Below are 72,089 nucleotides of genomic sequence, written 5' to 3' on the forward strand. Positions count from 1 at the left end.
ATTGTATCCTCAATCTATTTCTACTACCTATCCTGTTGCTGGCAAAGATGATTCACCGAATCCACAATCTGAGCATAGGACTGTGTACCCTCTGCCATGGTAAACTGACAATCTGATACAAATTGTAATGAGCCCCCTTGTGTTGTGACTATTTTGAGGTGGTCAACCTCCAAGAACCAAGAATTAGAGAGAGAAAGTAGAGAGAATCAAGAAGAGAGAGAGAGAGTTGGAGGGAAATGAACAATCAATCTAGAGTTGATATGATGAGTTGGGCTCAATTTTGAAGTTATTATTGGCCACTAAAGTTACTAAGCGTCTTAGCCCATTAAATGGGCCTAGTTTATATGCGTAAACATTTAGGCTACGTTTGGGTAGTGAGAATACTTGAGAAGTGTTGAGAATGTTTGTGAATAGTTATGACTAGAGATTGGAGTGAGTTTGTGGGTCCCATTGAGAATATTTTGAGTTGTTTGGATGTGTGAAGTATGTTGAGTTGTTGACTTTTGGATAGGTAGTTGAAAAATGTGTGGATCCCATAAATATTATAGTGATTTTATTTTATTTTTATATATAATCATGATAAATATTATAATGATTTTATTTTTAATTTATATATAATAGTGATAATATTATAATGATTTTATTTTTATATATATAATAGTGATAAATATTATAGTAATGTTATTTTTTATTTATATATTATAGTGATTTTATTTTTTCTTTATATGTAATAGTGATTTTATTTTTTATTTATATATAATAGTGATAAATATTATAGTAATTTTATTTTTATTTATATATAATAGTGATAATATTATAGAATGTTTGTGAATAGTTATGAGTAGAGATTGAAGTGGGCTTGTGGGTCCCATTGAGAGTATTTTAAGTTGTTTGGCATGTGGAGTATTTCCAATAGTACAAAAATACTTAAAAAGTGCTAAGGTATGTTTGCTACCTAAACGTAGCCTTAGACTCGTATTTTAAGCCCATGTTTGTCTTCTCTATCTCCGCTAGGATTTCTACAGTATATATTTATATATATATATAGATCTATTTTTTTTACGGTGATTGTATTCGCTAGTCCTCCGCCCTTTCTAAAGCGCGTTCAGCCGATTTCTTGTTTCGAAATAATTCGGCCTTCAATCGATTTCGTAGACTCAAACATTGAAACCTTGTGTGTTTATTTTCTCTTCCACCAGCCCTTCATGTCGATCACTGCACAAGAACTACATCACAAGAAAACGAAGAGCCTCACCGCCTTAGAACTCCCAACATTAGTTTCAAATCAGCTCCACCACGCACTGCCCACGTTTAAAGCCAACTCTCCTTCGTCCAAGGTCTCCATCACATGAAACAACCTAAGACCACCACAAAACACCCCTGTTTGGTACACCAAAAACCCAACAAAATTCAAACTCATGATATGGTGTTGGGTTTAAAATATCTGTAAGTGTACAAAATTGTAACAATTTTGAAGTGTTTTAAAGAAAACGGATGTCAAACCCAAAGGGAATAATTATGCTATTGAGTACTGAAATTTATTAAATTAATTACTATTTGGAAAACTAAAATTTGAAGAATATATTATCTAAATTAAACCGAAGAAAATTGAATTAAAATTAAGATTTTAAAGATAATAAGAATAGATCTAGAGCGTTTGATTTCACCTAGCAAATTTCACACAATTTATTCTTCCTTGTTATAGAATCCTAATTATCCTAAGTTGATGATAAAAATCCCTTAACTATTCAAAATTTTCTCTCGAACAATACCGAAAATATCTTAAACTAATAACTCAATATCTCTATGTGAATTTAACTAATTGGAGACTCATTAAGTTTGGATTTTTTTTTTTAAATCACACAAATCGCGGTAATGTATCTCTACTTTCACTCAACTAATGATGTTTAATCCTAGAGTTCTAATCATAAATCATCTCTCGGTCTCATTACAATTCAATAGATCGAACAATAATTATCTAGAAAATTCCTAGCATTAAAAATAAGGAAAAAACACTCAATCATGGAAAATATTGAAAATAAAATAACTTTGAATATAAATTGTGTGTTCAATGCTAGACTACATCAAAACTCTAGAAAATAAAATTAGTTCATAATGAAATTGAAAAGAAAAGCAATAAAACTAGTATTTTTTGTTGGAGTTGGTTGATGAAACGTGTGGTTCTCGCCTTTGCCCTTCAGATTCGTTTCCTTGAAAAGAACTTAAATGATAAACTCTGGACTATTAAAATCTAAAACTCAAACTCAAAATCTCCTTCCTATTCATCCCATTAGTCGGGATTAAATAGATGTCAAAACTTCAAATGCGGAAACAAAATAAATGCAATTACAATTTAGCCTAAAGATCTGGAAAATAGTTTCTAAAGATAAATGTTAACATAAAAGAAATTATTCAAAGAATAACGGAATTATCTAAAATGGACAATTCAGTAATAAGCGGCTTGATTTACGGAGTTCGGGAGAATTTGGTAGTCAGCAGATTGATTGCGGAACTCGAAAGGGTCCCACCAGGTAGATGCCATGTGCGCTGAATATACTGGTCTCCTCACCTACAGTGAGGACAGACTCCCGATCGGGATGATAGAATCCTCTCGCCAACCTACCGAGCTGTAAAGCTACTCGCCTCGCCTTTACTAGTTGTTACCTACGATGTCGTTTAGCTTGGTTGCTTAAGTTGGTCGTTTAGACTGGTCGCCCAATCTAGTCACCCGGAGCCTTGCACCAAGTCTTCTCGCCCAGAAGGTAAAATATCTCGCTTCTCGCCTAACTCTTGTCACCAATTATGATCGCGAATTCTGATCATGCCTTCTAATCGCGAGTTCTGGTCACGAGTCTCCTAGCCTAAATCTCCTCGGCTCTCTTCAGACTTTCGCTGTCTCTCATCGGTCTGGATTCATAGTATCTTCTTTTGTACCAAAATGCTCTCATTTCACACTAAATTTTCACATTCCTTCAAATTCAAAAAAATAAAGTAAATATATATAGAAATAAAATAAAATCAATAGAATTGAAGAAAAACTGTCATTTTTCATAAATAAAAAAGTAATAAAAATCACACTTATCATACGGCATTAGGTGCATCTCAAAACGGCATATAAAGTGTAACAACCCGATCCTAAAATTAGGCTATAAAATAAGTTTATATTTTTTCATATAATTATAAACATTCTATTATTATTATAATTTTATCAGATTTTATATTATTACTACAATGTTAATTTTAATATCATGTTGTGGTTATAATTACTATTGATAATTTTATTCGTTATTAGGACGATTATACTTTAACTTCAACGTTCTCCCCCCACTCCATGTTCTCCCTCTCCTCTCGACGTTACTCATTTTCGTAACCAACGAATTCAAACTAGTACTTTTCTTTAGACTCTTCATCTCCTTCAGAAATCATCCCAAAGGCTGCAGCAAGTTATCGTTATCCTCACAACAAGAACTCCTCGGCATCACAAGGTTGTACACTGTGAAAACCAATTAATAACAGGGAATCCAGCACAACCAAGACCCCTTATACCTCTACAAACCATCATAAACAAATCAAAGCACAACCTTATGAACAGTCCCCAAATCACACATACATTCAAACCATTTTGGCATCGTAGGCCAGTAGCCACATTCCCATGGCAGATCCCAGCTCCTCTCTTGTGGTCACGGCAACACACTCATGTGCGTCATCGTGTAATGCTCTACCACTGTCAATCCAGAGCAAGTCGATGTTTACCAACCACCGTTGCCACCCACGTGAGCCACCATGGCACATCCTGTTCTTCCTAGTGAAAAATATAGCATCTCCATACCAGGAAAAGATGCAACAGACACCACACCGTGAGACCCCAAAACCAAGAACAACCAGATGGTGCCGCCATCTCCTCTGTAGGCCTCTCCATCCCTACCTGCACGTGGTACATCGGAACTTGCTCAAACCGAGAGGCTTAAACAACATCGTAGACCACCAAAGGATGTTAGAGTTCTCGGGTTGCCACAAAAATCACCAGTCGTTACCAAACATCAACCCCACAACAGTTTAGCCACCTAGATCCACCGTGCAAGGCATCCCTCTCTTTTTGACAAGCCCAAGCCAATCTCTCCTTCGCTTTATCTTCTCTATTTCTCTCTCCCTCTAACTGCACTGGAATCATCTTTTATGCTAGCAGCTTCGCCACCATGCACAGAAGTTACCATCGTTGACCTCTGTTCGGCCACCCACGTTGTCCCATCTTTCTTCCACAATGCTCTCTGTCTCCTTAGGTAAGCTCTGCCACAAATCCTAAGTGGAAGTCTGTCGCTTGCAAAGTTACGGATGCTTTAAGGTTTTCAGATTTTCACAAAAATGCCTACAATTACATATTATTACAAAAAAAAAATCCCTTTAATCCATTTATATGTAGCAACTTACATAAAGCATATTGAAGACCTTCTTAAAATACTTTTACATTCCTGCCCTTGGTATGTAAGCATGGCAGAATGCCTTTTTTTTGAACTAGTGTGTTTACGATGGGATGATGACTCTTTTATTGGGTTTGAATTAATTATGACGTAGTTTATTTTGTTTAGCCAAAAAATCCTATTTTAAAAAAATCTTATTTTTCGTTATAAAAAATAATTAAGGAATTTAAACTATATTAGTTATTATTAACTTTGCAATTTAATTTCAGTAGTAAATGGTATGTGTTTAATCTTTTATTTTAAACACTTAAATTTATTGTTTGAAATGAATCTTTAATGTCATTATTATAGATTTGGATATATTTGTGCTATTAAAGTTTTAAATTTAAATAAAGAATTATGCTAAGAATATTTAAATAATATTAGTATTTATTAGATTTCTTGTAAAAATTTAATAATTATGTTAATTATAGGAAAGAATAGCTATTTTAAGAATTGAAGTTTTCACAACTTATTTTATTAGAATTTAAAATAGCCCAAGTATTCTACTAAATTATAATATGTTAGTAGTATTTAAATAATTTAAAATATTAGGATTCATTGATTACGGTGTTAAACAGAATATTTATTTGCCTATTTTCTATGTTATGAATTTAATTAAGTAGGATATTAGGACATGCTATTCCTAGATAGATTTAATGACATTTAATACAATGTATAGGTGACGGAGCTACGAAGTTGGACTGTTCATCCGAGCCGAATTTTTGCCCGGACCGGTCCGGAACCTGGAAAACTGGATTCCAGTTCCCAGTTCCAGCCCGTTATAACCCTGCTTGCAAAACCTGTGTACATTCGATCTGGGTACCGCGTTTTAAACCCGAAACCCGGAACTTGGGTTTTTTTTTTTTTTTAAAAAAAAAAAAGAAGAAGCAAAACCTGTTTCAACCCGAAAGCTTGAATCTGGGTTTTAAAAATCTCGGATTCATCTGGGTTCCAGCCCGAGTCTGACCTGGGTTTCGGTCTGGGTTTACCTAGGTTCCCAGCCAGAACCTGGATGAACAGTCCTAATACGAAGTGAGATTCTGGGAGTAGTAATGCGAGGTAAGCAATTTGATCACTAATTAGGATCATCATATGTTAGTTTAGATAAATTATTATTAAAGCCAATTCTTGAAAGCCTTTTTTACGTACCATGTATGTCATGATTATGCAAACATGTCATTTAGCATAGCATACGATCATGTCAATCTGCATCATATTCAAATTAAGAAATTAAATTATGTGAATATTATGTCATACAACACACGTCACATAAGACACGTAAGATATCTTAAGTTCAAATGTAAGATAAGATCATATCAGTTTAATCAGTTGGTCATTCATATGCATGGTACCAATGCAGTTCAGCCACGAACTCAAGTATGGTCCACCATAATATGTCAGAATACTATTAACGGCTCCCCTTGTGGCCGCGGAACGTGGGACCTGTGCACAACCTCGCACATAGAGTTAAGTGTGTTGGCCAGTCAAATTAGTCAGTTAAATCAAATCATTCAGTTAATTCAGATAAATCAGTCATGCATAGCATCAGTGTTAGCATGAACAATCATGAATTTAAGTTCTTAGCATGAAATGTTTTATAAAAAATCCTATATTTTTTATGTTACGTTGTGATAGATTTCTTGTTGAGTCTTTGACTCATTTTAGTTTATTTCATATTTATAACCACCCAGGTGAGGATGATAAACACAAGCAGGCAGGCCAGGATTAGAATGAGCAGTTGATTTAATTTCATATTTCCTAGAATAAAATTTATTCTTATGACAAAAATTTTATTCAGTTCATTCATTTTTTGGAAGACATTTTATGAGATAAATCTTTTTATAAAATAAATACTAATTTCATGTTACTAAATATGAGATCTCTTGCCACATTAAATTTTGAAAATTTTGTGACACTTCTAGCCTACGGGAAGGGGTGTTACAAAAAGTGCTGACCACCATAGTAGAGCCATGAACCACCCTTAGCAAGCAAGGCATGCCGCATCAGCCACAAACATGAAACCCGAATCTAATTTTAGCAAGCCCATGTCGCACTCCCTCTCTCCCGTCGTAAATTGCCATCAAAACCATAGCACCCCAATCCATGCACTACCATTTCCCTCTAAACCCCATGCATGGCAATAAGGCCTAAGGACCTCCACCACCTTCTGTTGCCACATCGACGTCCAGCAGAGAACCATCACTGCATTCAAGGGAAGTCTACGAGTGTGACAACCAAGACTTTCTATGCTTTTTGTGTAATGTTTTTTAAACAACTGCCCATGAGAGTTTATGTTTTCATAGAAAATTAGGGTTTGAAGCCCAATGGAACTAGGGCTCACGCCCAACTCAAGATCTTGCATGCCACTTGTCATCCAATAGAGCTTATGTTTAGGACTTGATAAATCTAGATGGAAATGAGGGAAAAGAGGTGAGAAGGATCTAGGGTATGGCCTTACACGCATACCATAGAAGATCAACTATTCTTCTTACCATATTTCACACATGCATGGAGGATTACTTGTAGGAAGAAGCTTTGTGACACTTGTCACTATGAGAGAGAGTTTCTAGAAGGAGAATGATTAGATTATGGAAAAGTGGAGCCTAGGGAAGGCCAAGAGGCCTTGCACGGCAACCATGGAGAAGGAAGGTTTGCTTTTTTTTGCCATGTGTCATCCATGGAAAAATGTGGTGAAAGAAGATCTTCTTTGAGAAAAAAGGAGATTTTCGGTAGCCCATGCACACACACACATACTCCTCACATGCCACTTGGCACACATGTAAGAGATTGAGGAAGATTTGAGCTTAATAAAAGATCTTTTAGCCATAAGGTCCATTGAACCAAGATATGAAATGAAGGGGCAAAAGAGGAAAGAGGCTTCAGTTTTGAGGAAGGAGGCACCACTTGTCCAAAAGGTCCTATTGTATTTCCAACACAATCAAATGATGAGCTAGAGGAAGAGGCCTTAGGGCGACACGCCACTTGGCATCCATGCAAGGAACATTGGCTTGTGTAGGAAGTTTTTGTGTCTATAAAAAGGAGAGGAGCCAGAAACCCTAGGACTTTTAGTCATTTTGTGAATTACTCTTAAAGTATTCGGCCATCACTTTCTCTCTAACTTTCTATCATTTGCTTGCCATCCAAACACTATCCACAATATTTTCTTCTCATCCAAACATAATTTGGAGGATAAGCAAAGTAAGAAGATACTTATAAGGGAATCATAGAATGTATGAAGCCAACATCACTCTTCCAACACACACATACGCACGGTTTCAAGGAAATGAAGTTTCAGTTTTTAGTGAGTTCATCTACAACTAATGCTCATACACACACATTTGAGCTAGAAGGAGTTAGCTCTTGTTTTGAAAGGTTTTTCAATATGAACCTATGTTTTTATGCACATGGTTAGATTAGGATTTTCTTCAAGGAAGATCGATGCAACAAGCATGCTATTTTTTAGGATAAAGGCCATGACACTAGTGTTTCTATGAGCTAGGGTTTTGATGTAGATAAGTTTCGGACTCAAGGGAGGAAGGTCTGAATGTTTGGAGTCCTTTCTTGGAAAAACATGTCAAGGGCAAACCACTTAATCACATGGGTTTTCTTGAATGATGAACCCAATGAGTGTTAAATGTATTTTCAGCTTGCTTGCTATATATTATGTATTTTTGTAAGTACACTTCTAACTTATACTTGGATATTTTATGTATATGTCATGTGAACTTGGTTGCATAGTTTTATGCAATTGTTTATGATATTAATGTTTCCTCCATGTGATATAATCTCTTTATAGCATGATTATCTAATGTATGAATAGAATGACCTTCGGAATGTATTCATGTTATGAAAATGGAATAAGAAACCATGTTAGGGTTCGGATTGCACAATGTTTGTTTTCTATATGATTGTTTGTTGTTGCCCGAATCTTGTATGGGACTAAGTTTAAAAAATGTTGTCTATGATTACTAGATTGTTTTAGCCACCCATGAGTATTCATTGTCAAATTTTTGTTTAACACATAAAAAGATTCTCAGTTCATGAAAAAGTTGATTGGAATGCATGTTGTCAACTTAAAGGTTACAGTTATTAATATGGATGAGGTATGATCAAGTGGTGTTTTAAGTTTCATCAGCTAAGAATGATTCTTGGATGTGCTAGGGTTTGTATGTTTCGGCCATTACGTGGAAAGTATTGAATATTTATTTTTTTATTGATGTTCAATGCCTTAGACTTTTTATTAAAGAACATGTTCGCATGTTCTAGTATTTTCAAGTTGTAATGTGAAATGTATTGGAATTGCATGTTTGAATGTTATATGATCATGATGAAGCATTCGGCATTTGCATGTGTCTCATGAAAGTTCTAGGTTTCATTGTCATGTCACATGCATTGGGATTGTGAAAATCGTTTGAAAGAAAAAGAGTCTTTTAAAGTTTTTATCACGACCCTAAAGGCTAGGATAGGGGAATGTCATAATGGAACTCCTCTTTCCTCTCGGGATTGTTTAAAATAGAGCGATCACCCTTGGGTTGGCGAAGTACTGTTGATGGATCTAAATCCTAAAAGAAAAGGATACTGAAGCAGGATCGCAACTAAAGCTAGTAGGTGCCCTACAGTGAAGGCGAAATGCAAGCTGCTATAATATGAAAGTTATAAGTAAGACTTATTCACCTTGGTCAAAGTGACTAATGGTTGATGCGGTAACTAACGGGGAACAAACAGTGCATAGAGGAGCTGTAAGGTATCCAATTATATGTTAAAATTAAGAAAGGCCTTGAGCTCAAAGCTATGTTATATGAATAAGTATGAAATGAAGAAATAATGTTTTATGAATGAAAATGTTATGAAAGTTATGTTTTACACGATGTCTTTTTTGAAAGGTTAAATGCATAAGTAAAGTCTCATGTCCATGCATTCTTTGTTAAGTTTGCTTTCATATGTTCACAATATATGTTACATGTTATTTGTTTTCTTACTGAGATTTCTTGAAATCTCACTGTTGTATTTTCCACTATCATTCCCCTACTCGGAATGGTAGAAGTTGTGACATGTATGCAAGACCCTTGATATGGACGAGATCTATGAGATAATTGAGGATGAGTTCACAGTGGAGGATCGTCATCAATCCACCCTATAATTGCTTAAGGTTTTGGCTCAATGACTCAAAAAGATTTTGGCAAATCTCAATGAGTCCAATGTTGGAGTTTCATATTTGGATCCTCAAAGGATGTTAAGATTTAAGCACGATATGAATTTTGTGTCAAGATATTTGGAGCAAGCCAAGAACTTCGCAGTAGAAGCCAAGGAAGTTTCCACGGAGTTGGGATTCCATATAGACCCCCGAATGTCTAGGGGAGTGTTCTTAAGTTTGCTTGAGGATGGGACCTTGGTTCTAACTCATTCCACTTTTGGGAAATGACCCTCTTTTGATGATTGGATGTTTTGGTCTTGTGTTTTGGGAGTTCTTTTAAAAACTCTCAACTACTTTTGATGACTCTTATGGTACATGAATTATTGGGATTTTATGTTCTTTGGTATCATGACTATTGTTCCACTATCTAACTTAACTTGACTTTCTGTTGCGATATATTGCATACTGCTAGTTATCATTAGGTGCATTACATTTTATGTGTCATGTACAAGGGGTATGGAACCTTGTGATGCATATCGCGGCGCTTCAGTATTCCGTCAAATCCCAAGCGGGGGCTAGGGGCACCACAACAAGATCACAGTTCAGCTAACTTAGATCGGTTGCACTTAAATTTCCTCGTAGTCTCTCAACAGCTTTTGTCGTCGTCAATAACACCCGACCTCCCAAACCCACTATCACATGTCCTCTGCTACACCACGCTACAAAATCCTCGGTGGCCTTCACTGTAAGCCAACTCCACAAAAGACCCAAACTGATGGTATCGAGCCCACTCATGAAGGGAGCCAACCACAAAAGTCGGTTCCATGCACGGCCAACTTCCTCCATGGATGGCCCAAGTTTCACCCAACATGTTGTTGCCGCCATTGGACTTAAGTCCATCTCATTTCGCCATCGTCAAACTCTGGCCACACCACCATGAATATAGGCTAGCCACCAGCTCCATCCTCCTCTCTCGGCGTCTCACCATTCTTCTTCTCAAAGTTTGTTGCTGTGACGCCCCCAAATTCCACTTGGGATCGGACGGACATTTGAAGCGTCGAGACATGCAACACAAGGTTACCTGCCCCCGTTCATGACATATAAGATGCAATATTCCTAACATGCATCTAGCATTATGCAATATTCGCAGCGGATAATTTTTTTTTTTCTTCAGCAATACTATGCACCAAACTGAAATATCCCAAATACTTAAAACATTCTTCATACATAATGACATACTCAAAAACTGATATCACAACACTAGTCCGAAAAGGTTGTGATCAAAAGAGTGATGGAGATTGAACTCCACAAATACAAGTAGTAATCTGAGGTAACTACTGTACGAACACCTACATCGCATCGTCGCTTAGGTGACCGTTTCCAGTTGGTCGATTCCCGATTCTCCTTCAGATCCTGTAAAAGATCTACCATTCGGGGGAATGGTAGTTGGGACTACCACAGTGAGATTTGATTACAAATCTCAGCAAGTTAACAGGAAACTTCCACACAGGTTAATGATGCATGCATGGCAGTAAAAGCATGAATGCATAATCAAATCATAAGTAATCATAGCATAACTTGACATACAACATAACATAACTGGCATAACTTAAACTGAAATTGAAGCTTAGCATGAACGTGACTTGAAACATAACATGAATGTGAGCTTGGAACATAACATGGACTTGAAACATAGCATGAACGTGAACATGCATAATTTGAACTTGAACTTGAGCATGACATAACATAAATGTGAACTTGGAACATAACGTAAACGTGAACATAACATAACATGAACTTGGAACATAACGTAAACGTGAACATAACATAACATAAACTTGAAACATATTCTTGTCTCATGGGATTACCATGATTGCGTGAACATAAACTTGAACGTAACATAACGTGAAACATGACTTGAACTTGGAATCTTATTCAATAGTCTTAATCATTAACATGACCATATGGGTGCTACACAGGTCCCCTTGAGCCGTGTGTCCCTGCCGATTACCGCATCACATCACAGGTTTCTATACCAGCTGTGAGTGCGTTAATACGTACTCCACAGTTGTTGTGGCCCCACGTATTCTACGTGTCACAATTGCTGTGTCTCACGTAGTGTATGCTCCACAGTTGTTGTGGCCCCATACTTCATGCTCCACAGTTGTTGTGGCCCCATGACTTATCTGTTTGTGCCACACTTGCTGTGGACACACATAACATAATGTGTGGCACCATCGGCGTTAGTGCCTGGCGCGCTCCGGTGACCAGCTAATTAGGCCCCATTCGCAACCTGTTGACTGTACTTCGTCAACCCAGGGAATTTCACACCTATTTAGACACTCCAGCGTGAACAAAGGAGTTCCACTAGGATATTACCCCATCCTAGCGCTTAGGGTCGTGATTGACATGAATGACTTAACTGGCAGACATGACATTTCGTAACGTGACGTAACATGAACGTGACATAAAAGACAGAAATCTTGACGTAACATAACGTGACATGAACGTAGGACGACAGACATGACATACTTCGAGACATAAATGTAACAGAGAACATTTCATAACATGTCATACATGTAACATGCAACATTTCGTAACATGGCATACCATATAACAGACAACATTTCTTAACGTGGCGTAACATGTGACAATGAATATTACATGACAAGAAATACATGTAACAGATGGCATACTTAACTTAACATGACATACTTGCAATGTATAGCATGTATAGCAATACGTGACAGAATATCTTGTGTAACAGATGAATAATTCATGACAGAATAAATTCTGTGTAACAGATAAATATGTAATGACTTGGCATGGCACATATGATAACATGCATACATACAATTTAGTTCCCTTACTTATCACACATACACATTAAATTGATAGTAAGTTAAAAGCTAACTTACCTCGATCTTCGCGCTTCGAGGCAAAACTCAAGTGCGATCACGGGAAACTGAAAGTAGTGATTTCTAAAAATTAGAACTTAATCACTGACAATTAGGAATATGGAAAAATATCAACTTAGAGTAAAATTACCATTTTACCCTCTACATGTGGGAAAATGACCATTTTACCCCTAACATAAGGATTTTGCATCCTAACTCCATAAATCACCAAAATTTACATACCTTATGTAAATTTTGTCCTAAGCTCAAAAATCAATTCAGAAAAATTTAAAACTAAACACAATCATCAAAACTCTATATGGCCGAAGCTTACAAGGCTATTTCCTTTGCTTTTTGTTGTAATTCTTTCAAATCTCAAAACTCATGATTAAACCAAAATTTTTCTTCTACCACACTCATAACATATTCTTAAGAACAATCATGTTTTGAATCATGAACAAAAGTCATCAAAATCACTAAAACCATACTTGAAACTTTTTGGTTTCTCTTCAAAGTTCAAAACAGAATTTTGTTTCTAACTTGTTTTGATCAACCTCTTGATCCATGACTTATAAAGAAGTGATCTTCAAACCAAAACATCACATGGTTCAAAAAGGTGTCCTAAAACAGATCCAAGCTTCAAACTCAAGATCACATGGGTAAACATCAACCAAAACATAAATTTAGCCAAGAACATCATCACTTTGGCCTAACCGAATATCTCCTTGCATAAAATTTCATATGTTCGAAACTAACTTCAAATATCTTCAAAATAACATTCTAACATGTATATAAGATGCTTAGGATCTTCCAATAAAAATATCAAAGCCATTGGAATAAGATTAAACCATAAAAGATTTAAACTTTCTCAAAACAGAAACTGTTTTTCCTCTTCCAGTTTCTAAGTTTCTAGACCTAAGAAAATATTTCACCAAAACTTTTAATCATGCGACAAATCCTCAACCAATAATCATATACACATGTTAACAGTACTCCATAAAAATTTCGGACCAAGATCTATTCATTAGCTTGGTCAAAAACTCCAAAATATAACACACTCTCCAGTTTATCGCCCAGAATGACCTTTCCGGGGTCTAAACAACTTTTGACCAATCAAATGATCTCCAAATGGAACGAATAAGTTATCCACGTAAACTAGACTCCAAAAGAAAGAAATTTTATGAAGGAATATTGGCGAGAAAACACTTACAAAATCTTCGAAATAGGCGTTCAAAAGAGGTATGAAAAACTGTCCGAGAGTGTCTTTTGTGTTCTATGAAGGAAAAGTGTAAAGGAGAGCTGCTTTTCGTGGGAAGTGGACTGAAGAGCTTCTTACACAAGCTATGTAAAGTGATAGGACTGAATGAATGGTTGAGTGTTGGCCTTTTCTTCTCATAAAAATCAGACCAAGATCTTTTCTCAAGGTGGAGTGTGAGAGTGAAAGAGTGAGGTGGCCCTTTTGCTTTGTCTTTCTAGAACCTTCTAGGACCTTCTTGTACAGATCTGGCCAGCCAAGTGGGGGTACAAAACTTAGCCATGAAGCAATCCTATGGTGACCAAATTCGTGGGCCTTAAAGGGCCTAAACCGAATGGGCCTAAAATTTGGGGTTTAAAGAGGGTTTGGGTTGCTATCAAGCCCAAATCCAATATCACTTGGTCCAATCAATTTTTCAAGGTTAACAAGGTTGGATAATGATGTTCTAACACAAATTTGAAGGATTAATAGCATGTGGAAGTGATTTAATCAAGTGATTAAACACAATACTAGAAATCGGATTAGAAAGGGTTTAGAGGCCAACTTTAGGGTTTTGGGGAAACCGTTTAGGGTTTCGATTTCAACAAAGCTTTTGGGCTTTCAATTGGATTCCCACCATTTAGGGTTTCACTAGGATTGAAAACCTCTTTGGTCTGACACAATTTGGTTGAGCAGATGAAACAAGGTTTTGCTTAAGTGGCATAATCTCACACCTTGATTCCTTCAAATCCAACAAACATCCCTCATGGTGCCAAGTGTCTAATATTATTCACTAAGTGTGGCTAAGATCTTGCCAAGTGTCCAAATAAAACTTCTCTAATCCAATTTGGACATTCCACACTGTGATTTCGAAACACTGCAATTGGTGCGCTTATCGAGGTTACTATTCACTTCGAAAAAGTGAATCATAAACTTAGTACTAAAAATTCCTAAATATTCATATTAACCTTTAGTGAAAATCTTTTACCGAAATTTAACCTCGAAGTGCCCCTAAAAATAATTTCACAATTTCCAACAGACGTTTCGTCCGGAATTATGAAAATAGGATATTGTGCCATAAAATCCTAAATAATCCACTGAGTGTAATGGCGTAGACCATAATGCATTCTGACACTTCTAACCACCTCAAATAAATAAAACTCATATTTCTAGCAGCATAGTGAGTGATAACACTGACTATGTTGTCAGACTAAAACCTATGCAATAGGTCGATTCGTAAAAACTTATGGGATTTTCACGAGATTCCTAAAGTCAATAGAAATTCCGCCAATGAATTTCTAGCGGGCTGTTACAGTTGCCGTCGTTGATCTCCATCCTACCACCCACGTTGTCCCTTCTTTCTTCCATGGTGTCCTCTATCTCCTTGTGTAAGTCTCTGCCACCCAAATCTCTCATCTCTCGTGTGTCTTACTCTAAAAGTTAAAAATTAGTTTTTGTACATCAATAGCCCTAATGTAAGTGTAAGTTTAATTACATTTCGGCCTTTACTATGGAAGCTATGGCATAGTGTTATTTGACTAGTATTTTCGTGGGCTTGGTTTTAAATTGGTTTTGTGTTTTAAATAGGGGTGTGCTTGGTCTTTAATTGAAGTTGTGTTTTGAGTTGGGCTTATGTCAAGTGAATATTAAGTTAGATATGTACTTTACCTTGAGCTTGATTATATTGTTTTCATAAAAACCCATTATATTGTCTTACATGGGTTGATTTTTGTAACAGTTCACCTAAAAAGCCCCTTAGGACTTGGCCTTAGCACCCATGATTCTAGCCAGTATAAGATTGTGATTTTTGAAGAAATGAAATCTTTGGAGTTTGAGTTGGCAAATGAGCTTATATTATCAATTTAGTTAGTATTTTTAGAAGATTTTAGTGCTTTATTAATTTTGAAGATAAGAAGCCAAGAGCCCATAAAAGAATAACAGATGGCATATTTGAGGGTTGCCACATTAATGGATTAAGTAATTTGGGTTAAATATTTGATGAAATTGGAAAAGACCCAAAGAGTGGTTTACTAAGGGCCCAAGATTTTTGGGTATAAAGGCTAAGGATAGATGCAAAGACCTTAGGCCTAACATGGGAGAAGTAAGACTTTATGCGCTACATGATGGATATAAGACTTTAGGGTCCTAATTCACTAAGAATGAGATGGACTAAGAATAGGTACCATAAGCCCTAGACTTATAAGAATATAGACATTTCTTGAAGAACCTTAGAAATTTGGCCCCTTCTGTGATGGGTATAAAGTCATTGGGCCTAACATAGTGAGAGTGAATACCTTCGCCCAACCTTAGAAAGATTTGTCATTTGGACCCAAACATCGTAGGCCTTTGAGGCCTTAGGTGAGCCTTCAAATCTAGACATAAGGTTCATTCAATAACCCACAACCAAGCCCACATCCAAGTCTTACACAAATGGCCCAACAAGCCCAACCCACAAAAGCCTTGTCTTTCATTTTTAACCTCATAATAGAAGTTCACATACACCATACTATTCCTTCCCTCAAGCCCAAGAAGTGCCACATGTCCCTTAGGGTCCCACTTGATCATAATTAAGCTTCTAAGTTGAGTTAAGGGCATTAATCAACTTACACATGATTAGTGACCTCTAAACCATGTTTTAAACTTAGTTTTTCTTCAAATTATTTCCCACATTTTTTTATCTGAAATTTATTAATTTTATTATTGATTTGAATTATTCTTAGACTAATTTAGAAGTTTAATTTTGACTCAACACATGTCAATAGAAGCAAAGTCATGCCAATGCCCAAATCACAACCTATCGGCACCTAGGTGTTTTTCTCTTTTGATTCTTTTGGTTTCATTTTCTACACCAATACAGCCCCTGCACCTATAGACACACTCTTACACCTGACCATGAAGAAATCATGAAAATATAGGGCGCTATTCAGCTGACCAAGCATGACACAAAGCTGAAAACTTCACTCATCACTCAACCTCCCACCTCCACCAATCCAAAGCCTCATCCTCATCCAAGGCCAACATCTCCCTCCCCTCTTGAAGCCTATAAATACCTTCCTCACTTTCTCATTTCTCCACACCTCTCTCCCAAGCCTTCCCTTGAGTCTTGAGAGCATTTCTCCCCCTTAGTGAGCAATAGAGTGAAACCAAGTGAAGTTTTTGAGAGTTCTCGAGTGATCTTGAGTGAAGTTGGTTTGGGAGCTTTAAGGGCCATGATTTCTGTAAGTAATTTTGCCCTATCTTTTGTTAAGTGTTAGAATGAGCTGTTAGGATTTAATTTATGGCATGAGAATGAGGTTTTGATTGATTTTTAATTAAGATTTAGCATGTTAATGTCATACCTAGTCAAATTTGATGTTTTGATGAAATAAATTACTTTGGTTCAAATTTTTAGCCATGGCAAGAGTTGATATGAATTTATATGATTCACTAATGTCTTTGAATGAATTTATAAGGTTTAGTTTTGAGGTTGGAAGCATGCCATAATAGACTTTATTTCTATCTTGTGTTGATCATCTAGCATGGATTCGTTTTGATTAGTTTGTGCTTAACTTATGGAAGTTTTGATAATTTTACCTAAGCTTGAAAAATGTGCATTTAGAAAAGTTTTGTGATTGAGATAAGAATGAAAATGCATGATTTAACTAAGTTTTGAAACATCTTTGGGTAAGGAAAGCTATAAACATCATGCATATGCTTAATGGATGGTTTAGTAAGAATTAAGGTCTTGAAGCTATGTTTAAGTGTTGGGATGAACTTATATGACTTGTGGCCTAAGTTTTAATTATCTATAAGGCTGTACTTACTATTGGCACTTGATGAGTTTGAGTACACATGCATCCATAAAGGTTGAATAGTTGAAATCACATCTAGGCCTTAGTGAAATGCATGCCATGGGTTGAGTGTGATTAGTGTAGTTTCATTTTGATTCTTGAAATTTTAAGGTCATACATGGATGTAGAACATAGAAAATATTTGGTTTGTGAAGTTTGCTAAATTTTGGGGCTCAATTGTGAATAGTGAAATTTTGCCAAGTATAGAGGCAGTTTTGGAAATACCAGTTCTTGAATCCTTTTGATTATGAACATCTTCCTTACTTATGCAATTCCTTACTTAGAACAACTCTTATTACAGCCGCACCAACTTTTTAAGCATCTAAAAAGTTTGTAAGTTAACTTCTAACTTACTCTTAGATAATTTATTTATGATTCTTGTATAAGGGTCACATTCATTTTATAAATGTCATTTTGATACATTGTTTGATTACTTGTTTACATGACATGTGAAATTTTTACCATTTTTAGCATATTGCATGTAAATGTCATTTTCACAAGAAAGATTGCAACATATGCATATGTCATGAAATACATTTTTAAGCATAGCATGAAAATGAATTTTGCCATGACCCCTAAAACTAGGATGGAGAATTATCCTAGTAAGGGCTGGTTTGGGGGGTGGGATGAGACACAAAATTCTCATCTCATCTCATCATTACACATTTTTCAAATCCTCATACAAACTATAATAAACAATTCAACTTTTTCAAATTCCAATTCAACTTTTTCAAATTCCAATTCAACTTTTTCAAATCCCAATACAATAATAATACTAAAACATAATATTTTAAATACTAAAACAAAACACAAAATTCTCATCTCACCCCCCAAACCTGCCCGTGTCCAATCTGGAGCAAGTAAAAATAGAGTGGTAACCCCTGGGTTGATAAAGAACCGTCAATGAGCTTTGAATGGATTCTTTTTAAAGAATGTCGGAGCAAAGTCGTATATGGCACCTAATGCTGGTGTGTGCATAAGTTATTATGAAATGTTATGATGATGAAATGTCATGATACCAATGCATTGAGAAAGATGTATGCATACAAAGACATAGTGTCAACATGAGTTATACTGTAGTCACCAGAAGTGCTTATGGTGCATATGGGGAACCATGTTGCTACCATACGTTATGATAATGATGTTCAGGATAAGAAAATATGTTATGCCATCGAAGTGATGAAGTATGAAATGTTCTCTTTCAAAATGTCATATTTTTTAAAAGGATGAAGTTAAAAGTGTTTTCTAAAAGAAAATGTGCATCAAAGGTTTTCTGAAAAATAGTGAGGAACTTGGATGGGAGACAAATATTGATTTTCTGTATAGCATACATCTCATGTTTATCATTTATCATGCATATCTTATCTTTGTCCAAATTGGTCATTTAACTTTTCTTGTAGACCCACTATCATTTCCCCCAAAATAAAAGAAGTTGTGTCAGGACTAGTAGAGGCCGAACAAGTTGGACCGCTGGATACAGATGGTTAAAGAGGAGTCAGACCTTGAGCAAAGACTAGATATGATTTTGATGCTCATAAGCATTGACTCTTTATACTTCAGGGCATATGAAATGGTTGATCTAACCATGGAACTTGGATTAAGTATTTTGTATTAAGGAAATGCTATCCCCTTAAGTTCAAATTATGGTTATTAATATTATTGGGATGTTTAGTTTATTCTGATATAAATTTTTATAAGTCACCCTATTTTCTGCTGCAATTATTGCATACTGCTAGTTACATATTAGGATGTATTGTATATTAACTGTCATGAACGAGGTATGTAACATTGTGTTGCATGTCTCGACGCTTCAACTCTCTGTTACATCCCAAGCGGGAGTTTGGGGGGCATCACAATTTTAATTAAATAAATATGGTTGTCCAAAACTTAGTTTTACCAAAAATAATTAAGAGGTTTATAAATTGTTATTAGTATTAAATTATTATTAGATTATAGTAGTAGTTTAACTAGGATTTTGAATTTTAAATATTATCAAGTTCAATTTTTATTGTGGCAAATTTAATAAAATTATTACATTATAGTAATAACTAGAAAATAAAGAAATATGTTAAGAATATTTAAATTATATTCGTATTTATTGGATTTCTTGTAAAATTAAATAATTATGTTAATTATAAGAAAGTAAACATATTTTAAGAATTGAAGTTTTCATGACTTATTTTCAAAGAATTGAATATAGCGCAAGTATTCTACTAAATTATAATTTGAAAGTAAAAATATATTATTAGTATTTTAAATAATTTAAGATATCATCCTTCATTGATTTTCATATTAAACAGGATATTTAATTGATTATTTTCCACAGTATAAATTTAATTAAGTGGGATGTTAGGACACGTTTTCGAGACAAATTTAGTGAGATTTAACTCTTCGTATAAGTGATGAACTATTAAGTGAGATTCAAGAAGCAGAACAGGGTGGCAAGTAATGACCACAAATTAGGATCATCATAGTTCAGTTTATATAAATTATTATTAGAGTCAGTTCTTTGACAGTCATTTTTTATGTGTCACTCATGTCATATGCAAGTATGTCACCCATCACAACACACGATTATGTCATTCAGCATCATGTTCAAATTTAGAAATTTACAATTATTTATATCAATATGTATATCATGCATCTTACGTCGGATAAGACACAAATTATTTTAAGTTCAAATGCAAGATAAGATAAGATCAGTTAATCAGTAAATAAGAAAATCATTCATTTGCATGGTACCAATGCAGCTTTAGGGTAGGCATGCAAGCCACGGACTCAAACGTGATCCATCATAGTACACTAGAGTATCACACAGTCGGCTTCCTTTGCTACAGTAGAGGAAGTTAGTGCATAACCTTGCATATAGGGTTAAGTGTGTTAGCCAGCTAGAAAAGTCAGATCAATCAAATAAATCAGATAAGTCAATTAATTCAAATAAATCAAGACACGTCATGCATAGCATAAGCATCAGTATGATTAGTCATGATTTTAAGCTCTCAGCATGAAAATTCTTATGAAAAACCTTACGTTTATTATGTTTACATTGTAATGGGTTTCTTACTGAGTCTTCGTTTTAGTTTTCTTTCATTTTTTAACCATCCAAGTGAAGTTGATGATCAGTACGAGTAGGGCAAGCTTAGATGGAACAGACCATGAACTTAGTGACTTTATTGTCTAGCTGTTTTTTCCATTCCAGTTGGTTTGGGATTATGATTATATTTGCTGTAAGATGTGGTTTATTTTATCAACTCTTTTATGTGATAAACAATGTTTATTTAATTAGGAAGGGGGTATTACAACCGTATTTACAATATGATAAGGGAGATCGTAACACCTTCACTTTATTTTCTATGTATTGCACCCATTAGCATTAGGTGCTACTTTGCTCTGGAATCCTCTAAAAAAAAATCCGTTGATTGTACTTCGTCAACCTAGGGGTTATCACTCCAATTTAAGCACTCCAGAGTGGTTAGAGGAATTCCACTAGGATATTCCTCATCCTAGCATTTGGGGTCGTGATAAGAACTGTTTTTCTTTTAATGCACAACCCGAAACGCATGTGACATGTACTTGGGACAAAATCATTCTTTTTCCTTTAATGCACAATCCGAAAACATGTCACACAGGACCATGTAACTTTTATGCAACAATGTCATGTACTTATGCTATATTCCTCACGTGTATAGTTTGAAAAAATTAGAGCATAACAAAATATATACTTGCGTACAACATATGAAAGTCAAACCGAGCATACACAATTTCTCAAAATTCCAAACATGTCATTTGAACCAACAATTATATCAAGTAACATTTGAGGATAGCATGAACATATAATATATGAATAATAGCATGCAACAAGTAGCAATTCCATAATCCAATTTGAGCAACCCAAATGTAAAGTTTACACGTACATAAATATATTATCCAAGAGTAAGTTAAAGGCTAACTTACAAGCTTTCCCTTACTTACAAAGAGTATAATCTCTATAGGCTGAAATAAAAGCGTATTAACTTTAGAGACATCCTCAATTGAGACACAAACTTCAAAGCTCTAAAATTATAAATCTAGCAAGAGTTTCACTTTAACTCCTTGACTCTAAAAGATTGAACATTTAGTTCTAAACCTTCAACATTGCAATCTGACCCCAAGTTTCTTCAAGCTTAACAAACTTTGTGTAGTCTTCATCCTAGATCCGTTTCCAACCTCAAAATATGTTTCCTAAAAAATCATACCACAAAAGATACCTCATTAGAAGAAACCTTTGATCTTAATCATTCACAACATGCGCTTGGCTTAATGTCACACTTGAAATCATCTTCACCAAAATGAAGTGCTTGATTTAACACTAGAACAGAACTCCAAATGTATGTTCATCCTATCGATTCACGCAACTTATGACCAAATCTAAGAGAAACACCATTCAACACACATTGGTCGCCAAACCACAAAAATAGGAACTTGATCTAAGGTACCTTGCTTCCTTTGTACATTTGGTTCTTAGGACATTAAAGTGTCAAATTTTTTTCTAAACATACTCATGATCAAGACCACTTCCTAGGATATCAAGTCCACATAATCTAAAATACCTTTAGAGAGAAAACCTGAGACATGCATTTTGATACTTTTGAATATATGAAATTTCTACACCATGCTTTCCTCATAGATCTGAACCAAGAAAATCGTTTCCAAGCCTAATTTGAGCCCTTAAGCATTACATTATCCATAAAAATCCAATCTTTAGGAGATCAACCTCAAATCAACAATATTCAAACCCCATGACATGCATTGACTCTAGATGGCATTATAAACCCCCATACCTTAAATCTCACACAAAAACCTTTGATCCAAACAACGTTCCCATTTCTAAGGCTACCCAAAGATCTGAGTACACCATTAAAGTCATAAAAATCCATTTTTTTTTATCAAGCTTAGGCTCAAGCTAACATCACTAGACATATTGCTCCCAACCAAAAACTAAAGCCATCATAAACACCACAAATTGACTTCCCTCTTCTAGAAAATGCTTCCATTAGACCACTAACACAACTCTCCAACATTTAGTACAAGAAATAGGGAGAGAAAGATTACTCACCAAGTCAAAAATATTGAAAATGAGGCTCGATTTGCATTGTTCTAACCAATAGCTCTTGCTTTTCACCATTGTTGCATGATATGCTATTGATTTGAAAGTGGTGCAGCTGAAGCTTTGTGTGTGTGCATGAATAGAGAGGAAAAGAAGAGAAGAGTGAGTGATTTCTTGTAAACCCTTAAATCAGAAGATAAGGGGGTGTTTTTATACTAAAACTAGCCCAAACTCTCTTTTTTCTTGTTACAACTTTATTACCAAGTGGATGGCCCTGGATTTTAGCTATTGCATGGTGGACAAGTGGCGCATGGTAAGTCTCTAACTATTGCATGTTGGACATGTGGCTTTTAGCTGATGCATGTTGGGGAAGTGGCGCCTAGCTGATGCATGTTGGGCAAGTGGTGCCTAGCTGATGCATGTTGGACAAGCAGTGCCTTGCTACTGTATGTGGGACAATTGGTGCATGGCTAATGCATGTTGGACAAGTGGCACCTTGCTACTACATGTGGAACAAGTCACGCATGGCTGATGCATGTTGGACATGTGGCGCCTCCATTAATGACTCTTCATAAATGCTCCACCAACCACCACTGCTTTAAATGCTTGAGTGCTATTGGGTGATGGTGGGTGGCACACTAAGTTAGGAAATAGGGTACAAAATATTAAAAATGTTCTTGGAAAGAATCCTCTTGCCAGGCGACGAGGGTACTTGAAAATTTGAAATCCTCTTCATCTCTATCATAATTGCTTTACTAGGAAACCTAAGAACACTTTGCATGTGTGCCATGTGTCCATTTGTTGCTAGGGATAGGGATTTTTGGAATCCCCTTTGCCCTATTTTTCGAAACCCTCTTTTGTCTCTTGCTTTTCTCTTCAAATTCTGAAACCCTAGTGGCTTGCATGAATGCCATGTGGCATGTGCCTTTTGTATGTCCAAAAACTCCCATGATTGCATCTTCTAGAAAGATGAACGCCCCATGCATGCTTGCCAAGTGTGATGGCCGAATGCCTCTCCCTTGCTCTTAATCATCTCCTCTATTGAAAACTTAAAAAGGCTTTGTTGCATGAAGGACATCTGGCGTTGATCAATGTTATTTTTATGTGATTTTTATTACTATTTTATTTATGAAAAATGTCATTTTTTCTTCAAAACTATTGATTTTATTTTATTTCTATATATTTTTCTTTATTTTCTTAAATTTGAAGGAATGAGAAGATTTAGTGCGAAATGAGAGCATTTTGGTAAAAAAGAAGAGATTACGAATCCAGACCGATGAGAGGCAACAATATCTGAAGAGAACCGAGGAGATTTAGGCAAAGAAATGTGCGACCAAAATTGGCGATAAGAGTTAGGTACTAAGCGAGATATTTTACCTTCTAGGCGAGAAGACTTGGCGCAAGGCTCCAGGCGACTAGTCTAAACGACCAACCTAAACAAAAGCGTGGGCGACAACTAGCAAAGGCAAGCAGCCTTGCTGCTCGGTAAGTTGGCGAGAGGGTTCTATCATCCCGATCGGGAGTCTTCCCTCTCGGTTGGTGAGAGGGTCCTATCATCCCGATTAGGAGTCTTTCCTCTTGGAAGGTGAAGAGACTAGTTAAACTCATCACACATGGCATATACTCGGTGGGATCCTTCCGAGTTCCGTAATCAATCAAACCGCATACCACTAAATCCTCTCGAACTTTGTAAATCAAGCCGCATATCACTGAATCTTCCATTTTAGATAATTCCGTTATTCTCAGGATAATTGCTTTTATGTTAACTTTTATTTTTAGAAACTATTTTCTGGATCTTTAGGCTAGATTATAGCTGCATTTATCTTGTTTTCGAATTTAGATTTCGATATCCATTTAATCTTGTCTTGTTGGATGAATAGGGAGTTTTGAGATTTTTAGAGACTCTAAGTTTTAGATTTCAATAAACCAGAGTTTATCATTTTTAGAGAGTCTGAGTTTTAGATATATTCTTATTATCTTTAAAATCTTAATTTTGATACTATTTTCTTCAGTTTAATTTAGATAAACAATTCTTTAAATTTTAGTTTTCCAAATAGTAATTAATTTAGTAAATTTCAATACTCAATAGTATAATTATTTCCTACGAGTTCGATATCTTTTTTCTTAAAAATATTTTACTACTTGTTACGATTCTGTGGCAGATATATTTTTATGCAAACAAATTTTTGACATCATTGCCAAGGATTAGTTATTAATTACTAATATTAATACTAGCTTGATTTTTATTACTTTGGATTTTCTTTTAGATATAAATTTAATTTTAGGTTAAATTAAAAAAAATTATTTGGTTTAAATTAGATCCCAGTTTGGTTTTTTTGTTTTCAGGAATCAGAAGTGCATGTGCCGATCTAAATCATTAGAGCATTCACTTTCTGATCCCGAGATTGAAATAGCCTTATATCGGATCAATAAAGAGAAAAAGAAAGAGGTCGCCGCCTCCAAAGTTAATATGGCCAACCAGAAGCACAATGTGTTAAGAGACTATGTGATGCCCTGTGTCCATGGGGTGACATCTAGTATAACGCGACCAATTATACAAGCCAATAACTTCGAGATCAAACCAGCCATCATTCAAATGATTTGACAAACCATCCAATTTGGGGGGCTATCACAAGAGGATCCTAATGTCCATATTACAAATTTCCTAAAAATTTGTGATACTTTTAAACACAGCAGAGTGATAGATGATGCAATTCGATTGAGACTTTTTCCTTTTTCACTTAGGGAAAAAGCAAAAGTTTGGTTGAACTCTTTGCCGCCTGGCATCATCACCACTTGGGAGCAGTTGGCACAAACATTCTTAGCAAAATATTTCCCTTCGGCCAAGACAGCGAAATTAAGGAATGATATCACTACCTTCACCCAATTTGAGGGTGAATCATTATATGAGGCATGGGAGAGATACAAGGATGTATTGCACAAGTATCCATATCATGACCTCCCAGCTTGGCTTCAAGTACATATATTTTACAATGGTTTGGGACCCAAAAATCGATCTATGGTTGATGCAGCCACAGGAGGAGCATTAATGAGTAAGACCCCTGAAGCCACATATAAACTTCTGGAAGAGTTGGCGTCTAACAACTATCAGTGGGCCGCAGAGAGAGCAATGCTAAAGAAGTTGGCTAGCATCATTAAGCTTGACTCTATGTCTGCAATTATGGCTCAGTTGGCAAATCTATCCAAACAACTAGGTAAAATGAACGTTAATATTATTCAAACTAATGTTGTTTGTGATCATTGCACAGGAAATCATTTAAGTGTAGATTGTCATGTGGGGAATCATTTTGCACAACCGAGTTATGAATAAGCTCATTACGTGTCCAATTTTCAACGTCAAAATAATCCTTATTCAAAATACGTTTAATTATAGATGGAGAAATCATCCTAACTTTTCATTGAGCAATAACCAAGTGCCGGTTGACCCCCTCAACAGTTTCCACAGCAAGAGAAGAAGCTGATACTTGAAGATATGCTTATGCAATGCATGCAAAAGAATGATATGGCGATACAAAACAACTCAGCTTCAATCCACAATCTTGAGGCTCAAATCGGTCAACTCTCAAACATGCTTACCGAGAGGATAGCAGGGACTTTACCAAGCAACACTATGACCAATCCGAAGGAACATGTCAAAGCCATAACATTGAGAAATGGGCGGACATATGACCAAACAGTAAATACCGAGTAAGATGCAAAAGCTGCCAAAAATAAGGAGTCCGAGAATAAGGAAACCGAGTACGTGGTGAAAGAAGCATAGCGAGATGCGACCGACCAGCAAGCTGAGAAGACTAAAGAGAATGAAGGGTTGCAAAACCCAAGAAATCCAGTAAGTTTCATTCTGAAACTTATTCTCGTTCAATTTATGATCCACCAATTTCTTTTCTGCAAAGATTAAGAAAAAATAAGATTGATAATCAATTCTCTAAATTTTTGAGTATATTTAAGCAACTGCATATTAATATTCTTCTCATTGAATCTTTAGAGCAAATACCTAAATATGCAAAAAAAATTAAGGATATATTATCAAACAAGCGGAAGTTTGATGAGCATGAGATTGTAATGCTGACCGAGGAGGGCAGTGTAATTTTACAAAAGAAACTATCGCCTAAGTTGAAAGATCCGGAGAGTTTCACAATCCCTTGCACTATAGGAAATTCATATTTTGATAAAGTTTTATGAGACTTAGTGGCAAGTATTAATCTAATACCTCTCTCAGTTTTTAGGAAACTAGATCTTAGATGAGCAAAGCCGACCACCATCTCTCTACAGTTGGCAGACAGATCTATTAAATATCCAAGAGGACTCCTTGTGGACGTACTAGGAAATGGGGTGGTCAAGATAGACATGAAAAATAGATGGCAGAATTTAGAGCTGTGTTAAGCGAGTGTGAGTTAAGAGACCTGGGGTATGTTGGTATACCATATACTTGGAGTAATAGAATAGAGGGATCCTCTTCCATTAGTGAGAGGTTAGACAGATTTTTGGCCAACGCTTAGTGGTATAATCAGTTTCCTTTGGCTACTGTCACCCAGGGTAGTGTGGCATATTCTGATCATATCCCTTTGTGGGTAGATACTGCTGAAGCTTGAGAAGGGTGGAAGGGAGGTAAGCCTTTTAGGTTTGAAGCTATGTGGGTGGGGCAGGAAGGGTGCAAACGTATTATTGAAGAAACTTGGGGGGGGGGGGTCTAGTGGGAGTAACATGCGAGATGTTATGAGAATGATTTTGGGCTGTGGAATGCAACTGGCTAGTTGGAACAAGCAGACTTTTGGAAATTTCAAAACCAACCTCAATGCAGCAAGGAGGAGACTTCCATTGCTACAGGAAAAATATCCTACCTATTCTGATATGAGTGCTAATATACAGGCAAGGGAAAAGGTTCAGAAATAGCTAGGAAGAGAAGAACTAATGTGGAACCAAAGATCAAAGGCTTTGTGGATGCAGGCAGTGGATCAGAATTCAAAACATCTTCATACAAAGGCATCACATAGAAGGAAAAAGAATCATGTAAATGAGCTACAAGATGATTATGGAAATTGGAAAGAAGTGGAGCAACTTGATAATTTGATTGTAGGGTATTTGCAGTAGTTGTTTTCAGCTTCAAATCAAAGAGTATGGTGCCCCTAGCGGGCTTGGGATTTGACAGAATACTGAAGTGCCGGGATAAGCAACACAAGGTTTCATACCTCTCGTACATGACAGATAAGATGTAATGCACCTAATGATAACTAGTAGTATGCAATATAATGCAGCGGAAAGTCAACTTAAGTCAAATAATGGAACAATAGTTATGGTACCGAAGATCATAAAATTCCAATAATTCATATACCATAATAGTCATCAAAAGTAGTTAAGAGTTTCCAAAAGAACTCCCAAAACACGAGACAAAAACATCCAATCATCAAAAGAGGGTCATTTCCCAAAAGTTGTCCCCTTACATAAGTCTTTATCCTGAGTGAGAATCGAGTTTTACTCGCTTCTCTAAAGCCCGGTCCCTGTCCCGATTGTGGCTTATTTTAAACTTCTCAATGTCCTGAAGTATTTCAGTGATTGCTCAATCAATTGACTCAAGATGGTCCAAAATAGAAGGCACAGTCGAACCTAAGACCGTTTTAGGCACGATCCTCTCTAGAAGAGGTGTCATCCTCTTGCACTTCTTCATTAGTGCCCTCTTGGATTCCTGTCATGACTTCTATCATTCCGAATAGGAGAATGATAGTGGAAAATACAACAGTGAAATTTCGAGAAATCTCAGTAAGTAAACAAATAATATGTAACAGATATTGTGAGAGTATGAAACCAAACTTAACAATGAATGCATGGACATGAAACTTTACTCATGCATATAACCTTTCAAAAAAGACATCGTGTAAAACATAACTTTCATAACCTTTTTATTCATAAAACATTATTTATTCTTTTCATACTTATTGATATAAAATAACTTTGAGCTCAAGGCCTTTCTTAATTTTAACATATAATTGGATACCTTACTACTCCTCTATGCACTGTTTGTTTTCCGTTAGTTACCGCATCAACCATTAGCCACTTTGACCAAGGTGAATAAGTCTTACTTATAACTTTCATATTACAGCAGCTTGCATTTTGCCTTCACTGTAGGGCACCTACTAGCTTTAGTTGCGATCTCGCTTCAGTATCCTTTTCTTTTAGGAGCTATTCGAGATTCGTTAACAGTATTTCGTTGACCTAGGAATTATCCCTCCATTTTAAACACCTTTGAGATGACAGAAAAATTCCACTAGGACATTCCCCCGTCCTAGCCTTTAAGGTCGTCATAAAAATTTTAAAAGACTCTTTTTCTTTCAAAATATTTTCACAATCTCAATGCATGTGACATGACAATGAAACTTATAACTTTCATGAGACACATGCAAATGCTGAATGCTTCATCATGATCATATAACATTCAAACATGCAATTCCAATACATTTCGTGTTAGGGCTTCAAAATATTAGAACATGTGAACATGTTCTTTTATAAAAATTCTAAAGCATTGAATATCAATCAAGAAACAAGCATTCAATACTTTCCATGTAATGGCCGAAACATACAAACCCTAGCACATCCAAGAATCATTTTTTGCTCTTGAAACTTAAAACACCAATTGATCATACCTCATCCATACTAATAACCATGACCTTCAAGTTGATAGCATGCATTCCAATCAACTTTTTCATGAACTGAGAATCTTCTAATGTGTTAAACAAAGCTTTAACAATGAATACTCATGGGTGGCCGAAACAATCTAGTGATCATAGACAACATTTTCTTGAATTTAGTCCCATACAAGATTCGTTAATAAACAAATTCATATACAAAACAAACATTGTGCAATCTGAACCCTAATATGGTTTCTTATTCCATTTTCAGAACATAAATACATTCAAAAGGCCATTCTATTCATACATTAGATAATCAAGCTATAAAGAGATTATATCACATGGAAGAAACATTAATATCATAAACAATTGTATAAAACTATGCAACCAACAAGTTCACATGACATATACACAAAATATCCAAGTATAAATTCTAAGTGTACTTAAATCCGTAATATATAGCAAGCAAGCTGAAAATACATATAATACTCGTTAGGTTCATCATTTAAGAAAACCCTAACCCATGTGATTAAGTGTTGTGCTCTTGACATTTTTTTCCAAGAAAGGACTCCAAACATTTGGACCTCCCTCCCTAGAGTCCAAAACTTGTCTACATCAAAACTCTAGCTCATAGAAACACTATAGTCGTGGCCTTTATCCTAAAAAATACCATACTTGTTGCATCTATCTTTCTTGAAGAAAAACTCTAATCTAACCATGTGCATAAAAACATAGGTTCATGTGGAAAAACCTTTCAAAACATGAGCGAACTCGTTCCACCTCAAATGTGTGTGTGTGTGTGAGCATGAGTTCTAGATGAACTCACTAAAAACCGAAACTTCTAGTTGAAAGTATCTTCTTACTTTGCTTATCCTCCAAATGATGTTTGGATGAGAAGAAAATATTGTGGAGAGTGTTTGGATGGTGAGAAAATGATAGAAAGTTGAAGAGAAGGTGATGGCCGTATACTTCAAGAGCAATTCACAAAGTGACTAAAAGTTCTAGGGTTTTCAGTTGCTCTCATATTTAGACACAAAACTTCCTACACAAGCCAATGTTCCTTGCATGGATGCCAAGTGGCATGCCACCCTAAGGCCTCTTCTTCTAGCTCATCATTTGATTGTGTTGGAAACACAATAGCACCTTTTGGACAAGTGGCGCCTCCTTCCTCAAAACTGAAGCCTCTTTCCTCTTTTGCCCCTTCATTTCATGTCTTCGTTCAATGACCTCGTGGCTAAAAGGTCTTTTATCAAACTCAAACCTTCCTAAATCTCTTAGATGCATGTATGTGTGCCAAGTGGCATGTGAGGTGTGTGTGTGTGTGTGTGTGTGTGCATGGGCTGCTGAAAACTCTCTTTTTCTCAAAGAAGATCTTCTTTCACCACACTTTTCGACAAGCATATGATTGGTCCAAAATTGCACAAACTCCCTCGCCCTAGCCGTCCATCTCAAAGTGTCTTACACAAGATTCTTCTAAAAATCCTCCTAGGCGTGCAACCTCCTCTTCCCAAACTTTATTTTTCCCCTTCCCAAGACAAAGCTTTTCACCTACCTTTTTGCATGTATGACACATGACAAAAAGCAAACCTTCATTCTCCATGGTTGTCGTGCAAGGCCTCTTGGCCTTCCCTAGGCTCCATTTTTTCATAATCTAATCATTCTCCTTCTAGAACCTCTCTCCCATAGTGACAAATGTCATAATGCTTCTTCCTACAAATAATCCTCCATGCATGCGTGACACATGGCAAGATGAATAGTTGATCTCCTATGGTAGGCGTGTAAGGCCAAACCCTAGATCCTTCTCACCTCTCTTCCCTTATTTCCATCTAGATTCATCAAGTCCTAAACATAAGCTCTATTGGATGATAACTAGTATGCAAGATCTTGAGTTAGGCGTGAGCCCTAGTTCCATTGGGCTTCAAACCCTAATTGCCTGTGAAGGTCGAAAGTCTCATAGGATGTGTTTAAAAAAAATATTTACACAAAAAGCCTAGAAAGTCTTGGTCGTCACAAAGAGGTTGCATGGATTTAGTTACAAATATTGGTAGCAAGGTTACTAAGCAGATGAATAAAGAGTTTTCTGGAAGATACAAAGAAGAGGAGGTGGCTCAAGCTTTGAAGCAGATGCATCCAACAAAAGCACATGTCTCCTATTTTCTTTCAAAAATACTGGCATATCATTGGTAAATCTGTCACTGTTGTCTTACATGCCCTTAATTTTAGAGATTTGCCAAATGATCTCAATCACACATTCATCACTTTGATTCCTAAGAGAATTTCAGCCTTGAAAGTGGCAGATTTTCGACCCATAAGTTTGTTTAATGTCACTTACAAGCTTATTACAAAAGTATTGGCTTATATTCTCAAACAAGTGTTGCCTAGTATCATTTCTGCATCACAAGCTGCTTTTGTGCCGGGTAGACTTATCACAGATAATGTCCTTGTGGCTTATGAACTTATACATATTTTAAGACAAAAAATGAAAAGGAAAAAAGGTTGTATGTCCCTTAAACTAGACATGAGTAAAGCATACGAAAGGGTAGAATGCGACTTCTTGGAGCAGATCATGGCCAAGTTAGGTTTTGAGACCAAGTGGATTCATATGATTATGAAATGTGTGTCCTCAATTTTCTTTTATGTTCTGATCAATGGAGTTCCAAAAGGACCAATTACTCCAAGTAAGGGACTGAGACAAAGGGATCCAATATCCCCTTATCTTTTTCTACCTTGCATTGAGGATTTAATCCATCTACTTAGAGAAGTTGTTGATAAGCTTTTTGTGCCTGGTAATCAAATTTACAGAGGTGCTCTTAGATTAAATCATTTGTTGTTTGCTGATGACATTCTCATTTTCTGTAGAGTAGATATCAATACTAATAAGTCTATTCAAGATTTGTTGAAGAAGTATGAGTTGGCATCTGAATAGATTATTAATATGGATAAAACCTTTATGGTGTTTAGCAGAAATGTGAGTAATACTATCAAAGAGGATATAAGGATGTAGTGGAGGGGGGAAGGTAGTAATGTTCAACAGTATGAAAAGTATTTGGGACTACCTCCTATGGTGGGAAGAAGAAAAACAAATGCATTTTCTAGGATCAATCATAGAGTATGGCAGAAATTACAATATTGGAAAAAAAATCAACTGTCTCAAGGAGGAAAAGAAGTCTTGCTTAAAGCAATTGCATTATCCATTCTAACGTATGCCATGAGCTATTTTAAGCTACCTGGTTGCTTGTGTAAGGAGTTGGAGAGTATGATAGCTCAATTTTGGTGGGGTAAAAAAGAAAATGATAAAAAAAAAAATCCACTTGGTTAGTTGGAAGAAAATGTGTAATTCAAAGTTTAGATGAGGGTTAGGCTTTAAAGACTTGAAGCTGCTCAATTTGGTTCTTTTAGCAAAACAAGGGTGCAGGATCTTACAAGAGAAACATACATTGCTTCACAAAGTTTTTAAAACTAAATATTTCCCAAAAGCATTTTTTTTTTTTTATTCAAAGTTGGGCTATAACCTTTCTTATGCTTGGAGAGGAATATGGGAAGCCAAGTCTTTTCTTTTCAGGGGTTGCCAGTGGCTTGTGGGCGATGGAAAATTGATAAAAGTGTGGACAAATCCCTCCCTTGGTCACAAAATATTGCGAGCTGAACTGAATGCAGTGGACGAAGGGAGAGGAATGACAGTTGATTCACTCATTGCTATTGATACTTGATGGTGGAATGTTCAAAACAGTTATGGCTCTCTTCAATCCAATTGTAGCTACTGACATCCTTAAGATTATTATCTGTCCAAAAGGCAATGAGGATAAATGGATCTGGAGTCATGAGAGAAATGGGTGTTTCAGTGTTAACAGTGCATACAGATTCGTTAAAAGTATCAGTGAGGAATCTGTTGGTGAAAGCGCTATAGGTAATAAAAAAACTCTTTGGGAAAAACATTATGAAAGTTGAAGATCCCTCAGAAGATAAAGATTTTTACTTGGAGGGCATGTAAAAACTGTTTACCAACTTATAGTAACCTAAGACAGAAACATGTTGAGATTGACACAATGTGTTACTTCTGCAAAAGTGAAGAGAATGATCTATCACATGCTCTTGTCTACTGTCTTGAATTAACAAAGGTCTGAAAAAATTATTTGCCTTTGTTGTTTGAGAGTGCAGAACCTCAGAGTTTTTTAGAGTTAGTGTTGTTGCTGAAAGAGAAGGGAACTATGGATGATTTTCAAACTTTTTTCTTAATTGCATGGGGATTATAGTTTAGGAGAAATAAGAGGATTCATGAGAATATTTCTTTTGCAACTAAATAAGTGATTGCTCATGCATTACCCTTGCAGAAATTCCACAACGAGCTGGTGTAGTCTTCAAGTTCAAATCCAAAGACTGTATAGCTGGAAACCTCCTCCTACTGATTTTCTCGAGGTTAATGTTGATGGAGTTTTGTTATTTAGCCAACCTAAAGTTGAAGTGGGAGTTAGAATCATGTATCAATAATATTATTTTTTTATCTTTATTTATTAATAAGACTGGATACATAATCACTTATTCAGTATTATAAATAGAATTTCTGCTTTTTTTTTTTTTTTTAAATTGTTTATGGCCAGACATACATGTCAAATGTCAAGAATGGTTTCCAGAAAGTCCTTGGGAAACAGTAGCGTGCTTCGTAAGTCCAATTCAACCAGATCGAATGGCATCGGCAATCCCTCAACCACTATGGCCACTGTTTCGCCAGCACAGATCAAGTAGTAGATTCCTCATCTCCCGAAATCCTCCACAAAAATGCACGGCGAAGAAGAAGAGCGACAATGTTTCTAGTTGTCTTCCTAGACTCCCCGATCTCCGTCTTCGTCACTATAATACTTCTCATCTTCCTCTTTCGCTTTGCCCTTGTCTTCGTCTTCCTCGTCCTCCTCTTCATTTTCTGCTCCAACCTCGTTCACCTCCTTTTCGTCATTCTCTGCCCCTCATGAACACTTATCAGGCTGCAGCTCAGGACTCCACCACCCAGCCCTCAACCAAAACGGTACATACTCATCTCGCTCTACATTTAACTTTCGTTGGTAATAATATGTTATAGTGGTCTCTCTAAGATTCTCAATCATATGGGTGTAATGGGTGGCTGTGAGGTACCCTAATTTATGATAATTGGCTGTCCCTCTAGCTTTACAATCATATTTTGAGTAATGGGGCTCTCGATTCATTCGGTAATTCATGATTATGAGATTCTTTCTGGACTCTTCTAGGTTTTCCAGTTCGTAAGAACTGGGTAATGGGTCACCGTGAAATATGAATTAACTAATAATTGGTTCTAATTAGCTGTTCTAATTAGCTGTTTCGCTGGGTTTTTCCACGATTCATGTGCAATTGGTCACTCTAAACTCGTTAATAGTAGTTTTTTATTTGGCGTTGCATAGCTCTTTAGTCTTATGGAAATGGTGGGTTGCTCTGTATTAAATTGATACTTAGTGACAATGGGTTTTGATTCAGTCATGTTTTTGAGTAGTGGTTCTTATAGAAACACTCATTTCTACCTTAAAAGGCCTAATAAGAGGAGTGGGATAACCAGGATGACTTTGTTCTTAAGTCATGTGGGACTTCTCAATACGCTTCCTCACATGTGGGGCGGTATTTCCGGTACCATCATCATGGATAGATCACATGAGCTCATCATTATTCATAGATTGACCTACTCTGATACCATATAGAAATACTCATTTCTCCTCATAAAAGGTCTAATAAGAGGAGTGGGATAACTCCTTATAAAGCCCAGGATGAGTTTGTTCCTAAATCATGTGGAACTTCTCAATAGTTGTCTCTTGATTTGTCACTGCCTGGTTATAATTTGTAACTGCCCAACTAAAGTTTTAACGAATTTTGTGTTTTGAAGTACAGGTGAGGGTGGCGATAAGGGGAAGAGTGCAGGGGGTGTTCTACAGGAAATGGACGGTGGATAATGCTAACCAATTGGGGCTTAAAGGTTGGGTGCGAAACAAGAGGGATGGCTCTGTGGAAGCTCTGTTCTCTGGGAGCCATGATGCTGTGCAGGAGATGGAGCAAAGGTGTCGTCGGGGTCCAGCAGATGCACTGGTTACTGGCCTTGAGGTTTTTCCTTGCAGTGAAGATCCCGGCTCTGGATTTGAGCTCAAGCCAACAGTGTGATCAAGCTATGTAAAAGCATTTCCCCCAAGTTGCTAAGCTAGGATGTATAGCATAGTATTTTCTATATTCGAAAATATGCCTCAAGACTCTATTTAACCAACATATATGAAGTCAGTATTGTTGAATGTTAGGCATCTGTATATTATAGAGTGATGATAGGCATCTGTTCAATTAAAGGCTTTCGTGGTCATTTAGGTTAATGACGATTGTAATTTGTGATAGCCGCCGAATAAGCACCAGGCAAACCAAATTCAGAGGTTGGTTAGTGTGATACATGTAGCAGCCATGTCAATTGTTACTCTTTTCTTGTAAATTTATGGTACCCACTAGCATTCATCTTTTATTATGCCATCTGATTGTACCAATCAAAATAAAATTGTCATCTGATTGTGGATTTGGTGTCCCTTCAATCGTCTTTGGTAGATGAGTATTTTGTTTAAATTGGAAATTGCTTCTACATGACTATTGCCCCTTGCAATTCATCATTCATATAAATTATATTTGGTTGAGTAGTTGCTTTGCTATCGAGGAAGCGGATGTTGATAGATATTACAGAATACTTCATCACAAAACTTCTTTTCTTACCTCATATGCATGGAAAAGCATCTGTTTGGCAAAGGGTTGTATATGGAGCGTAGGCAATGGTGAAAGTAATAAAATCTGGCAGGATAACTGGCTGCCCTCTTTACACAATAGAAGGGTCATATCCCCATGCAAAATACTGGAGCCAAATGCTCTATGGTCAATGAACTAATTGGGATGGAAACATATAAATGGAAATGATTATTATAAATATCTTCTTCCCTTTTGAAGCAGAACTTATTTTAAAGATTCCTCTGAGCCCTCCCCCCGAGCAGCGTAGACCAATTAGCATGCGGAGGAAACAGGAAGGATGAGTTAATAAATAGTAGTGAGATGAGATAGGAATTTTGTGAATAGTAGTAAGATAGTTTATGAATAGTAGTGAAATAGTTTAAGTTGGATATTTTTTTAGATTTTGGGAAATGAGAGAGAAAACGTTGAATAAAAAATAATATAAAGTTAAAATATTGTTAGAATATAATTTTTTAATATTATTTTTGTTTAGAGATTTGAAAAAATTGATTTTTTTTTTATGTTTTGTTTGAAAGTTTAGGAGAGTTGTAATGATTAATTTAAAAATTTTGTATTTAAATTATGTTTAGGAAGGAAATGAGATGAGATTGTTTTGGAATGAGATTATTTCCAAACAAGCCATTAAGGAAGCAAGAAGACAGCTGAAAGTTCTAACGGGTGAAAACCCAGAATTTTGGATACAACTTTGGTACTGGAATATGACAAAGAATGTCAAGTACTTTGCATGGAAGGTCTGTTCTGAAACTCTGCCAAGTAAACACAATCTGTTTAAGAGAGGCATCCTCTCCGTTTCCAAGAACCCATATCATTGTTTCCACTTCTGCAGTTCCTGATAACGATAATGGTGATTATGATCAACTGAAAGCTAGCCAAGAAAGGCAACTCTGTATAGCTTCATCGAATTGATAATAACAGTGAAAAGATTTGAGTTATGATATTTTATGGGTTTTGGAAAAAGAAAGAGAAAAAGTTAAATTAAAATATTATAAAATTAAAATATTGTTAGAATATAATTTTTTAATATTATTTTTGTTTTTATATTTAATAATATTAAATTATTTTTTAGATTTTATTTGAAAATTTGAGAAAGTTGTAATGATTCAAAAGTGTTTGTGTTTGAATAATATTTGGGAAAAAAATGAGATGAGATGAGATGAGATAGTTTGTAAATAGTAGTAAGATGATTTGTGAATATTAGTAAAATGTTTTAAATTAAGTATTTATTGGGCTTTGGAAAAACAGAAAAAAAAAATTGAATAAAAAATATTATAAAGTTCAAATGTTATTTTTATTTTTAGGATTTGAAAAAGATGAATTATCTTTTTATTTTTTGTTTAAAATTTTGGAAAAATTTTAATGATTAGTTTGAAAAAATTGTAATAATTAGTTTGAAAGAGTTTGTATTTTAATGATATTTGGAAAGAAAATGAGATAAAATGAGTAATGATAGGATGGGATGAGATATGTTTACAAACATCCTTAAGTGTTAGAACTGAATCTTCAGTTAGGGAGCCCTCCCGCGCACAAAATAAGAAAGTAATGTATATAAATACAATATTAAAGCTTTAGTGATATATAGGTTTCGGAATTTTGGGAACTTGTTTGTAACGCCCCGTTCCTGGAGATCCAGAGAGTTAACTCCTATTTGTAACGCCCCGTTCTCGGAGGTCCGGAGAGTTAACTCTTAATACCTCAAATCAACTTAAATAGTACAACTATAAAATCCGAAAAATCCAATAAAATATTAATCAATTTAATCAATCCAAATATCTAAGTTCCTCCATGGGGACAATAAAGAAAATCTCAATAACATAAATTAAAAACTCTCTAAAACTCAAAATTATTCTTAACTCATCAAATCAAAATATCCGAAACATAAATTCAGTTTACTAACTACGACTCTCAAATAAGCACTTGTACCATCGGGCACTTATTCCACTCTGATCATTACACCTGCTAAAACTTTCTACTCTTGTTCTCCAGTTGAACCATCAAAAATATCTGAAAAATATAAGGAGATAAGGGGTGAGTTATCAACAACTCAGTAAGCAGAGGACATATACTAGTGTGTAAACATGAGCATTTACAGAGTTCAGAATGCAGAACAAAAATATTTTCTTTTAGAATGCATAATCAGAATAATGTTTTCAAAATGCAGCGTCTGAACATATTATCAAAAATATCAGAGCGAAAGTTCGAAAACATTCATAATCAAAATCCATTTGGCATAGCAGAAACTGAAACATCACATCTTATCTTATCATATCAGAACAATTACCATGTTTAACCTCCGTGGTAGGGTTGTGCAAACCCCGGTAGCTAACCGAGCAGAAATAGAATGTGAATCTTCCCCTTATTCATTCTCGGAGCCCCGAGTGTGCACATAGGAAAGACCACGCAGAAAACCACTTTGTTTCCAAAGTGGGTGCACCAGAAACAGAAAAGTTGGTACCAACACTAACAGAGGCCACAGTTTTACACCCGTGGTGAGCTTAGAACGGAACAAAAACAGAATGTTATGCCAGAGGTTTTCAGAAATCACATCAGATCATATCAGAGTACAGAAAATTTTCAGAACAGAACAAAATCATTACACAACATAATTTATGCACAAAATTTCATATTCGCTCTCTTTTTTCAAAGTTCAGAAACAGAATGTCAAAAATAATCTCATGTCTACACCAGTCATGACAGAAAATAATTTCTTCTTAAACAGAATCTCATGAGTAATGCAGAACAAATAACTGAGGCAGTTCAAGTTTCTTTTCAACATCAAATATGTATATTTTTCAAAAATAACCTCAACTCATTTTATTTTAAATGCAAAGTCTAGCATAGGAACCCCGCTTACCTGAACTTCTTAGCTTTTACGGAATTCCTCAAAAACGTCGAACAATAATTAATCGTCACCTATAAAATAATCACGTAATTCTCATAAATTTCCAATCAACCACTGATTTCGATATTTAATCCTAAACTTCTAAAATAACCTATTTAATTCCTCAAAACCTAAAATTCTCATAATGCCCTCATTTTCCAAAAACCATCAATATCCATTTAAACGAATTCGTACCAAATAAGAATTTAATCAAGAAGTATTAAAATAAAAATAAAACTCAATAAAAATTAATATTCAAAATATTTAAAATACCAGCAACATTTTATAAATAAAAAGAATACATTGGTTACAAAAATTTCCATAAAATAAGTCATGAAAAACTCTTCTCTTAAGAAAAATGGTTTACTTCCTTTAATTAAAAATATTATTAAAATACAAATATAATATTTATTGAAACTTAAAACAAAACTCATTCAAACATAAATCCCAAAAATAAAACTTCTCACCCGAAAATTTTAGGTTAAACCTACCTTCCATATATATATATATATATATATATATATATATATATATATATTAGGTCAAAGCTAGTAAGTTCCCAACCTAGGTTAAAACTTTCCATATATAATCTATATATAAAGTAGGTACAAATAACTTATAAGCAGAAACCAAACAAAGAAAATACACGGTATTAACACATGCGGCGCCAGGAAGTTACCCAAGGGAAACCGAGGCACACGTCGAGGGTGAGGTGCAACGGGGTTGGCTGGAGGGACTGCGGTGGTGCGGCTGAAGAGCAGGAGCGCGGCGGAGCTTCCGTCAAGCAGCGCTGGGCACGAGACAAAGAGAGGGAGAGGTGAGCGAGAGAGGGCGGAGAGAAAGGAGGGAGGTACTCACCGTGAGGGGTGCTACGTCTGGGGTGGCCTGAGGGTGTTCAGCGCCCTTATCCACGCGGGTGTCGACGGCTTGGAGTGGCTGGAGCGGTGCGGTGCAGTGCAGTGGTCCAATGGGTGGACCTCTGTTTCGGGAGGCTAAAAACAGGGGAATAAACGGCTGGGTTCCCGTGACAGGGGTGGGTTGCTGTAGAGCTAACCGTGGTGGTTTTCGTGAGGTGGGGACACAACGTGGTGGGGTTCTCGGTGGAGGGAATTGCAGTGGATTATGGTAGTTGAACGTTGCTCTGTTTTTAGATACAAAAACAAAGGAAACCGAAGCTTGCAGTAGCGGCTACGGGGGCGTTGGGCTACAGCTCTGTGTGGCTGGGCACGATGGTGAGGTGCAGGGACGGTGCTAAGGGGGTCCTAACGCAGAGGCAGCAACGTGGCTACGTGGGGTTCACAGTTTGCCCACGGGCTGGGCGGTGGGGCTATCACACGGTGGTATGCATGGCTGTGTGCGTGAAACAAAGGTTGGGCACGGCAGGGTGGTTAACGTGGGGTTGAGGAGCCTTGGGGAAGATGAATACAATGGCAAGAGGGGCTGGGCTGGCTTGCGAAGAGGAGGAATTTCTGGGCTACAGATTCGCGTGGGAAGGCAGCGGCGGCAGCTTTCTACATGCCCAAGGGATAAGTGTATCTGTGTGTATATATATATATATATATATATATTTATGTGATGAGAAAACCCTAGAGGGATGAGGGAGACTTGCGTGTGGAGAGTGTTGAAAAAAATAGACGTGTGTGTGCATGCATGCCGTGAACGAATGCGTGTGTATGCATGCCGTGGATGAGAGGCAGACCAAGGGAAAAAAGAAAAAAAATAAAAACAGAAAGAAATGAAAACAAAATTAAATCTGGTGTTTAAAAACAAAAAATAAACATGTGAAGAAAAATATAATAAAATAAATAAATAAACGGCCAAGATCTCCAAATAAATAAATAAATAAAAAATCCATAGTCCAACTATACCGATTTTGGGTCTGGGTGTTACACTATTACTCAAGAACATCACCGATAATAAATAATAAATAAACAGAAACTCCATAAAATGCTTAACTTATGTGTCCCTCCACAGAAATACTAAACAAAAATCTCAATAAAATAAATAACATCCCCACAAAGACTCAAATTATTCATAACTTGACGTATCAAAATAACCGCTAGAGATAAAACTACTAAATATGATCCTCCAAAATAATTGTACCCTTAGCACTCATTCATCTATGATTATCAAACTTTTCCAATACTTCCTACTCTTATTTTCCAGTTGAACCATAAAAATATCTTAAAAATGTTATGGAGATAAGTAGTGAGTTATCACAACTCAATAAGCAGAGAACATATGCTAGTATGTAAACATGAGCATTTTCACAGAGTTTAGAATGCAGAAACAAAACATTTCAGTTTTAATATGTAAATCTCAAAAATACATATTATCATAAAATCAGAGCGACATTCCAAACATTTCATATTCAGAAACCAACTTTTCATATTCAAAGACTCATTTGGCACAACATGACTGAACATTTTTATCTTATCATATCATATCAGAACAGAGGTCATGTATAACCCCTGTGGTAGGGTTGTTCATTATGCTAAAAGCCAAGCAGAACATAAATCACCATATTATTAAAGCGATTGCACTCATATCAGAGACCACAATTATATTTCATGGTAGGGCCAAAGGTTACTATTGTATCACGTGACAAGGCCAGACGTCACTATTATATCCCATGATAGGGCCAGAGATCACTATTATATCTCATGACAGGGCTAGAGGTCACTATTAAATCCCATGACAAAGTCACATATCAGAGCAAAACAGAATCAAAATCACCATATCATAATCAGAGTCAGAACAGATTCAGAAAGTTATGCCAAATGTTTTTCAGATGCCACATCATATCAAAATAGAGCACTGAAATTTAGATCATTTCACATTTTCTAAAACAGATTCAGAACATCTTCACGTCACATGCAAAATTTGTCAAATTTTCATATTTGCTCATTTTTCTCAGTTCAATAACAGAATGCAAACAATAAGCTCATGTCTACCCAGTCATGTCAGAAAAATACATTATTCTTATACAGAATTTCATACATATGCAGAACACATATATGAGGTTGTTTTAAGATTTCTTTTCAAAACAAACACGCATATTTTCAAAATCAACCTTGTTTCATTTTCTTTTTATGCAAAGTCTAGCATAGAAACCCCGCTTACCTGGACTTCTTAGCTTTTCAGAAATTTTCCTTAGTAATGCCGAACAAAAATTATTCGTCACCTATGAAATAATTGCGTAAGTTTTGTAAATTTTTAATCGGACACGTATTTCGATATTTAAACCTGAAATGCTAAAAAAAAACTATTATCCTAAAAAATATCTAACATTCTCATAAGCCTAAGTTGTTACCAATCTCGAATACATCGATTTTCACTTAATTTCACCTACTAATCAATTAAATTCTAAAATTATTCTTGGCCCCCACTCAACTAATTTCTAATACCATAATATCATCACAATATAAAGACAATTTTTATCTCAATCCGACTTAGGTCCTCCGTAAAAATAAACACGCCTCAAATCTAAAATTCAAACCCCCATGCCTGGATTTATTACTCGGGGGGCCAAAAAATGTAATATCATGACCTAACCTTCCCTATCAAAACTGTACGTAACAAGCAACCGTAACTTTCTAAAGGAAGAATCTTACCAAAAGGGAAATCGTGCTACAGAGGAGTTGCAATCCACGGGAGAGAGCTGCTCGAAATTGTAGACTGGGTGGTGCGGTGAAGATGTCGTCCAGCTAAAGGATTGGGCACGAGAGAGAGAGAGTGAGTGAGAGCAGTGTGAACGTGTTTGTGGTAGCTGGGCCAGGTTGCTTTTGGTGGAGGCTTGCGGTGGTGAGGGTCATGCGGGAGTTGACAATGTGAAGGGCTAGGCTTCTAGGGAGGCGATGACATGGAGGAGAAGGGGGTTGTCCATGGTGCAACTACTCTATTTTGGACTCCCAAAAACAAAGGCTCTCTAAGCTTGGACGTGACTATGGTGTCATGAGGGTCATGGTGGGTTACAGTGGTGGCAGTGAGGTTTGGGCAGGGTGGCCCTGTGCGGTGGACGCACTCGAGATTGGGCTTTCGTGGAGTGGCTCTAGGTCTGTGGGTCTCTTGCCGTGCAATCTGAGTGCTCGTGGTGGAGTTCGACCTCTGCTGGCCGTGGATGGTGCAATGCAGAACTGCACGGACGGAGGACGATGTAGTTATGGATGGCAGTGTGGAGAGGCAACTATGCGTGGGTTGCTGAGGCAGAGTATGGGTCAACAGTGAGTGGACCGATGGCTTGTGGTGGTGCAGAAGCAGTTTGGAGCTGTTTCTATGGTGGAAAAAAGGCGTGAAGTAGGAAGAAAAGGGCAATTACATGAAGGAGGTGATTCACTGAAAACCATAGGCTGCGGCTACTTCTTTTGCAGGAGAGAAATACATGTATATATAGAGTTGATTGGAAAAACCCTAGATGAGAACAAAAAAAAAAAAAAAAAAAGGTAACCGTGCATGGCATGAAACATGAAACGTGCCTGACGTGGAAACTGGTCTTGGCTTCATGGGCTTGGGTTTTGAGCGTTGAATGGGCTTTTTCTTCGAGTTTTGAGCTCTCGATTCAACCTTTAAAATAATCTAACTTGTCCCACCAATATTTCCTTGGCCCATGAAAAGATTTTTCCTAATTCAAAAGTATTAAAAGATCCTAACCTAAATAGGAAGCCCTATAGAAATATATTCGACATTTGTCAAAAATAAAAATTGGGGCTTGTAGTCCAGTCCAAAAAAATGCTTGTTAATCTCAAGTTGGCTTTTCAAACGTATAAACCCAAAAATTTTAGAAAACAACTTGATGCGGAGTTATATTGTTAGTCATGAACATGGGATAGGCATGGAACTTACTCTCACATTTATTATTTTGGACTTTCCCTTCACATCTCAAACATTTTCAGGCGGCACCTTGGTTGAAAATTGGTCTATATTGGAAACAAATTTGCTTATAATTTCTATGCATACCATATTACTGCAGTGAATATTAGCTTAAGAAAAGTGCCATTCTAACACGCCTAGAAGGAAATTCATATCTTTTCTTCAATGTACAACACCATTTATTCAAGAGTAATGCTACATATAGTCATGGAGAGTGCAAGTGTCATGCAGTCACTTTGAAAAAGAGTGAGATTCACTATTAAAAAAATAATTTTATTTTTATGTAGGTTCCGTATTTATTTACTTTTTTTAAAGTGATTGTGTGGCACTTACACACTTACGATTGCAACTATCATTTCTCTTTATTCAAACACTTATTTTTTTCTCTTTCTTTCTTCCTCCTTTTCAATAAAATTTTAGGTTGCGTTTGGATAGCCAACATACCTCAACACTTTTCAAGTATTCTCGTACTATTTGAAATACTCCACATGCCAAACGCAATGAACCATCTTCGTATCAAAATCTTTTCAAAACTCACTATAATATTTATCACTATAATATATAAATAAAAAATAAAATCACTACAATATATAATAAAAAATAAAATCTCTATAATATTTATCACTATTATATATAAATAAAAATAAAATCAATATAATATATAAATAAAAAATAAAATCACTATAATATTTATCACTATAATATGTAATAAAAAATAAAATCACTATAATATATAAATAAAAAATAAAATCACTATAATATTTATAACTATTATGTATAAATAAAAAATAAAATCAATATAACATATATTAAAAAATAAAATCACTATTATATATAAATAAAAAATAAAATCACTATTATATATAAATAAAAAAATAAAATCACTATAATATATAACTAAAAAATAAAATCACTATAATATATAAATAAAAAATAACATTACTATAATATTTATCACTATTATATATAAATAAAAATAACATTACTATAATATTTATCACTATTATATATATAAAAATAAAATCATTATAATATTTATCACTATTATTTATAAATTAAAAATAAAATCATTATAATATTTATCATTATTATATATAAAAATAAAGTAAAATCACTACAATATTTATTAATATTAAAAAATCACTATAATCAAATTACTATAATATTTATTACTAAAAATAAAATCATTATAATATTTATGAGATCCACACCTTTTTTAACTACCTATCTAAAAGTCAACAAGTCAACATATTTCACACATCCAAACAATTTAAAATACTCTTAATAGAACCTTCAAACTCACTTCAATCTCTACTCATAATTATTCACAAACATTCTCAATACTTTTCAAATATTTTCACTATTCAAAAGTACAGTCTGCATCAATTTGCCTGTATGAGTGAACTCAAAAGGCTTCGGTAAGAAGACATGCATCCACATAAATGGCCCCAGTCATGGACGCTTTTCGTGAAGTCCTCATGAGCTCTATTCTTACGTCCTCGAGGTCCTTGGGCTTGGTATATGTGTATGCCATATTTATGACTCTAGTACTTGAAAATGGGAGGTGCATGAGTAATCTCTGACGCCCCACCTCAACCTGTAAAATAAGTACGTCATATTCAATTCACGATATTCGTGTTTAATTGATCGTGGGTTTGATTTCAATCATACATGATCCGACATTCACAAGCTGTTTGACAGTTTGTTTAGTCTGCGTGGTCTTGTTTAGTTATACAAATGAAATAAAAAAAATAACTAATAATAGTAAGATAATTTATAAATAATAATAAAATAGGTTATTAAGATGCTTTATGAGGTTTTAATAAATGAGAGAAAAAAATTAAATAAAAATATTATTAAATAAAAATATTTTTTTTAATATTTTTTTTATGAAATTTATAAAGTTAATTTTTTTATGTTTTATTTTAAAGTTTTGGAAAAATACTGATTAGGTAATAATTAGATGAAAAAGTTAAAAATTAGAAATTGTAAAGCGTTTGTACTTAAGTGGAGTTTTAATATTGAGATAAGATAAGTTGAGACTATCTATAAAACCAAACGGGTACTACGAGTCTTGAAGGCTTAAGAGAGAGGACATGCATCACGTGAATGGCCCCAGTCATAGATGCTTTTTCCTTTACCCCGTTTGGATGCTGGAACTTCTTGAGATCAACTTAGTTCAGTCTAATTTTAAACTGAGTCTAATATTCAAATACACAACTCTCAAATCACTAAGTATCACTCAACTCAAAATCTCTTTACACATAGGACCCATAACCATTTTCAACTTAATATCTCTTTACATGCGAGACTCATAATCTTTTTCAACTTCTCATAAATATATTTAAACTCATCTTAACATCCAAACACATCTTTTCATTTTAGGTGGGCCCCACAAAACTCATTTCACTATCTCACTACTATTTATAAAGAACTCAAATTATCTCAACTCAGTTCAACATCCAAACGGGTTTCGTTTTCATGAGCTTTAGCTTTATTACTCGAAGTAGACCTTGGCTGCTTTTGATGCCGGACAGAATAACAATTATTCTGCAAGCTAGTTTCAACAGATAATTCATAGAAAAGAAAACAAGAGAATTTCCCAAAAACAGAGAGAAAACGTCTTTGATGTTCAATTCAAATTATTAATATTCAAGAATGATCAAATCAACCTACAAGTCGGGCTATAATAACTTAAAATCACCTGAATTGGAATTTTATCAAAAATAGCAAAATCTCAATAATCATGCCAAAAATTAAATATATAATAAAACAAATAATTTGCAAAAAATTGGGCCCAAATTGAGTTCAGAATCACTTCCAAAATAGTAATGAAATATTACCGTAAAAGGCAACAAATAACAGAAATTGGAGGGGAAAATAGTCGAATTTGGCATCGAAAATGATGCACATCGAGTGCACGCTGAAAAGATCTTTTCGAATTAGAGTCATATGCGTGATTCTGATACCCATAGCCAAAGTTATGATCAAAATACCGAAACGTGCCCAAAACTACCCCAATCAAGGAAAGATCACGATTTCCTGCCCTCTTTGCACTGATCTACCACCTCTAGGTATCTCAGCGCAGTCAACGTACAGTCTGACAACTCAACATCATCTGACTCTGATCCTCCTGCATCAGCTTTGTTGTGATTATTTCTTTTTACATCCTCCAAAAGCTAGTGTATTTATCTTAATTTATTGATTCACTTGATCCTAACCCTTGACTTGGGCCTAGGATTTCTCATACTTGTTGAGCCAACATAGCAATGGTTTGCCCACACACTTACCGATACAATCCTTTCACTGAAGTTAGAGACAAATACCCTGAGGTTCCTTTTGTTTATTTAATTTCTCTTATAATGGCTAAAACCCAGAGGAGAGAAAACATTTGTTTTGTATAATATAATAACATAGTGCAGTGTCTTTTTTTTTCATGGGCAATGTTGTGAACGTGTTTCGCACACCCACAATTTGGTTCCCTCATCCATGATGCTGCTAACTTAAAAATGAGAGGGTGAAATGGATGCCCTTTTTTGGCTGAGGGGTGCCTCCAATGCTTAAATTAGTCGTTTAGGAAAAAGTATTTTCTGGCTTTTTACAAAGGGAGAGAGTGTTAGCGTACTGTTTGCTCCTTTTCCTTCCTTATTTGTACTCCTTTCTTGGGTGGGTTTCTCCCCCTCCTTCTCTTCTCCTCCCCTTCTTGGAGATGGAGTAGCCATATTTCCTCAGCAACCTGACCTTCATTCCTTCCTGAGGTACCACTTTACTACATTTAATGCGGTAACCTTTATGGGCCTTCCCATTTGTCCATCTTGATACGAGTATGTCTTCTGATTTTGTGTATATGGCCATTTAATGTGGGGTGAATCTTGGAGATCTTATTAAGCTTCTCCCTAGTAGGGGTAGGTCCTCTCTACGAGCTCATCGACGTGCTTTGTGTGACTGAAACTCTTATGGGTGAAGGGACAGGCACAAATCTTCCACTGTACTTATGCCCCTCAATTGACAATGGAACTTTGCGTATGACTTTCTCTACTTCATATGCCTAGCCCAATGAACATGTCTAACAGGCCTGGTTAGCCTTCTCATGCCGAATTAAAGTCGAGTGTTCACTACTCGCACTTGCGATCTCAAGGACCACCCTGCTTACATAAGAATGTCTGTCCTCACCAATGCAATCGAGCTTCTCCCAACAAGTCAAAGTCAAGTGCTCGCTACACTCGCACTTGGCTACCTCAAGGACCACATCACTTACATAAGGGTGTTTGTTCTCACCAGCGCGGTCGAGTTTCTCCCGCCGAAACAAAGTCAAGTGCTCGCTTCACTCTCACTTAGCGGTTCCAAGGACCACACCACTTACATAAGGGTGTCAATCCTCACCAGGTCCATACAAAAGCAACAAAGCACAAACCAAACAAGATCAAAAGAACTCATATGCAAGGAATAAGCAAAGCCTACACAAAGGTCTAAATTAAAAAAAAATAGGCACTCTAAAAAGTGATACGAATTGAAGTGAAATCAACAAACAGGTAAGCGCCCACACTCAGGGAGCAGGATTATTTGCCTGAGGCAGAAAGGCGTCGGGCATCAGAACGGTGCCTATGGAGTCTAGCCACTAATAGGTGTTGGCACTTGGCTGCACTGAACCCAGCTCAAGGAATGTGGATCTATCTTGAGCTGGCTCAACAAATAGTCCCTTGGCAACAAGCGACCAAGTGCCAGTCCGTCACCCCACACCCTGTCTCAAATGTGACGGGTTGTAGAGAGTTGGGGAGAGAACATCACAACCTTCTCCCGTGAAAATTCTAGCTTGGCCTCCAACTACGTTATCTCTTGCCGAGACATGGCGAGTTCCTCTTATAAGACTGCCATGATGGTGTTAAGACGAGGTCACTCCCCCTAACAAACCCTTAGTTCCTTTGTCGTGGCCTCAAGTCGAGCATCCATCAGGGCTGCCTCATTGCGGTGAGCTTGGAACTCTGACTGAAGCATGGAGTGATAGGTGTGGCACCTCATTGCTCATGAAGGTCTAAGCGAGAGGATCCATGGTGCCAAGGATGCTGGCCAACAGTTAGCACCCAAGAGGGAATTGAAATAGGAATATAATTTTCTAAAGAGAAGTACACATGAATGATATTGTCTATGCAACGGAAGTTTAAGCAGAATACATTGTGATGACAACGCTAACTATTAAGTACAAGATACTAAGTTCCATGGCAAAAAGAAGACTCTCACCCTTCATTAAATCCCAAAAGATTAAATCATCCAAATTTACATAAAGTTAGTCGACATAAGGTGGCGGACCAATTATAGGATATTCATTGTAATAGAAGGTACAAGGTAACTACGGCGGCTACTAATCTCCGTAATTAGGACTCGGGTAGCTTAGACTCTTCCTCCTCGAGCATTATGCCGGGATCTAGATCTGCATCAAAATCTATCGTCCCAAGAATGAAACTATACGTAGATTAGGTGGCTATGATAAGACTGCTAATGAGAGATAATGCTACCAAAGATGCTATGAACACTTTCATGAAACGATTGGACGGACACATATTTGTGTGACGAGGAATCTCCCTCTCAAAAAATATGGGCACATACATAAGCATGGTGAGGAATCTCCTTCGGGGACGTTGACCTTTACTCTTATGCAAAGTACAGAAACATATTAGTATTAGTATAGAGAGCAATAATTCGTCCCCAATATAAGTATAAAACCCGTAAAAACCAGTATTCGGCATGTTTCAACCCCAGTAACAATCTTCCGCAACACAAGTTCTTATTACATATATATTCATCACACAGATATTCTTCACAAAGATACTCGTTGCACTGGGGATGCTTCTACCCGACCAACCAACTCAAAAACACCAACACGTGATATGCCGGGAGATCCTACATCCCGACTATTAGGTGAGGTCAAATACGACATCGTTCCACTCCAATCTCCATGAGGAATTCTCCTTCTTATGTGAAGCACTTGTCAACGATTCCCATGAATGGGTCGGTGAATTCTCCATCCCGTCCCATAATTATAGATTCACGCTACCGACTTCTCACACAGAGATATTGGGTTCCCACACAAGGATTCATATTCATGAATTAAAAACAGTTAACACATTCAAACATTCAAAACATTGGAAATCAATGCATAAATATAGACATAAACATAACGATTAAAATATTTATTCATGCTTGTAGAATGGGGGAGAGAAGTTACAGAGATAATGCAATGCCTCTTACTCACAACATTCACCCCACGTTACCCAGCATTGTCTTAGAAGCTAACCTACCTTCCTATGTTGGAAGTTCTTTCGTTGTCTCTCTGCTCCTTGCTTCCCGAATTAGTTGACTACAAGAGCTCTTTGGTGAATAAAGTCTCAAAAGTGAAATCCCGTCCCACATGTAGGTCCTTTAAATAGTTGTCTGTTGTCCTTTCTAACTCTGGATCTGCAGTAAGGATTTTTTTTAATCCTTCCCTATCATACTGCAGAATGACGGAGACAGACTTCCAAGCATGGTCTGCATGCTTGGTCCTCTAACTTTCCTTGAAAGATGGTCTCGGTTATGGCTTGAGTCGTATTGCCACATTCAGACGACATGACCCATCAAGCCATCATATTTCATTGCATAACCACTTTGGATGTGACCTTTTGAATGGAGTGGGGCTTCTGTGTGCTGTTCAACCACTTTTCTGAGCACTTCCATGTACTTTTGAAAAGCTCCCTCACTTACATAGTCTCTTCAAGAATGTTATGCATCTTGGCGAGTAACTCTTTGTCTTGTCAGAATTACTGGCTTCCACGACCCCTTGTTCTCACCTTCTCAGTAAGTAGCCATTTCGTGCTCGCCTTTAATGAAACAGCACACTTGTCTCCACTTCGCTCTGGGACGTGTTAGCCAAGTGTTTGCAAGGTGCTTGCTCGCCCATGTGTTGGACTGGCTCCACCTTGCAACGCTTGCTGCTAACTCCTTGAACCACTAGAGTATCCTTCCACTCAACTCCAAGATTGGTCTATCCCCTTTCGCGCCAGGCGATTCCTCACAATAGGCCTCGGCTTGCAGGGCCCTCTCTGTAAGTATCTAGCTTCATGAGCCATCCCCCTACTCAGATCCGACGCGAAACTGGTGTTGAGGCCGCACTCCTAACTCCACTCATCTTCAGAAGATTAGGCTTGAGGCTATGTTGTGCCAACTCTTCCCTCTCTTCCACCAACTCGTAAAATAGTTTGTTTAGTTCCTTTTCTTGGTCACGGAGAAGTGTGCCCATCTTAGAGCAAGTTCCTACCAACTTCCTCTTCTCTACTTCCGAGCGCTGCATGACTCACTTGGAACCCTCCATAAAGGACTAAGAAGAGCAAACCTATTGCTCCAAGCCAGTAAAGGTCAGACTCCCCATCACCAAAACAACTGATTGGAACAAACTAAAAAGGGAACACACAACGAAAATGAGGCGACCTATTGTAGAAAGGAAACATTGAAGGTCATGCATAGTCTTCTCCAACTGTGGAGTGGACGCAGAGAGGCCTTCCTGAGAATAATGTAGTACCCTTGAAGGATTGGCCTTGTCATCAGCATGGGGGGGAGGCGGCAGGCAACAATGTGGTCCACGCTCTGTCAATTCCCTTGCTTTCTGCTTCCTCCAAAGGACCATCCCCAAGCAAAGACAAGCTGGAGGAAAGGAAGAAGGCATCAGCAACGCCTCCCCTTCTAGCCCCAAGGCTCGGGGAGGTCTCCACAGAAGCAGCGTCGATGTCTGGAGATGTGCCCTGCACATCCCCCTTCCCTCAGGAACTGGTGATGAAACTGGAAAAAGGTCGCTAGACACAACCTCAGGGTCCCCTGGTAAAGAGGAACTCACGCGAGGGACATCTTCTTGCCCCCACCAGTGTCCCCCGCCTCATTTGGGATAAAAACATCGCTGGGAGAATGGGAAAGAAGCCCAGAGGCAGTAAGCTTATGTTCCCCTCCTCACCGTGGAGAGCCTTCAAGGGGACACCAGAGCTCAACGATGACTGCTAAGATTGAGCATGAGTGCCAGAATGAGGCAATATGTTTGGCTGAGCCCCATAGAATTGTCTTCCCAGTTGACACCCACCGCTAGAATCTACACCACTGTGGGTTCTGACAAAACCTAAGTCTCGCATCACCATATTGTCTTCCTCCCCTTAGTTAAGTATTTCTACTAGGTGATTAGGAAAGGTCATTGGGGGATTGCGAAATTGTGAGGTCCTTGTTTCGAACAAGGCTTCTTCCAAGACGCGAGCGGTCAACAGTGCAAAACAAGGCTTCTTCTGTTCTTTGAGAGCGAAGGGGTAGGACTCTTCCAACTGCAAACAGGACTTTCTCCCTAGATGCCAAAGTATGGACACCCGATGAATCACGACCAATTCAAAGAAACCAGGAAGTGTTCTATGTTCTCCTGGAGAGGAGAGCATCGGTCATAGCCCCGTTTGGGTTTTCCCTAACCCATCGGTCTATGTTCTCCTACCTATACCCTTGGGGAAAGAGTCACAGTGAGAGAATTCCAGACTGGAACTCAAATGGCCCGAACAAAGAACTCGTCGTGACTCGCTTCACCTATAGGGAACTCCTAGCCGGCCCTAGAGACAAAGAGAAACTTCTTGTTCCATTCTTTGATGTGTGAAAAGCGAGGTTTCAAGTGCGCCACCTTACGCTGTGGGAATGGACGAATTCACTGGCTATAAGATCAAGAAATTCATCATATGCTGGTTTAGAAGCTCCCGAACAAGGCAACACAACTGCAATATTCTCCAAGCATTGGCCAGACCTAGGAAGTTCAGAAGCTCTCGAACAAGGCAACGCAACCACAATATTCTCCAAGCATTGGCCAGACCTAGGAAGTCCAGAAGCTCTCGAACAAGGCGACAAAAGGGGACCCGCAACCCTATGATAAACATGCCGATATAAGGGGTGACCAGCCCAGCAAAACCCTCTATGTTGACTATGCCTTGGTAAGGAGCAAGCAAGATCAATTCGACAGAGTCCGAAATCCCATACAAATCTTATAAAGTGTTTAGGTCGGCCAAAGTGGTGGCAGAGGACTAAAGGTTCCTGAACTCATCGATAGACACACGGACTGGGGGAGGAAAAATGGACAGTACAACTAGAATCCATTTAGGGTTAGGGAGAGTTGGAGAGCAAAAAGCATCGGGCTAACAATGATGCGGAGTAACAAAGAAAGGTTGGAACAAGAGAAAGTACATGATAAAAGAAAGCGATAGTTGAAGTTCTATGCTTCTACCCAGGGTGACGCATGTCACCAATTGCAAGGTTGGACATACCAGTTTAGAGAAATGGGCAGCCTGATGAAACTTGGAGGAAAAAAGAACATATGGGATTTGCTCGGCCCAAGGGAAAGTAATAATAACAGTAGAACAACAAGATTGAAAAACAATGAGAGAGATAAATGAGGGAAATTCCCATCGCACGTGCACAATGAGAATTTTCAGGATAACTAGTGGGCCTAAAAGCCAAACCAATCTTGTTGGACAAGTCCATTGGGCCCGATGTACAAAGCAGGGAAGGTCATACAGGCAAGGTTCCATTGTCAGTTGCAGGGCATAAGTACCAAGGAAGAACCGTGGCCCATCCCTTCACCCATAAGAAGTTCAGTCACAAAAAGCACGCCGATGAGCCCGCAGAGCTAATCTACCCTACTAGGAAAGAGCTTAATAAGATCTCCAAGAGTCATGCCACAATAAATGCCCAAATAAGCAAAATCGGAAGGCATACCCGTATCTAGATGGACAAGCGGGAAGGCCAAGTAGGGTTATTACATTAAATGCAACAATGTGGTACATCAAGAAGGAACAACAGTCAAGCTGCTGAGGAAGTAAGACTACTAGACCTCCAAAAGGAGGGTAAGTGAAACTCCCGACCAAGAAAGGAGTACAAATAAGAAAGGAAAATGGAGCAAACGGTACGCTAACACACACTCTCTCTCTATAAAAAGGCCAGAAAATACTTTCTCCTAAACGATTAACTTAGACATCAAAGGTGCCCCTCGGCCAAAAAGGGGTCATCTGCATTTCACCCTCTAATTTTCAAGTTAGCAGCACCATTGGGGAGGGAACCAAATTTTGACCAAGGAGGGTGGTGGAGCATGGTGGTTGTGGTTTTTTGAATGGGTGTATGAGCATTGTTTGGTGGTTGATTAGTTCATATGTAAGCTCTAGATCTCTTGCAAATACAAATGAAAAACATACAAAAACAAAGAAATAATGTATGAAAAGGACTAAAATGGAGTGGTAATGGTGGGTAGGTGTTGCTGCTATGTTCAAAAGGCTTGGATTCAGCCGACAATGGTGGCGAGTGAGGTTCACACACTTCTCATGTTTAGGCGCGTGAGGTTCACGACCGTTGCAAACTACTTGCTTCAAGTGTGAGAGTCAGATGGAAAACGAGTAGAAAGAGTAAGAGTGAGCTAGATAGAGTATAGTAAAGGGAATATAGGCAAAGAAATGAGGAGAGGGGAGTAGCCCTCACCCATTCGGATTTGGCTTGGGAAAGGGGGGTTTCTTCGTATTGTGACATTAGAGTTCGAAACAAAATGTTCTCCTATATTTTTTTAAATTTATAATTACAAAAGTCTAGTACAACAAAGTGCACTATCTTATTTATGTTCTCTCGAAAATTCTGTCAAACCATGTATCCTGTTGCAAAATGATCCAAAGCAATTATCACTATTCAGCTACTAAAACAATCGTAAATAATAAGATCTTAATATCATAAACTAACAATAAGCTCTAGAAGATTCTTGAAAACCAGAAAGAGTGGAATGTTAACAGTAATTTATGGTAATGCTAGAAGAAGAATATCTTAGCATTCTTTGGACTTATGAGAATTCTCAAAAATTTTCATAATTTCATTATCAAATATCACTCAAATACAAAACACTCTCAATTTCAAATTTTTTCAATTTTTCTTCTACTCATTACCTAATCATTATTCAAATAATAAAATCAATACTACTTTTACAAACTTCAAAGTAAAACACAAAAGCAATACAATTTTTATAAACTTCTGTAACACCCTACTTAATTAACTCCTGATTAACCCTTAAGTACTCTAGATTAGGCTTTTATGTTTGCGTTAATCACTTTCATTAAGGTTGATAGTGGGATTAGCATTAATGTTGGTACTTAGTGTTAATAAGTTAAGAATTAGAGAAGCAAGCTCATTAGAAATTTTGGTGAGGCTTTTTAGGACCCAAGTGCATTCATGGGCCTAGCCCAACAAAACCTTGAACCAAGTCCTTAGGAAATCAAGACTAGTTTTGGCCAAAGTATAGGAAGGTTTAAGGCCTTTGGTGTAGATTGGACTCTTGGCCCTTTCCAAGCCCCTATGGCCCAAAGCCACGTTTGGATTCATTTTACCATTCAAAGACCAAAGGCCCTATACACCATACCATTGGTTTTCTTCAGCCAAAATCACACTCAAAGTACCTGTAACAGCCCGCTAGAAATTCATTAGTAGAATTTCTATTGACTTCAGCCAAAATCACACTCAAAGTTTTATGAATCAACCAATCGCTCAAGTTTTAGTCTGTCATCATAATCAGTGTTATCACTCACTATGATGCTAGATTTATGAGTTTAATTATTTGAGATAGTTAGAAGTGTCAGAATGCGTTATGGTCTACGCCATTAGACTCAGTAGATTATTTAGGATTTATGGCACAATAGCCTATTTTTATAATTCAGGACGAAATGTCTGTTGGAAATTTTAAAATTATTTTTAGAGGCACATCGGGATTGAATTTCGGTAAACGATTTTCACTATAGGTTAATATGGATATTTAGAATTTTTCAGTACTAAGTCTATTATGTATTTTTTTGGAGTGACTAGTAACCTCGATAAGCGCACCCAGTGCAATGTTTTCAAAATCACAATGTGAAATGTCCAAATTAGGTTGGAGCAGTTTTATTTGGACACTTGAGAAGAGCCACACATAGTGAATAGTATTAGACACTTGGCACCATGAGGAACCATTAGATGGATTTGTAAAGGAAGTCAAGGTGTGAGATCATGCCACCTAAGCAAAGCTATGTTTCATCTGATCAACTAAATTGTGCCAGACCAAAGAGGGTTTCAACCCTAGCAAAATCCTAAATGGTTGGAATCCAACTGAAACCCTAAAATTTTGGTTGAAATCAAAACCCTAAACGGTTTTCCCAAACCCTAAAGTTGACCTCCAAACCCTTTTTAATCCGATTTCTAGCATTGTGTAAAATCACTTGATTAAATCACTTCTACATGCTATTAATTAATCAAATCCATGTTATAACATCATTATCCAACCTTTTAAACCTTGAAAATTTGATTGGGCCAAGAAAAATTGGTTTTGGGCTTGATAGCATCTCAAACCCTAACCAAACTCCCTTTAAACCCCAAATTGAAACCCACTTGGTTGGGGCCCACCAAGGCCCATGAAATTGGCCACCTTGGCAATACTTCTTGGAGAAGTTTCCTCCCCCACATGGTAAACCATCCACTGCCATTGGCTACACCCAATAGTGCCTTGATGTGAAGAAGAAATCCACCCCATCAACCAACATCTCTCACAGCTACTGCAAGCAATCCATTCCTCTCACTATTTTCCGCTTTATGTCACATAGGCAACTCCAATCAAGGGTCATTCAAGCCCACAACTTCCCCCTCCTAGAGTCTAAAGTCGTGCAAGGCACATTTCAATTCATTTTATCACTTCTTCACCCCGTTTTTAGAGAGAAAACCCAAAAGAGCTCTCTCAGACAGATTTCTAGGTCTTTATGCGTGACCATTTTCAACCCTTTGTAATCATTTTCGCACAATGATTCCTTCACATAAGTTGTTCGTCTTTGAGTCTAGTTTCCCTATATATCGTATTAGTCTCATTACATAGAAAGGTCATTCTGGGCGTGAAACTGGAGAGTATGATATGTTTTGGAATTTTTGACCAAGCTAATGGATATATCATGGTCCGAAACTTTTATGGAGTGTTGCTAGCATGTGTTTATGAATGTTCATTGAGGTTTTGTTACATGAATAAAGCTTTTGATGATAGATTTCCTTAGATTTAGAAACTTGAAAACTGGAAGTTGATAAACAGTTTTTGTTTTGTGAAAGTTGGAATATTTCGTGATTTGATATTATTCCAAAGGCTTTGATATTTTTATATGATGATCCTAAGCCTCTTATATACATGTTAGGATGTTATTTTGAAGATATTTAGTATTAGTTTTAAAGGTATGATTTTTCTATGCCAGAGGATTTCGGTTGGGCCTAAGATTTGATGTTTTTGGGTTAGATCCATGTTTTATTGAGTTTTAGTCATGTGTTTTTAAGTTTGATGGTTGGATCTTCTTTAGGACACATTTGTAAACCATGATATGTTTTAATTTGAAGATCACATGTGTTTAAGCCATGGATCAAGAGATTGATCAAAGTTAGTGGAGAGAAAAGTTTATGTTTTGGACTAAGTTTAAAACCAAAAACTTCAAGTGTTGTTTTGTGGTTTTTGGGGACTTTTTTTTGATGATTTAAAGCATGATTGATCTTAGGATGATGTCATGAATATTTTAAAAGTAAGATTATATGTTTTTATTAAGGTCAAAACTTGTGATTTAAGGGTTTACTTTTTGTTAAAAAGTTTGGGTCTTTTTACAAAATGTTTGGTGTTGATGATTAACTTTTCTTAATGGATATTTTAAGTGTATTTTTAAACTTAGCATAGGAAGATCCTTGTTACAAAATTTTGGTTTAATCATGGGTTTTGAAGATGGAAAAAATTGCAACAAAAATCAAGAGAAATGTTCTATGAATGTTTCGGCCATTGTGAGTTTTCCATAGTTATGATTGGTTTTAAATTTTTCTGAGTTGTTATGTGAGTCTAGGACAAAATTTACATTCTTTATTTACATAAAGAATGTAAATTTTGGTAATTTTTGGAGTTAGGATGTGAAATCCTTAAGTTAGGGTAAAATAGTCATTTTCCCATATATAGAGAGCAAAATGGTAATTTTACTTTAAATTATCTCTTTTCACATTTCTAATTGTTAGTAATTAAAGTTCTAACTTTTAGAATATCCTCTTACAGTTCCTCGTGTTTTGCGCTTATTCTCGGAGAGCGCGACAATCGAGATAAGTTAGCTCTTAACTTTCTATCAGTTTACTGTGTATGTGTGATGGGTAAGGGAATTACAGTTTATGTTCGTATGTTGTTGTAGATGCCATGCCAACCATCACATGTTTATCTATTACATGAATTATTCTGTCACGAAAATCTTATCTGTTACATAATATATTCTATCACATGTTACTATCTGTTGCAAATATGTCACATTACGTATGTCATCTGTTACATATTATGCCATATTATGAAATATTGTATGTTATATGTTATGTCATGTCACGAAATATTGTCTGTTACATGTACACCATGTTTTGAAATATTTTCTGTTACATTTATGTCTCAAAGTATGTCATGTTTGTCATCTTACGTTCATGTCACGTTACGCTACGTCAGGACTTCTATCTTTTATGTCACATTCATGTCACGCCACGTTACGAAATGTCATGTATGTCAGTTAAGTTATTCATGTTAATCACGACCCTAAGCTCTAGGATGGGCTAATATCGTAGTGGAACTCATTTGTTCACGCTGGAGTGTCTAAATAGGTGTGAAATTCCTTAGGTTGACGAAGTATAGTCAACAGGTTGTGAATGGGGCCTAACTAGCTGGTCACCGGAGCGCGCCAGGCACTAACGTCGATGGAGCCATACATTATGTTATGTGTGTCCACAGCAAGTGTGGTACAAACAATTCATAGGGCCACAACAACTGTGGAGCATACACTACATGAGGCACGACAATTGTGCCACGTAGAATACGTGGGGCCACAACAACTGTGTAGTACGTATTAACGCACTCACAGCTAGTATAGACACCTGTGTTGTGATGCGGTAATCGATAGGGACACACAGCTCAAGGGGACCTATGTAGCACCCGTATGGTCACTTTATGATTAAGTCTATTGAAAAATATTCCAAGTTCATGTATTTCACGTTCAAGTCATGTTTCACGTCATGTTATGTTTAAGTTTACATTCATGTCAAGTTTCGTTCATGTCAATCATGGTAACCCCATGAGATAAGATTACTCAAGCATGGTGACCCCATGAGATAAGAATATGTTTCAAGTTCATGTTTATATCATGTTATGTTCAAGTTCACGTTCACGTTCACGTTATGTCATGTTCACGTTCACGTTATGTTATGTCATGCTCAGGTTCATGTTATGTTCAAGTTCGTGTTCAAATTATATATGTTCACGTTCATGCTATGTTTCTAATCCATGTTATGTTTTAAGTTCACGTACATGACATGTCACGTCAAGCTAAGTTTTAGTTTCAGTTCAAGTTATGTCATTTATGCCATGCTATAAGTCAAGTTATACTATGCTTACTTATGACTTTGATTATGCATTCATGCTTTTATTGCCATGCATGCATCTTTAACCTATGTGAAAGTTTCCTGTTAACTTGCTGAGATTTGTAATCAAATCTCACTGTGGTAGTCTCAACTAACATTCCCCCCGAATAGTAGATCTTGTTACAGGATCTGAAGGAGAATCAGAAATTGACCAACTGGAAACGGTCGACTAAGCGACAGTGCGACTTAGATGTAGTTGCCTTAGGTTACTACTTGTATTTTGTGGAGTTCAATCTCCAGCACTCTTTTGTTCACAACCATTTTGGACTAGTGTTGTGATTTCAATTGTTTAGTATCTCTTTATGTATGAAGTATGTTGTAAGTATTTGTGATATTATAAGTTTGGTGCATAGTACTGCTAAAAAAAAAAAACTATCTGCTACGAATATTGCATAATGCTATATGCATGTTAGGAACATTGCATCTTATACGTCATGAACGGGGACAGGTAACCTTGTGTTGCATGTCCCGATACTTCAGATGTCCGTCCGATCCCAAGCGGAATCTGTGGGCGTCACAATACCCAACTTAAGTTTTGAAAATTGGCTAAGGCCATTAACCATCAAACATGAGGTTAGTGCACTTTAAGCTACGCTTTGAGGCTTAATCATGCTTAATATTTTCTTAAACTTTTTAATTCAAATTTTCTTGAATTAATACTCCCTTAAACCATGATTAAACCATGTTAATACTCTAGCTAAACCAATCTACATGTCATTAAGAAAAATGACATAACAAGCTCAAACCATGCTTCAATCGATTTTGTGCATTACCCTTTGTAATGCTTGGATGTTTTGCCCTTGGGCTCAATATTTTTGTGGGTTGTCTTGAAGGGTAATATGGTCCTTAAACATTTCATTAGAACCTCCCAAACTCAGTTTGAGCCTTGGAAAAAATTGGTCGCATCAACCAACTCAAATAACCAAACCGGGTGCACCTTGATCTAGTTTGTGTAGGAACCATTTGGATTGAATTTGAACCAGCCTCCTACCATGGATTGCACCACCACCCCACGCCAAGAATTAAACTTCATAATATCCCTAAAGATGTTACTGATCATTAATGATTAAAGAAAATCGCATATGCATGCTTTCATAAGGATCAATAGTTGAAAATACACATAGGGATAAACTAGGATGCATGCCACGGGTTGGGACTAATTGAATAAGTCTCACTTTGAATTTTGAAAATCTAAGGGCATAGATGGTTTTAAAATGCCAAAAATATAAAGTACATAAAATTTGGTTAAATTTGGAATTTGTTTGCAATTAGTGAAATTTATGGCCTAAATGATAATTTTTTAAAGTTTAGAGGTATTTTTGTAAATACCCAATTTTTTTGAAGCCTTTGATTTTCAACCTATCCATAAGAGTATTAACCCTGACTTAGTATGTACATGCTTTACACAGCTACGACGGTAATTTTGAATTTCTCCGGAAATTTGTAAGTTGGCCTCTAACTTATACCTTGATAAATTATTTATGAATTATTGATAAATGTTCATTCATATTTCAATTATCATTTTGAGCATAAAATATCATGTTATATAATACATTAAGTGCACACTTATAGGACATGTGATATTTTTACCATTTTTAGGAGACTTACATCATGTTAGATGTTATATTTACCAATGCATTGAGAACAAGTCTATAGACAACGTAGTTTCAACGTAAGTTATACTACGGTCACTGGCAGGTACTCACAGTGCATATGTGGAACTGTGACGTTAGCACACGTTATGTTATTAATTAAGATAATGATGAAATTTCTATGAAGAAGTTATGTCTTTTCAAAAATGGTAACGAAATTATTTACTGAGTAAAAATCCGTGTCTCCATATTTTTAAAAGATGTTGAGGAATCTGGATGGGAGACATGTATACTAATTTTCTGCATCTCATGCATTGCATATTTATGATTTTTTATGATTGATTTATCTTTGCGTCAGTTAGTTGTTTAAGTTACTGAGATTTAAAGTAAATCTCACCCTTTGTTGGGACCACTATCATTCCGAGTGGAATGATAGAAGTTATGTCAGGAATCGACTGGGATGAGATTGATGGAGCTCTGGATTCGCATGATTAAGGAGGAGTTGGATTTGGAAAGGAAGCTGGACTTAATTTTGATGTTCCTAGACCAAGTCATTTATGCTTTAGATCGCATGAAGAGAATGATATGACTTTGTATATAAGTCTATGCTACTTTATTATTTTGAACATGATGATTATCTAATGAAGTTGAGATATTTTAGTTATTCTAGCATATTTTTCACCTTAACCTTTTATTTCTGCTACGATTATTGCATACTGTTAGTTGCATACTAGGATGCATTGCATATTAACTGTCATGAACGGGGGTATGTAACCTTGTGTTGCATGTCTCAATGCTCTAAATCTCTGTTTCATCCCAAGCAGGGATTGGGGGCGTCACAGCGGTGATATCAAAGCAGCTCGTCTCTGGGTAAACCCACATGTCCTTAGGAACCTTATGCCAGAATATAGGTTTGAATCATTAGTCTTGCATAGGCTTGAATCTTGCAATTAGAGCTACGTTTGATACGCATATATAGCAGGCGTCAAAAGGATTAAGACAAGATGACACGTGGCAGACAAGAGAGGAACGCTGATGGTTCTAACATCCACATAGGTCAGGATCGATGTTTCAATGGGGTGATTTGGTAAATGCGATTCGTCAAATGGCGGAGACCATGAAGCAGCAGCAGGAAGTAATCCTGCGACAGAACCAGCAACGCCTGCTGATTGAGAACCGAGGGTGTTCCTATGAGAAGTTCCCAATATATAGATACCGCAATTTCATGGGAACTGAGGGACCCATGAAAGCTAACAAGTGGCTATTAGGTCTCTATAGGACCTTCGAGATAAGCAGATGTACTAAAGAATAGAAGGTATAGTACGCGAGGCACATGCTGCAAGGTGAAGCTGGAATTTGGTGGGACACCAAGAGGCAACTTCTGATTAGAGAATTGGAAAATATCACCATTTTGACCTGGGAGAGGTTTAAGAGGACTTTGACAATCGTTTATTCCCAGAGTCAATGAAGACTCAGAAGGCCTAGGAGTTTGCCACGTTGGTACAAGGAAATCTCACTGTTGAGCAGTAGGCTACAAAGTTTATGGAGCTGGGAAGGTTTGCCCACACTTGATTGCTACTAAGAAAATGCAAGCCCAAACGTTTCAAGCAGGGCTGAATCCTAGAATTCGTTGTTATGTGGCTGGATTCCGCATCCAAAACTTCCAAGAGTTTGTTAATGTGGCTACAATAGCAGAGGCAGACCAATGAAATATGACAGCTCAGATCAACCTCGAGAGAAAGAAGGCTTCTACCTTCACTACTAGCGGGAATAATGCTAAGATGAAGATTATTCAAGGAGCTAACAAGGGAAAAGGCGTTATAATAGCTCCACCTATCACCTGTAAGAAATGTGGAAAGAACCACAGTGGTGAATACCGTGTGGGCCTAGGAGTGTGCTGCCGATGGGGACAGTCGGGGCATATGATCTAGGAATGCCCACAGAATGTTCAAGGAGGAAAGAACATTCCTAACAAAAAACCCAATCAAAGGCCACCTGCTCAAGCCCGTGTTTATGCCATCACCCCTAATGATATCAGTGAGGAAATCCTCAAGGACGAGGAAACAGACGTTATCACTGGTATTTTCCTTCAATACCCCTCTTTAGAAATTATCTTTGGAAATAGCTGCTTAGTACTCAGTAGTTGATTACACCTTAGGAAAAATCGCGTTATACGAATATACGGCTTGCACTTTATTTGACTCTGGAACCACAAAATTGTTTGTATCCGTTACATTTACGCGTACATGTAACTTGCCGACTCAAACCACTACCTCAAGCTATAGTAGTGTCGTTTCCCGATGGAAGCATGATCACCTGTACCCGTGTGTTGAAGAAATGTCCTCTGACCCTAAAGGGAAGATTAATGGACGCTGACCTAATCATCTTTGATCAACTAGGGTTCGACGTTATACTAGGGATGGACTGGCTGTCCAAACACTACGCTAGGATAGATTGTTGAAATAAGGAGATAATCTTCAATTCGCCCGAGGGTAGACATATTTGTCATACAGGAGGGATGGTAAAGGCTACCCCCTCTCTGATTTCAGCTTTGTAGGTAAGGTAGTGCATCGCTAATGGTGCCACGGCCTACTTAGCCCTCATAATGGAGAGTTATGGTAATGATAAGGAGATACGAGGGATACCTGTACTTGAGGAATACTCTAAGGTTTCCACTGACGATCTACCCGGATTACCACCTGATAGAGAAATTTAGTTCACCATAGAACTAGAACCCACAACGACCCCTGTCCATAAAACCCCTTACCGTATGGCCCCTCTAGAATTGAAGGAGCTAAAAGAGCAAATAGAAGAGCTACTGGAGAAGGGCTTCATTCGACCTAGTTCATCACCTTGGGGAGAGTCAGTTCTATTTGTTAAGAAGAAGGATGGATCATTGAGGATGTGCATTGACGATAAGGAATTGAACAAAGTAACAGTGAAGAATAAGTACCTGTTACCACGTATCGATGACCTACTAGATCAATTGCAAGGAGCATCGATGTTCTCTAAGATAGATTTAAGGTCTGGTTATCATCAGCTCAAGATTAGGGAGAAGGATATCCCCAAGACGACGTTTCGAACCAGATACTGACATTACGAATTCTTAGTAATGTCCTTTTGTCTAACCAATGCCCCTGCTGCCTTCATGGATATGAAGAACAGAGTATTCAGACCCTATCTGGATAGCTTTGTTGTTGTATTCATCGAAGATATATTGATTTATTCGAGCAGCGAAGAAGATCGCAAGCAGCATCTTCGTTTAGCATTGGAAAAGCTTAAGGAAAACCATTTGTATGCCAAATTAAGTGCGAGTTTTGGCTTAAGGAGGTAAAATTTTTAGGGCATGTGATTTCAAGTCAAGGAGTATCAGTCGATCCCAGCAAAATTGAAGCTGTAGTAAGCTGGAAGCGACCGACGAATGTGCACAAAATTCGGAGTTTTTTGGGATTAGCTGGTTACTATCGGCGATTCGTGGAGAGATTCTCTAAGTTGTCAGGACCCCTCATTGCCCTAACTAAGAAGAATGCTGGGTATGTTTGTATAGAGAAGTGTGAGTAGAGTTTTGTGGAACTCAAGGAAAGGCTCACAACTGTGCCAGTACTAGTCCTACCTGAACCTCATAAACCTTATGTAGTATTTAGTGACGCATCCAAATTAGGACTTGGATGTGTGCTCGTGCAAGAGGAACAAGTTGTTGCCTACGCTTCAAGACAACTGAAGAACCATGAGCAGAACTACACCACCCATGACCTGGAGTTAGCCGCTGTAGTTTTCACCTTAAAGATATGGAGGCATTATTTATATGGCGCAAAGTGTGAAATCTACACCGATCACCAGAGCCTCAAGTACTTGTTTGGTCAGAAGAATTTGAATATGAGGCAGAGAAAGTGGTTAGAAACTATTAGCGACTACCAGTTTGAGATTAAGTATCACCCTGGCAAGGCTAATATAGTGGCATATGCGCTAAGTCGAAAGACGCGAAGGGATAATTCCATAGGTTGTGCCTCGGAAGTAGAGTCCCTTCTGCATAGTATGAGAAGGTTGTTGATCAAGGATCTTCCTGCTGAAGTATCCCTAACCACAGTACAATAAATTGTACCAACAGAAAGGGAAGAAGTGAAGAAGCATTAGATAGAGGATCCCAAATGGGTAGTCTACAGAAGATAGATAAGAAGGAAGGACCTGAAGGTTTCAACCTAAAAAATGATGGGTTGCAATACTACAAAGACCGAAAAGTTATCACAGCTGATCAAGAAATCGAGAATAAGATACTAAGGGAAGCACATCAGACTCCATACACAGCCCACCCAGGGATCACCAAAATGTATCAAGATTTGAAACAACACTTTTGGTAGAAAGGATTAAAAAGGGACGTAGCGGATTGTGTTAATAGATGCTCAATTTGTAGAACGGTCAAGGCAGAGCATCAGAAGTCCGCTAGAGATTTACAACCACTCCCAATTGCAGAATGGAAATGGGAGGACATATTGATTGAGTTGAATTATTGCATATTTTATACATTTAGAACCAATATATTTTATTTATTTCATTACATTATTATTGGTTTTAGATGAAAAAAATGGTTAAGATGAATAAATCCGAGTTGTGATTTAAATTTGTTAATAGCACGATTTATGCTTAATTTTATAACTTGTGATTTAATTAGACAATGTTCATTCACATGCACAACATATTTTTGATATTCTATTATTCTTATTTTATTTTATTTCTAATTTCTATTATTTTATTTCTCATTTCAAATTCAAAGGACTTTCAAGTGGACAAGACGTTAGAACAACCTAAGAACTTTCAACGAGTGTATGACTCTTCAAATAAGGATAATGATAGGGTGTGAGAGTAATTCGGATCAGTGTCTAAAATGCGTTAGGAGACAGAATGGACACATTTTAGTATTTTAATCATAAATTTCCGCTCAAATATCGGATTGATACGATTCTTAATGTGTTGGAAAGCTATCTTAATGGGCTACAAAGTTTTCTCTAATAAGGATTTCCAAATTCGAACTCCTGAAGTGCAAACGTGGCTGCCAAGTTGAGTCCTAAAATTTAAGCAATTTTGTGTGCAGGAATGTGAAGACATTAGGGTTTCATTCCTACTCTATTTAAGCATATCATTAGCACGAAATTGGGCACTTTTGGCAGAGCAGCGCCGCACATTTGAAGAACTCTTCCAGGGTCCAATTGTCGCTCCAGCCGCTTCCTCCATTGCTTACCACCTTCATCTCCATTCATTTGGCTTGCTCTTTTCAATCTCTACTTTTTATTTAATTTCAGTTTAAAATTTATGAAATATTTTTGAGATATTTGGCTTAGAATTTTGGGTATTTTATTTGCTGTTTATTTATTTCGTGTTATTTATTTTTCTTGCTTCTTTAAGCTTTCATTGAACAATGATTACAATTGCTATGGATTAATTTTGAGAATTTGTGATTTGAATACAAGGATGAACCCTAGAATCTTGATTTTGGGGCTTTTCAATTTTCAGTTCGTATTTTTTCAATTACTTTCTAATCTAGTTTAATTCTTAGCTTAGTTTTATTAATCTCTTAGTTCCATTGCATATTAGATTGATTAAAGTTTAATTAGGACTTAAATAATTTCAATTTTATTGTTTAATTTTCAGATTAATTAAGATTGTTCAGTTTAGTTGAATATTTTATTGTTAATTATAATTTGTCTTTTACATTTCATTTCGATACTCAAAAATTCAAAAATATGAATCTAGTCCATGATTAGTGTCATTTTCATTCTTGTTGCACTCTTTCATCCATTGTACATACCATCATTTTTATTTTCTTTTTGTGAATATTTTCACCATTTTAAACGAGTTTGATTTTAAGTAACTTTTCCTGAGGAGATGATCTAGGAATTTATTCCTAATTATTACGCGACATCCTCCTACACTTGGGATAGCCTTTGTGCTATTCATTTTTGAGTGAATCAAGTTTTTTGTAGATTTTGTAATTGGATTACCGAGAACCTCAAAGGGAAACAACTCTATTTGGGTCGTGGTCGATCGTTTGACGAAAAGTGCCCACATTTTGGCAATTAAGAATACCGACCCCGTGGAGAAGTTGATTCGATTATTTGTTGCTGAAATGGTGCAGTTACATGGAGTCCCAAAGACGATTGTATCTGATAGGGATACACATTTCATTTCTCATTTTTGGCAAAGTCTTCAAGATGCTCTAGGCACAAAGTTGAAGTTTAGTAGTGCCTATCACCTTCAGACTGATGGGCAGACTGAACGGATGATTCAAACCTTAGAGGACATGCTAAGAGCTTGTGTTTTGCAAGAGAAGGACGAATGGGAGACGCTCTTGCCATTAATAGAGTTGCCTACAATAACAGCTTCCAAGCCACCATCCAAATGGCACCCTACGAAGTGTTACATGGAAGGAAGTGTAGATCTCCCTTATACTGGGATGAAGTATGAGAAGGAAGGATTTATGGTATGGAGACTCTTCAAGAGATGAAGGATCAGATCTGCCAAATAAGGGAAAAGATGAAGGCTGCCCAGGATAGGCAAAAGAGCTATGCTGATCGTCGAAGAAGGGCCCTCGAGTTTGAAGTTGGCGACTGGGTCTATCTTAAAGTATCGCCCATGAAAGGAGTCTTTTGGTTTGGAAAGAAAGGGAAGTTAAGTCCAAGATACGTGGGACCATATGAGATTCTAGAGAAAGTAGGAGCAGTCGCTTACAGGTTGGATCTTCCCACTGAATTCCAAGGAATCCACAATGTTTTCCATCTGTCTTCTCTCAAGAAGAGTTTCGAAAAGCAAATTCCAACCGTTGTTGACACGAGGGATATTTCACTTCAACCCAACCTAACCTACAAGGAAGTTCCAATTCAGATCACTGATTGGAAGGATAAGGAACTACAGAATCGTAAAATCTCCTTGGTTAAGCTTTTGTGGCAAAATCATGATGTTGAATAGGCCACGTGGGAAAAAGAAGCTGACATGGGAAGAAAATACCCTTATTTGTTTGGCATGTGACCTGTTTGGCATCGCATCATGGCATTTGCATTCATAGCCCCGAGCTATAGCGCAATTGGTGAGTCAACACTCAAACTCTTACCCATTGCATGTTTTATTTGACCCTAATTTCGAGGACAAAATCTTGTTTTAAGGGGAGAGGATATAACACCCCGCTTAATTAACTCTTGATTAACCCTTAAGTACTCTAGATTAGGCTTTTATTTTTGGGTTAATCACTTTCATTAAGGTTAATAGTGGAATTAGCATTAATGTTGGTACTTAGTGTTAATAAGCTAAGGATTAGAGAGGCAAGCCCATTAGTAATTTTGGTGAGGCTTTTTAGGACCGAAGTGCATTTATGAGCATAGCGAAGAAAATCTTCAACCAAGCCCTTAGGAAATCAAGGCTAGTTTTGGCCTAAGTATATGAAGGTATAAGGCCTTTGGTGTAGATTAGACCCTTGTCCCTTTTCAAGCCCCTATGGCCCAAAGGCATGTTTGGACTCATTTTAACATTCAAATACCAAAGGCCCTATAACGCCCCCGTTCCCGCACGGATTGGAGAGTTACTCGTATCTCTTAAACTCACATTTTAACAATACAATAATAGACTCCAAATTCCCAATAGCATATAGAAAATTCGATTCAAACTAATTTCCTCAATATAACCAATTTTCCAAAAAATGCCAAGTTATCATAACACAATAAAATTTCTTAATAAAAATCGCCAATACTCATAAAAACTTTCTTTGTTTAATCCTCTATACTTAAAACATCTCACCCAATGCCTCATAATCTTGATCCTCAGCTGAACCATCAAAATATCTGAAAAATATTGTGGAGATAAAGGGGTGAGTTATCAACAACTCAGTAAGCAGAAAGCATATACTAGCATGTAAACATGAGCATTTATAACATTTGATAAGTAGAACAAAACATTTACTTTCAGAAAGCAGAAATAAAATATTTTCTTTCAGAATGCATAAACAAAACTTTGTACAAAAACATCAGAGCAAAATTTTCATAAAAACAAACTTCTTACCGAAAAGAAAATCTTTTGGCATTTCCAAACTGAAACATTATATTCATATCATCTCATAGCATCACATCGGGACAAATACCATGTTTAACCCCCGTGGTAGGGTTATAAACCACTATTATACCCATGGCTGGGCCGTATACCATGTTTCACCCCCGTGGTAGGGTTATAAACTACCATTACACCCGTGGCTGGGTCGTATTCCATGTTTCACCCTCGTGGTAGGGTTATAAATCATCATTATACCCATGGCTGGGCCGTATACCATGTTTCACCCCCGTGGTAGGGTTATAAACCACCATTATACCCGCGGCTTGGCCTTAACAGAAACAGAACGGGACATCATCGGAAACAGATCACATTCAGATACAAATTCAGAACTCCATGCCTAGGTTTTTCAGATAACACATCATATCAAAACAAAATACTGAAAAGCTTTCAGATCATTTCACATGTTCGAAATAAACAAACACCAAAACATCTTCATTTATTCATAGCAAAAACTTTTAGACTTCCATATTCTCTCTTTTTGTATAGTTCAGAAAGATAAAGCACAAAACTAGCTCATGTCTACACCAGTCATGACAGAAAATACTTTCTATTATAGAATTTATTCATATGCAGAACAAACATCTGAGGTCGTTTTTAGATTTCTTTTCAAAAATAAACATGAATATTTTCAAAGTCAACCTCATTTCATTTCTTTTATGCAAAACTAGTATATGAACCCCGCTTACCTGGACTTCTTAGCTTTACAGAAAATTCTCCGCAACAGTACTGATCAATTGTCAATCGTCACCTATAAAAATTAATGTGACTTAAATAAATCTCCAATGAACAAATAATCTCATATTACACCTGAAGTACCTATTTTAATTCCTCAAAAACCTAAAATTTCTCTTAATTCTAAAATACCATCACTTCCTAAATCCCTCAATATCCACATACCTATTAAACTCAAAATATTTCTGAAATTGCATAATAATATTAATAATAAATACAACTATGCCATAAAATACATTTTTGGTTTAAAGACTCATTAAAACAAAATTGATTAATGAAAAATAGACTAATTAGTATCTCTTTAAAGAATTCAAAATAGAAGTCTTGCACTACTATGTTCTTCTAAAAATATATATATTTAGCACTAATATTGTATTTCAAATATTTATTTAATCTGTATTTAAAATAAAACTCATACAAAGTGAATTTAATATATAAAAATTAAAACACGATCAACTTATAATTACTCTGTTAAAAGCATCAGTATACTGACTTCGTAGTATAAGGCCATACGTCTACGTCCAAATAAAAATATAACATACACGTAATATAAAACTCATGATTTCAAACCCAATATACATAATCAACTCATTAAAATATAAATCCATTAACCTAAACATCCGAAATAATATATCTGCAAACATCATAGGGGCAAAAATGGTAATAGAGCGCATCATCTATTAGGTTAATCAAGGCACAAAATATTTCATCTTTAAGTAAGCAAACACAAAAATAGAGCAGCGGCAGCAGCACTTATCTAAGGAAAACTACGGTGCAACGGCACCGAGGGGAGGTCGCGGCAGAGTTGGGTTGTGGTGGACGGTGGCTGTTCAGACGGCGGCGCACTGGAAGAGAGAATGATGAGCGAGAAAAAGAGATCGGGGAGTGAGAGATAGAGAGACACCAGAGAGATGAAACACGATGAAAGGGATACCGTGCGAGATGCTCACCGAGGCAGCAAGAGACAGCGACAAGGTGGTTGGGGCGGCAGCAGATCACGGAGTCGTTGGGCGTCAATGCCGCTGGACTTCCCCTGTCGTGGCTAGCGTCACCGAAAGGGTTGAGTGGTGCTCTGTTTTGAGATGCAAAAACATGGGTGTTTCAGTGATGAGCTTTACGTTGGGCGGCTAAGTGTGGGGTACGGTGGTGCAGGGCAGAGCAGTGGAGGTTTAAAAAAAATGTGACTCGGTGGCTTTCGACGTGCATGGGAGAGTACCTCGACCTGCTGGTCAGCGTCGCTAGATGTTGTGCATGGAGCTGGGCAGTTTCACACGGTGGTTAAACAGGGGTGTTGCATTGGTCGTGCGTGGAGGGGTCGGGGCTTACGAGGTGGTTGGATGGTGGCTTTCGTTGGAGGTTGCTGGGTAACTCGGGTTCACGCAGGCAGTAACTGGTTTGTGGTGGATTTCCAAGCGCCTTCAGACTTGGTGCGGAGAAGATAGAAAAAAAAAATAAGTAAATAAAATAAAGGTAGAGAGCATCGATCTACAAGGTGAAGTTTATTGAGAAACCAAAACGCACGGGAAAAGGGTGGTTACATGCATGGGGGCAGCGGTTACATGCAGTTGCCGTGTTTGATGTGGGGAACTTCTTGTACGTGGGCATGAGGAACGGATGAGTAAGACGAGAACGATTGGGAGTAAAAAATAAATAAATATTAATAAATAAAATTGAATGCGAGCTCTGAGACCCGGATGTTACAGGCCCAATACACCATACTATTGGTTTCCTTAAGCCTAAATCACACTCAAAGTATCCAAATTAAGTTTTGAAAATTGGCTAAGGCCATTAACCATCATACTTGAGGTTAGTGCACTTTAAGCTACGCTTTGAGGCTTAATCATACTTAATCTTTTCTTAAACTTTTTAGTTCAAATTTTTTTGAATTAATACTCCCTTAAACCATGATTAGACCATGTTAATACCCTAGCTAAACCAATCCACATGTCATTAAGAAAAATGACAAAACAAGCCCAAACAAAGCTTCAATCAGTTTTGTGCATTGCCCTTTGTAATGCTTGGACTGTTTTGCCCTTGAGCCCAACATTTTTGTGATTTTTTCTCAAGGTTAATATGGTCCTTAAACATCTCATGAGACTCTCTAAAACTCAGTTTGAACCTTGGACGAAATTGGTTGCATCAAGCAACTCAAAGAACCAAACTGGGTGCACCTTGGTCTAGTTTGTGTAGAAGCCATTTGGATTGAATTTGAACCTGCCTCCTGCCATGGTTTGCACCACCAGCCCATGCCACCTCCTTCTCCACCCAATCACCAAGAATTCCCATGACCATCATGAATGATTTTGACTCGTTTTTGCTGCCCAAAAACATCCAAAACCGAACTGATTTTCTACCACCACAAAACCAGCTCCA

General features: G+C 36.9%; 1 protein-coding gene and 1 non-coding gene across 2 annotated transcripts; one reads left to right on the forward strand and one right to left on the reverse strand.

Moving 5' to 3' along the window:
• Positions 1 to 25,495: 25,495 nt before the first annotated feature.
• On the reverse strand, positions 25,496 to 25,602 carry LOC118348093. The gene has a single exon (XR_004801239.1). It is a non-coding gene; the product is annotated as a small nucleolar RNA R71 (small nucleolar RNA).
• Positions 25,603 to 33,873: 8,271 nt separating this feature from the next.
• On the forward strand, positions 33,874 to 35,844 carry LOC108990917. The gene is made up of 2 exons (XM_018965040.2): positions 33,874 to 34,305; positions 35,175 to 35,844. Exons 1-2 carry the CDS (start codon positions 33,970 to 33,972, stop codon positions 35,439 to 35,441), a joined length of 603 nt encoding a protein of 200 aa, XP_018820585.1. The 5' UTR covers positions 33,874 to 33,969; the 3' UTR covers positions 35,442 to 35,844.
• Positions 35,845 to 72,089: the final 36,245 nt, after the last annotated feature.

This window comes from Juglans regia, chromosome 3, assembly GCF_001411555.2.
Source record: "Juglans regia cultivar Chandler chromosome 3, Walnut 2.0, whole genome shotgun sequence".
Taxonomy (NCBI): domain Eukaryota; kingdom Viridiplantae; phylum Streptophyta; class Magnoliopsida; order Fagales; family Juglandaceae; genus Juglans; species Juglans regia.

Coding starts and splice junctions, on each gene's coding strand:
- LOC108990917 (XM_018965040.2), top strand. CDS start 33,970: ATGGCATCGGCAATCCCTCAACCACTATGGCCACTGTTTCGCCAGCAC. Junction 34,306..35,174: donor CCCAGCCCTCAACCAAAACG/GTACATACTCAT, acceptor TTTGAAGTACAG/GTGAGGGTGGCGATAAGGGG.